Genomic DNA, 65021 nt, shown 5'->3' with positions numbered 1-65021 from the left:
GGCTCCGCGCCCCTTGGGGAGCCGGGGTGGCCCCGCTGGACCCGTCGGTGCTGCCGTGACAGTGAGCAGGGACAGAGCATCGCTCCCTGCGAGAGCTGCTGCCTGCTCCGGCTGCACTCAGGGGTCAAAATGGGGATGGGAACCTGGCGGGAATTCAGTCAGCATTGTTAGTAGGGTTTAGAAATCATTCAGCCACCTTCTCGTATGTTTTCCCTAAGAAAACAATGCCGCCTATGCCTTTGGGCAGGGGAATTGATAAGGGTAGAGAGAAAAACAGAACTGCCCCCTTTTCTTTACCCATGAAAAAGTATGGAGTAAAAGAAGCAGAATAAATATTAAATGCTACATTTTTTTCCCTTTGAGCAAGTTGAACTGTTATCAATAATTAAAATGGGAGGAATTTCTATTAAAAGGAAAGATTTATGCTCACATAATTCTCTTAGCTGCATAAATGAATCTGTGTTTATTTCTTTATTCTTAACAAAGGGAAATGTGATCTTCAGCTTTAGCAAACTGAATGCCAAATGGTACATAAAAGCTATTTCATACAAACGGTTTTAAGTTTTCCCTCAAGCTACCTCATAAAAGCTATTTCAAGCTTTCGGTGTCTCTTAATTTAGCACATTTTATAGTCCATGCTAACCCACCAGAGGCTGTAAGTATTTCATTATCTTGGAGCCAACATTTGATTAATATGACCAGAATTGTTTCACAATTTGTTCTTAAGTAAAAATTAGATGTGCTATATCAATTATTAAAATAAGAGAAATTAATAAGGTTGTGTTGAAATCAGAATTATTTCCAAATATTTACATTGTCTGAACTGCTGTTGCTGTAAACCAAGAAAATAATTAAATATATGCTGCAGTATTTATAAACAACTTATATTACAGTTCCTATCAACATAGCTGTCTACAAAGTCTATACTGAAAGCTGTATTAAATCTTTCCTCTGGAGATGCAAAATTTCCCAAACACACACTCTTAATTCAGAAGTTACTTTTTTAAATGCACTTCTCTATTACTCAGAGTTTGGTTTAATTTATTGAGGAAGGTGCAAATAAACCTGGCAGCTTGCTGCTTTCTCAAGAAACTTACACTTCTGTGTGCTTCAAGGCCACTGAGTCGCCAGCACAAAGTTAGAGCTGTCCTTCCCCAGACAAGTTTTGGTGGAAGGGCAGTGGGGATTCTCTCTCAGCAGCCATCCCGGGCTGCTGCTCCCACAGCTGTCTCAGAGGAAGACCTGGCACATCCCCTGGGCAGTGGGGGTGCAGCAGAGCACACCCACCCCGATTTTTGTGGCTGGCTGCACAGTCACTTGGTGACTTGCCGCTGGAGCCAGTAACAGCAAAAGCAGCTGGCTAACTCAAGTCTTCTGTGAAGAAAACCAGAGCCCAAAGATGGTTTGCATTACAGATACAGAACAAATTTTAGCGAGTTCTTACAATTTCTGGCTATTTGTTAAAAAGTGCAGAGTATATGTTTATTTTATAATAGTAAATTTTTTAAGTGCCACAGTGCCAAGTACTGAGCTGCAGAGAGTTTCAAATAGACTGCAGCACCCCCTCCGTACCCCTCCATGTCTGGTTTTGAAAGAGAACATCTGAGGGCAGTGTTTGTTTATGCCAAGATACATGAAGTGTTCTGTTTGCTCCTGGTCAAATTGCCAGGTTTGTCTCAGCTTGAGGGCTTCCAAGTTCTCCTTGTAAAGTGCAACCTTCTTCTCTGAACAGGAAAACAGAGGAGTTGCAGCTGCCCAAACTAACCAGCAGGCAAATGTAATTTGCAGTCATGCTGCCCTAGATTGGAAAATTAAGTACCTGCATAAATGTGACAGGTCAATGTCTTATGCAGCTTTTTCAAGTACAGAGTAAGTCTCATCTCTGTAATACTGTGCCCAGAACTAGCTGTTCCTTTCTCCAGCACATCACCTATATCTTTGCTGAGTGCAAACTCTATAAAAGGCTTTAGTAAACTTGGGCAATTTGATCATAGAAATTAAACTGCAGCAGCAGCTAGAATGGCATTTATTTAGTTTCCATTATATCATGAGTGCAGAAGGTGAGCCATCTCCTGCATAGTGACCACTCTCCACACACAGAGATTTCTTAGGTTGCTCTTTCCAAAGCAAGAATATTATCATCCTCATCTACAATTTAAGCACAAGTTTTGTCACTCTAAATGCCAGGAACAAGCCAGTACCAGGTTGAGCTACAGGCCTGACAGGTACTTTAAAGTCCTGAAATGAATCACTGTGTGCCTGGTTAGGGACCCCTTGATGTCCATCTCCCCCCCTGCATATGCTGTTTCTGACTCATCTGGGTGGCTTTCCAGAAGCACTAACAAGCACAAATGACAAAGCAATTAAGGAAGTTTCGTGGAGGACCGTGGGACTTTCCTAAGAGATTATAAAACTTGATCCACTATCACATCATTTCTTTTATCCACTGCTGATACATTCTAATCAGCTTTTGGAACACTGCTGCTTTTGGAGGTTTAGTGAGAACTAAATAATATAACTGAGAGAGCCCTGGAACTGACCTGGCCCTTACTCACCTCTCTTAAGGGCAGCAGTGAGAGCTCTGCAGAGCTCCAGCAGGAAAGATGTGGATTCCTGGTACTGCATGTGTAACACCCTGGTGACATCTATCTCAGCTTGACCTGAGTATAGCTGTGTCAGCACTGTTATGTACTGCTGAAGCTATAAAAGTAGCAGATTTAAATCAAAACAGTAGTCCTTATCAATGGCTTTTATTCTGTAAAAATGCCAATTCTGTAAAACCAATTTTTTAAAGTTTATGTTTTCTAACAAAAAGTGCGTCCGAAGAAATACAGACTAATGTGAAGCAAGTAACAAAATAAATAACAAACTTGCATGCTTTCCTTTCCTTCTGAAAAGGTTTAACAAAAAAACAGATAAGAATTGCTTCCTTAGTTTCTGAAATGGATCCAACTCTTAAGTGCACTGTAATTGCCATTTACCTCTGCACCCAAGTGCCATAAAACAGATGATTATTGCAGCACCAAGGAGTTTCATTGTCCTGGTCATTCATTCAAACTTCTGTCCACCCCAGAGTTGTTTGGGAATCAGAATAGCTGAGGCTGATGGACACATCTGGTGCCTTGAGGGGTCATCTACTCCACACCCCCCCCGCCCTCACTCAAAGTAGGGTCAGCTAGAGTTCAAGACTCTCTTGAGATTTTAAATCATCTCCAAGGATGAAGACTGCACCACCTCCCTGGGCAACATGTTCCTGTGTTCAATCACACATTAAAAAAAATTAAAACCAAAAGTTATATTTAAAATTAATGAACACTTGTAGTCTTGCAGCCCAGTGAAAATGTGGTCCATATGAGCTCCTGCCCTCCCCATCAAAATTCCAGTCTGTCCTAGTGGGTTTTATGTCCATCTTAGGTATTAGAAGAGACCTCTATTTTTCAGCTTCCTTGTTAAGGTGGATGGTGAATGATTCTCAGTTTTGCCATCACCACAAATTGCTTCTGCATGTATATATAGGACTGTTATACAAACATTTTAATGTTGTGTCACAGTATGTTCCAAGTATCACAGTTTTCTTCTTCCTGAGTTGGTGGTTGTAATGAGTAGTACTATAAAACAGGAGAAGGGGTGGAACATTGAAATAATAGGAATCCTGCAATTATGGTCAATATAATGGAGATATCCTGAGGCTCTTTTTAACTGCATTGTCCAGATGCAGTTGTTATTAGCTGTTGCTCTTCAGGAGACTAAAAGTATTGAGATAGGTAGATTCAGTAGAAGTAAAAAAAAATTCTGTGATCTTCAGAACGAAAGATTTTATTTTCTTTACTTCTGAAGAATTAAAAAATCATGGATAAGCGGGACAATATTCAAATTCTGCTTCTATACTTGTCAGGGTGCTTTCAATCCAGTATTAAAGGTGTACTGCTTAGCTGATTTTGGTCACATAAAGGTCATGCTTCTGTCCTCAGATGGCTTAACTGCACTGCTTGCTAAGCAACCAAGTCTCTGTAGCTAATATTCCTGGAAGGATAAATTAAAAATAATTTTCTATGTACTCTGAAGACCATAGTGTTTTCATTCTTGTATTTCACATAAATTACTGGAGAGCTTATGCAAATTTAGATGGTGATCCTTAAATTTAAAAAGTTATGTGATTTTTTTTTATTCTCTTTAAGCATATGGAAAAGGCTGTTATTCCAATACATCTTGGACAAAAAATATTTTCTTTTAATCTCCTAAAGAAAATTCTGTCTGATTCCTCCTTTTTCTTTCTTGGTCATTTATTTCCACTGAAGAACATAAACATCTGAGCAAACCAATAGAGTGAACTTAAGTAACTCACTGTTAGAAAAGAAAATGAACAGTAGTACTGGTTTTGTGGATCATTTGTATTTGCCACAGGCCAAAACATTTAAAGTTTTGTAAAGCACAGTGGTGGTGGGTGGCATTCAGTCTTGGCCTGGTACTCTGAGGAAGCAGCAGCACTTGCTGTTCCACTGCAGTGAATTTTTATAGATTGTTTGTAACAAGTACATCATGCTAATCTCAGCGAAGGGAGTTTTTAACAGTAAATGTGTAGTTACACACCCTGTGTCCCTCTCTCAGGTGTAACTCCATGTCAGGTGCATGCACATACACGGGTATGTTCTTAGTTTATGCTGGGATACAGTGCAGGTAATGAACAGAATTCCTAATGTTTCAAACTGGCAGTGCTTGATAAAACATGTGCAAGGCTGTTACTTCTGCTTCTTCAGGGGAATCTATATTTTTAAGATAAACTTGGCAAGGCAACCTGTGTGAAAGGCTGAATTTGGAAAAGTCTCCTTTCTGGCAAAAGAATTGTGGGTGGGATTTTATTCAGGCATATTGTCTCATTTGGTGGGTTGTAGGTATCTGAGTACTCACCATACATAAAAAAACTTCCAGGAAAGTGCCTTTTTTTTTTTTTTTTTTAAATGATAGAGGAATATGGATTCACTGTAGCACAGAAACTCTTACTATTGTTTATTGGAGCCATTATTCAGTGAATGCAACCTTAGCATGTTCCCTTTCCCTCACTGCATTTCCTGATGTGTCATTACTATTTTTAGTTATGAGTTACAAGATTAGAGATAAAACTGAGTAAAGCTCTGTTCCCTTTGATAAGTTGTTGCTCATAAAGATTGGGATCAGTCAGTGTATACAGAAATGCACAGTGGAAAAAAACAAAGAAGGAAAATACATAAAACTCTGAAAGGAATCCAGAAAAAAAAAATCAAAAATTGATGGCATGTGATGATGAAAAAGAAGAAATGAGCATGCTAGAATTTCTGTATGCACTGCCCTGGGTGGGTGCTTTTCCTGGTAAGCATCTCCTCCCATTAGTTGCTTAAATTTAGATCTTTCCAGTGCTTTATTTCGAAACCTTTAAATTTAGTGTTTCAATAATAAAAGTCCTGAATATATTTTTCATTTAAAATTCTTTCTCAAATCTATTCCAATTTCTGGATCTTTCAAAAAACCATGTTTGGGAATTTTGATAACTTTTCTTGGTTTTTTCCATCTCTCCATTGGAGAGGTTCTTGGAAATCTTATTTAATTACCACTATATATAACTGAAATTACTATAAAAGCTTGTTCAACACAGCTACTAAAGCCAAAGGGCTTGAAAGAGGGAAGGGCAGATATTCTTTGAAACACAGATAGAAAAGGCAGGAGTGGGTAGAAGGTTATCAGTTACCATTCTGCAACCTGCTTTTATAGAAATGATGTAATCATTAATTCATACTTGTTTCAAGTTACTCAGTTAGAAAATTAGTAGCAGACAAGAGGGAGTATTTCTTCTTCATAGCACAAAGTACCATGGAGAAAAAAAAAAAAAAGAGAAATAAAATATGATGTAACCTCAAAGTTTGTGGTGGTGACTTTCCAGAGATTTCTTTTCAGGCACACAGTTCAGTACAAAAGTACAACTTGAGTGCCACTGAGGGTCAGAGCTCCCAAGGAGGAGTGGAGGAAAGTGGAAGCTGCTCCTTGTTGCCATTTTTGCTTGTCTTATTTTGTTCTGTCCCTATAATGCCCTTTGTGACTTTGAAAAGAAGATAATTTGTTCAATTATATTTTGTCACTGTCACTTTAACTGACATTTTACAGCAGTAGAAACGGCTGAATGTATAGGTTCTCTTCGTGGAAAGGGAGAGAACTATTTCAATCAGCTGCATTTCTTGGCACTTACACAGTATGTTTCCTATTCTGTAAGCTATCTGCCTGGGGCTGCTCTGCAGGGCAAGAAGGGGGAAGCTTCCTTACTTGCAACTGCTATGAATTATTAAGCAATTGTTTATATGCCTTTCTTGAAGTTGATTATTCTTCATTAGCTTCTACTTCTCCCCAGAACAAAAATTACATAAAATGTAAATAACCTTTCACCAGTGATGGATCAGTATTAGAGTATAGGGACTCTATAATACATTTCTATATTTTTATATATGAGAATGATTTATTATATTGTTAAATTATTATATAAAGCATATTTATTTTGTTATTTATATATAGACACACGATAAACATGAAACATTAACATGATTCAGCCTATGCATCTCTCACCTTATTCCAACAAGCTGGTGCAATGCTCTCTCCTCTCACTTTTGCTTGTACTAGTGTGTTGAAAGGGGAGTGATCTGAAATGCAACTCCAGCTTTTGTTAAGGGAAGAAAACCTTGCAACACAGATTTTAAAGCCCTTTCCTTTTGTTAGTCACAGACATAAGTGGGGTGGTTTTTTTTCATTATTTTTTAATTGAGTCAGTGCTCCTTCATTACCTCCAGGAGCCGCAATGCAGAAGAGCATTCCTCATTAGAGCAAAAACCCTGCTGCTGCCTTGCATGAGGGATGTACCTATTCTAGGCATTTTGCTGTCCACAAGAACACCTCCTTAAGGCAAGAAGCAGGGTTTCTTTTCCTTTTTTTGCTGGAGGTTGGGAGGGTATACTGGGGAATCATAGTGCTGTAATTCCCATACTGTTGGGTTTTCTAATAAGCATCACTTCTGGCCAAGTAGGCAGGACATTGGAGCACACGAACCCAGCTCTAACTGCAGATGGTTATTTTTATGTTCCTGTAACCTCAGCTAGCTCAGATCCTGTGAACAGTGCCAGAGTGGCAGCCCCCTAGGAATGGGCTGACCAAGCTTTTGTGGCGTGTTCTGACCTCTGCAATCTGTTCCTGGCTCCCCAGCAAGTGGACGCTAAGTGAGCTCGGTTTGAGGACACACACAAGCTGATTACTCCCTCTGAAATACCAGCAAAACTGGGCATGTTCTGACATTTACAGAACATGCACGAGCTGGTGCCCTCAAGACCTTGCTGAGTTGCCCCTGTCACTGGGAGGAATGCCTGTGTCTGTGGCTGTACTTCAAGGAAATTGTTTCTCTTGAGGCATGATTGGAGCTAGTTCCCTTCTTCCAAGGGCAGCTCTGTGTGCAGGAACAAGGAGGGCTATCAGGTATTCTCAGAGAAGGAAGGACCATTGCAATTTACTGCTTCAAGGGAGCTCTGGCTGTACAGAGTGACATTGCTATGGCATAATTTATTCATAATAGTCTTGCCAGGTACATTTTGCAGTTCATATAATTTCTTTATGTGATTATTTTGCAATTGTACTTCATTGCATTTATACAACTTTTAGATGAAGGCTCAACCACACCCACAGGATTTTTTGGTAAGGAGTTGAAATTAGCTTCCCTTGTTCTTACTCTTAGATCCTCTGATAGCGTTACTGCTCTCAAAGTGATTTTACAGAAATTCTGAAATGAGTTGTTATTTTGGAACAAACATTCATCTCCAATTTGGTTCAAGCTAATAAAATATGATTATCATAGTGCTGTTGCAGTTTGATATACTCCAGAACCCTGCATAAAAACAAAGCTTTTCTAGCAGCTTCTGTACCAGATATTTTTTCTTGGTCTCAACCTGGAAGTGAGTTTAGTTTCTTAGTATTGTAAATACTAAGGAAAAGTTAAAGACAAGATTTAAGACTGGACTTATGTCAGTGCATATGAATTATTTAAAAGCTGTGGATTTTTATTTATGTTTGCAATCTATAATCCAGGTAGCTAATGCCTTCAAGTGTAAACATTAAAAGGATGTTCTCTTTTTAGTAGTAATCTATATGTCAGAAAATTTAGATATTCACATGTGCAATTAAACTTTCTGTTCCATATTTATCCTTTTTCTTCCTTTGTTTCACACTTTGGAGCAATGTATGTAAGGTGCTTTTCCAGAATGGGCAGTATGTTTATGTTATTGTATATGGGGGACAAAAGGGAGCAGGATAAAGGTTTCAAATGACACAGTTATTTGAAAATTGTGACAATGGGAATTATTTGTTTGTTTTCCCAAAATGGTTGATTTGTTCCTGTGGTTTAGAAATTACTTCCTCACAGGACGATACTATTACCTGCTTAATCATAAGATACTTTGCTACTAATATTCCTACAGCTCTAATATTCAAATCTTAGTAATAAGCTTATAAAAAGCTGAGTTCTGTTCTTCCTATGGGAATCTACTTCTGTCAGGACTTACATTGCTGAAGCCAGCCTAAGTTGTGCAATTACATTCTCAAGTGCTTGCAAATTGTTTGCCAAAATTTTTCAATTGTTGACATAATTTCAAGGAATTATGTTGCTGATATTTTACAGATCTTTTTCAACGTTCACATTCTCAGTATTGTAAATGCTTCTGAATGGCTGTGTCACATGTGCCTCTTATATATGTGTACATCTTGTTTTGTGGACCTCAGCAACAAAGTTGAGCTAATTTCTGAGCACTGTGTCTCAAGAACTGAAAATAGGAAATGCAACACTGGAGCACATTCATTATCCAGCTGCTTGGCTTTTCATCCAAAATGGTTACAGCCAGATGTTTCTGACAGAAGTGCAAAGACTTTCCTCTTCCCTAATAAAGAGCATTTTTGTTCAGTACTAAAGAAATAGAACTAAAACTTTTATGTAATTTATCCATGTTTGACTTTCTGAATGCTGTATTATTGTCCCCTATGTCACTGCCTGTAACAGTGAAGGCCACAGTTTAATTTGTGGGGGAAGATATTTTGGTTTATGGCTTGGGGTTTGTTAGTGTCAAGTGCCATCTTGTTCCACACCTTCAATGAATTTTTCTACATCTCTGAGTCCTTAATTACCCTGCTGAGTATTTTGAGATGGCTACATTAGTACTGCATGCAGTATCTCAAATAAGGCAGCAGCAGTGATTTGCCATGACATGTACTGTTGTATTCTCCCTATTATCCTGCACATGTGGTAGCATTATTGTTCTTTCCTGTTGCTGTATATTGAGATCAGTATCTTTCTGAGTTGTTCACAACATGTCAAGTTGACTTTCTTTACTGTTAATTTTAAACTTTGCAAACATTTCTTTCGTATGTTTAGTATTTTGCATTTCTGGACACTCAACTTCATTAGTCAGCCTGTCCCACTTGCTTAGTTACCTAATTTCTCCTGAAATTTTATACTTCCATTTTTGTTTATAATTTCAGATAAATGTGCATCTCATTGGTCTGAAATCCCACTTGTTATCCCATTAACTTTTTGAAAAATAGATATAATATTTTTTTATTTCTAGTTGTTTTGCACATAAATGGTTTTTAATGAAGGACTATGTATTCTTAGCAGATCAGCCTGTTTATTCTGAAGCTCTTTCAGCATTTTTGGATGCTCACCATCTGGGCAGGTTGACAACTTGCTAACATACTGCTGTCGCTATCCAGGCCTTCGAACAGGAAGTGAGAATGGGTCAGAAAGTCCTTTTTCAATTGAAATAATTCAGTAGGAAGGAAAAAGTAAGGCTGAGTTGAAAACAACTTTTGAGAATTCAGAAATTGATTTGATGAATGGGAGATTTGGAACAGTAACATAATTATTGCCATCATCCACTTTAGTTTATTTGGAGTATAAATAAATTCTATCTATGAATATAAATATGCATATTTAGGGGCAAATTGCTTTCTACTGTAACAAATTTGAAGACAGAAGTATTACACTACCATAACTAATTGGAGCGATTCAAAGTCTCAAAGCACAAGTACAACACCACTTCTGTATAGCACACTGGAGGTCTTTGTAGTTACAGTTCATTTCAGGAAAATTCCTGAATAGAAATAGGGTTAGGTTTGCCTCTGAGCACTTTGTTTGAATGAACTATAAACAGAGACATGCCTGTAACACCAGCCATTAGAATTCAGAGTCATCAGTAAGGAAGAAAAGTTGCCATTAGCAGTAAGTCAGGCAGTGTACCACAGATCGGTCTGGAGGAATTGAACTCCCCAAGACCTCGACATTTATCGGCGAGTTCCCAGCCACAAAAACACATTCCGCCATTCTAATCAATAGGAGTCTAAATCACAGCTTTACTGCCACACTTAGGTCTCCAGATCAGCAAGAATGAGAAGGGAAGGCTTGCAGGCATATGAAAGGTAGTGGGAACTCTTGGCAATATATATAACAAATCAGAGAGAAAACCTGCTAGGCAGCGGGGGAGGCATTAACAGATGAGTGAATTGAGTGCTTGGGTTTGCATTTTCCATCTGCTGAACCTGGCTTAACTCCTGTCTGGCCCTGGCAGGGCCCTACCTTTCGGTGGGCAGTAGAGTGCTCACCACTCCCTTTGTGCCATCACAGCTGATAGTGATGGAGCAGAGAGGTATCAGAATGGAAAAAATCCATGGATTAGGATCGTGGATGTAGTGCATTAAGTTTGTAAGCCTATTACTGTATTTTGCAAGAGCTGGGTGATTATCTGGATTTTCAGGGGTCCCCTCTGAGGAGAAACACATTATATGTTTCATGGAAAGGAAAACACTTCCTTGAAAGGGAAAACTTCCACTCTCTTGAGACTTGCTGTGGGTTTATATTCTATTCCTAGTTGCAACATTTTGGGCATACTGACTTCTCTTGCTTTCTGTTGGTGCTATTGTCAGTCTGAGGACTTTTTGTTACTTCTATAGTTTAAATATTCTTTATTTTCCATTGAATGCTAACACAATATATTTTAATGCTTATATACATAAATACAGCTGTTAGTGAGATTCCCACTGGAACATATGAAAGCATATCACACGTTATTAACTATGCTAATAATTGTTTCCCATCCTCAAGCATACTTCAAGTGGCTGTTACAACCCCTTCAAACAAAGTTTAAAAATTAAAATAATTAGGAGAAGTTATAAATAAAATTAAATGCAAACCAATAACACATTTCTGTTTGTTTCATTACCTTACATAACAAGATAGTTCCTTACTGAATTTCCTTCTTAGTAGGAAGAGTGCATTTTGGAATATTTTTTCAATGGAAAATGAGTAGAAAAAAACCCCTGCAAGTCCAAGGCATTGCAATAGACAAAATTTTAAAAAAGTTACACGTGGTATAGTATCAGGTATTCTGAATGTATTTTATATATCTCTTCCCAATATTCCCACATTCTTTTATATTTGTGCTGTATTAAAAATATCATGAAGTAGTGGTAGGAATACTATATTATTCCATTGATGTTCTTTTTTTCTGTCTTAGACATTACCATGACTAAGCAGCATCAAGGATCAGCAGTACCCATTAATAACCTTCAATATTGTCTACCATAATACATTTAGTACCTTACATACTCTGTCAGTCATAAATAAAACAATTAGGGAGTTTAGAAAATCCATTACAACTACAGAAGACAACCAGTCAGCCACAAATAACATAGATTTTGCTGAAAGAAATGGGTTTTTTTTAACAGCATATTAAAAAAGTATTCATGTATATATGATAAAAGGTTCTATTCCAGTTTTTTTTCTGACTCTTCCACTGATATCAGGAGTACTGAGCAAGAGCTAGGATGGAATATGGTCTTATGCTTAGATGAGCTGTTAAAATGCCCAGTCTCTGAAATCAGGAAGAAACAGCACAGGGAACCACCTAATGAGCCCTTACGCTCTTCTACGTTAAGGATTATGAGTTCTGTTCTAAAAATACCCCAGTTCCTTATGTGGCACAAAGAAATGCTATCCTCGCACAATAAGTACCTGGCTGTTGTCCCTGTGAGTCTCCACCTGACATAAACCAACTAGAGAAAGGGATTTTCAAAAGAGAGCAGGTTTCGATTCAGCATTTTATAGTAATTAGCTGACCTTCCAAAAATGACATAGGCATTAAGAGCTTTCCAAATTACTAGTGCTTGACTACAGAAAAACATTTTCTGAAGGAACAGCCAAACTGATACTGCAGTTGGGTTCTCCAACATCCCTTGCTACCCTCCACTGTACCATGGCTAATTTTATATGTATTGTGAATGTAAAATTCTAGTGACTCACACCCTTGCAGGCATTTAAATTCCTCCTTTAAACCCAGAAGTAACAGGGAATTCCTGTAAGTCTGTAACGTTATTTCAGAATGAGGTAACTCAGGAGAACAATCATAGCACTACCATAGCATAGGCCTTAGCCAGCATAGCTGGCTGGCTCTGAAACACATTTCCATGAAACATAACTTTTTAAAGGTACACTGTGTGAGACAATATGTTGTTTGTAAACAAATGCTGGTAGCAGATTAGCAAGTTTCTCCAACTCTACTTAAATTCAGCCAAATGTTTATAATATGTTCATAATGAGAAGGATGCATAGCCATTATCTTTATAATTTGATAGAGAGTGCATGTAGGCAAGTATAATGGGGAAAATCAGATCAAAACCAGTGCACATAATTCAATAGGACCTTAAGTAAAAGACTGAAACAGAGGACAAGAAGAAATAGAAAACACTCAATGGTTTGCTGGCAGATTGGAGATGGGTTCATGACTTCGTATTTAATTCCCTTCCCCTGGCAAAGGGCAAAGAAGAAGAAATGGACAAACAGAGTTGGCAATCATAGATGTTCAGCCAACATTGAGAAATAATAAAAAACATTATTTGGTTTGAAATCATGCTCATGTAACAGCAAAAACTATATAAAGGAAATATGGTATGACATATAGAGGAAACTACCAAATGAGATTATTTATTAAGATGATTTTTGGAAATGTATTTATTAAAAAAAAGTTGGGATGTTTCAGCTATGAAACACAGTTTAAAATCTTTCTACTCACATTGTAAATACTTATGGAATAGGAAGTTATTAAGCCAAATTCTTAGCAGAGCATATGCAGCTATGAATAAAAAGGCATCAGAAAAATTAACTTATTAGAATAGTATTGTTCAGGTGATTTTTTCTTTTCAAACAACATTAAATATAAAAAACCCCTCCATTCTTTATTATAGAAGCATACTGTTTAGGACTGGCTTCCTAAATATGTATTAATCAACTCACGATTAGCTGACATGCACAGTACAATTAGTTTTATTCACCAATCAACATCTGTGAATGGTAGAAATGTCTAGAAATGAACAGAGTATTCATGTCTATATTTTAAAGATGGCACAGAAGCACAGTGCTTGATAACTTAAGTGAATGCAAAAGTGTCTAAAATAAACTTGAGCTTTCTTCCTGAGCTGCACCAAATCATCTTCAGCATCAGTGTAGGTTTCTCTCATGTGGTGCACTAGATGTATGTAAGCAAAAGACTATTTTAACTTTGGGCTTGTAATAGATTTTGATGCCACATTCAGATTTGGCACAATTTAACAGATATAGTTAGCTTTCCTGGAGTTGCATACACTATACAAACTGACTTTATCCTGTCACATTCAAAGTTCCCTGAATTTCAGAAGTACCTGGTACTAAGATTCATTGCAGGGTAGTGAAAAAAATTACTTCCCATTCACTAGCTTCATTCAGAATAAGGAATAAATTGATTGAAGACTAAATAATTGCAATTACAGTGGAAAGACTTGACAAGGATACAGAATTCACGCAAGTGATGTGTGACAGTTCAACCATAGAAATAATGCAAGTTGAAAAATAAGCTTTGCTTCTATCTTTCAGCACAGTAACAGCCCCAGTGCTGTACAAGAGATTTGTGCTGCTTCAGCATCAGGTGAAGAAAGGCAGACCTTTACCTTGTCTTTTATTCTGTCAAGTTCTTTGTAAATTTTTAGCAAAATCACATCCAACTATACACAGTACAAAGGTCTGTCCTACAATTAGATGTCTATAACTGAACCCTTCATCCTACAAGCACATTTAGATGACTGTATTCTTTTTCTGGTTAGAGTTCTGTTTAAATCAGTGAAGCTTTACATAAGTGCAAGGACTGCCCAGGTGATAATTTATAGGCTTGTGTTTCAATGCAGTATTTTTATCAAGAGCTTCTTGTTGTTAGTAAAACCCACCTGATCTTCAATATTGTACATCTTCTATGCAGTACAACACTGCATTGGGCAATATGCCTTCTTGGCTTTATTTTATATGTGTATAACATGTACACAAACAAAAAGTATCACCTGCAAATAATATTTGGAATGTGAAAGACACAAAATGTAAACATTTTATTTGGCAGTTGTTTCAAACAGGTGAATAAATAAACGAAAAGTACATCTTAATATTCTTTATAGCAACAGATGCAGTTGCACATGTATTTACATACTGTGGATGCAAAGAACAGTTAATTTAATTTCTTTTTGTTAAAAAATGCAACTTCCAACACCACTAGACTTGACAATTAAAGATGAAGATACTAGTAATACTTTGTTCTAGCAATCTCAACTTTTAAAGGCATTCATTTGGAAGTAAGATAAGAGAGTCATCATGCATTTAGTTCATTTTGTCCACTTACAGTAGAAAGTCTGATGTAATCTCAGAATTATGAGTGTCATGCGCTTAAGTCAACTATTTCATGTTTATAAATCAATGTAGTTCCCTTAAAACTTGAAGCAAAGAGAAAATCTTTATTTTTATCGATGGAGACATGTATGAAAGATCTTGGTGCCTGTACGTTTAATTCTTGAAACTTCACAAATTCTGCCTTTTCCGCATCCCAATAATAGACTTGAGTGAAAGAATAATCACTTCCAAGAATGGCATATTGATAATTATTTATCTGAAGTGGTTGGAATACCATTGACCCTCGGGATGGCATCCTTTGTAAATCCAGAAATGCTGAACCACCCCATTTCATTACTTTAGAGTCCCCAATAAATCTTGTTAAGCAAATGTATACATCCTCTTTCACTTTGAAATGCTTCACTGCATACGCATCTTCCATATCTTGAATATCAAACCGCTTAACAAATTCATTTGTTCCTTTGTTCCATTGATATATTACAGGTCTTTGCGAACTACTTGACAGAATTAAATGTGGTTTGCCAGATATTTCAAGAAACTCCACATCAGTATCTCTGTACCAGGCGTGCAGAGACTGATGGGAATAAAATCCATTCCCATTCCACTTGTAAACCGTGGTGAAACCAGCCTTTGAACTGTCTGCAACAACAAAATACCAGTCTTCGGCAATCCTGAACGTTTCAATGTCATTGGGTTTTCGGATTTTAAGGATTTCAATATCTTGAATTTTTATAAACTTATTAGCAAAAATATCTCTTTTATATATGTGGGAGCCTCCAAACAGCTGTGCGACAATGACATACAGCTGACTCTCAATAACTATAGGTTTACACACAACCGTTGAAGTACCTATAAAAAGAAAAGTAAAAGACAGGGTTAGTACCACTTTTTGGATAATTTGTTGTAATGTTATTTGTCAAGCAGTGTTCCTACCTGTAATGTTGTCGTAATTCCTGAACATCACTTCCACATGGTCCCATTCAAGAAAGATGCATTTTCCAGTAAAAGGCTGAGCAATAACCACGTGTTCATCATTCATATATGAGAAAGTATCTACTGACAGAGATTGGTATGGCAGGGACTGATAAACCTCAAATTCTGCAAAAGTGCATGTAACAGATGATAATTACAGAGACATTTTACATACTGTACAGGAAAAAAAATCTGCTTATCAGATACCAATTTATTACAAATTACAGTATTTCATCACTAGTCCAAAATTTCTGTTGATAAAGGAGCACTGCAATTTGGTTTTCAATCTTTCTCAATAAAAAGAGGTACTGTTTTATGTCCCAGTTTTACAACTCATTATGTAACATATTCAATTTTGAGTAGATACTGAAATATAGGACCTTGCTCCCAAATGATTCCCATGTCACTCTTAGACCAGCAGAGTTCATATTGATTTTAGTAGAAATTCCATCCAGAATTTTTCCAGCATTCCTGCAAAAATGGGCTCAAGAATGAAGAACTGTAGCTTTGAATTTAACAAGATGAAATAATTTGAGGCACATTACCTGTAATAACGCAATCAAAATCTTTTGTAGAGAGACTATTGATTTTGCGCTCCTTATATTCTGGTGGACTTTCACAGTAAATATCTTCAACAGTTGCATTGGTGCTGCCCAGCCACTCCACTAACCACTTCAGTTTGCAGTCACAATTAAATGCATTGCCTCTAAGATCACTACAACAAATAATCATGCATTGAAAATAAGTAGTCAGCAAATGTATTTCTCCTTGAGAACAACAAAATAGGCTTTTGTTATATATGTGCCCTTTTTCTTATTCGCATTTGAGGCCTTCCTGCCTTGATTTGTCCTGACCCACAGTTAAATCTACACACAGATTTCATTATATTAAGGTAATCAAGGAGAACTTGATTGGTAATAAGTCAGAAATTTTTATCAATTTCCCCAAGTTTACAGGTATGCAAAAGCCTCCCAAACTAATGGCCCCTGTTTCCTTTGGATTAGCTTTTCTCAGTAAGATCATTCTAGATAACAAAATAGGAAGAATGTAACCTGATGGTTACAGTCAGTATTCACTATCTTCTTCAGATACACTCATTTAGGGCTTCAGGAGACACAAGCAAAGGAGTTCTGTTCAAGTCTTTTACAGCTGTCTTCAGTCAGATTTCCCATCGTATGCACAGGAACAGGCAAGTGCCAGGACCAGACTGTGCAACCACCTGGTCACGACCAGTCGTGCCAAGTAACGCTCCAGATACACTGGCCATGGCCATATCTTACAACTGCAGCTTGCTCTAGGGATTCAGCCTACCTTGTTAATACTGGGAGCAGGCAAAGCATGTTCTGAGCTTATTATACCAGATCAGATGGAACAGGATTTGGTATATATTAAAAAAGATATATTTCATTAAAGCAATTATAAGATTTATCTGTAAATCTCTATTTTGTATTTTTACTGGTATTATATGTGTATACATTTATATAAATGCACTTAAGCTGATGTTTTGATCTGGCTGCAATTAGATTTAATATGGGATACTTGCTTAGACACATGCTTTATTGATAAAAGATAGCTTTCCCAGGAGTTGCTTGCACATTAAAATGTTACTCCTTTAACTATCTTCCACCTTCCCTGCATGCCTTGCTCTCTCATGCATCCCTAAGGATCCTCCCTTCTTATTCACGAATCTTAATGAACATGAACATGCAGCTTTATTACACAACTACTAACAATACTACTTATCTTCATAACTGGTGGAATATTTAAAACTATCACAAATTCTCAACAACAGAAGACAAAAAACCAAGCCTACCCATACTGTGTAGTCTCTACCCAGTAATAAGATTCATTACTGGCTACTGGTTGGAATGGCTACTCAGAATGTCCTCTAAAATAATTTCTTTATACTTCTAGTATAATTAAAAGATTAATTAATTGCTTTCTTACACATTTGTTAAAGAATCCAAGCCTTTAAATATGTCTTTTGGAAGTGACTGGAGATTATTATTTGCGAGACTCCTGTAAAAGAAAACACTTCAGTATTAGTGCCAATTGTTCACGAAACTACACATTTTTGCAAGTTGTGATATACTGTGTGGGGTTTTTAACTTAGACAAAGAACACTGGTATTCTCCAGCACTTAATTCTAAAAGATTGCTTTTAAGAATAGCTCATTTACTTTGTGACTTTTCCTTCCACTAAAATTCCATGCCTCCTGCTTTCTCATTCTTCAGCAGCCTTGCAGCATTTACAATACTTCACTTAGCAGAGCAAAAAATGCTATCACCTTCGGTGTTTTGCCAACACCATTAAATATTTGAAAACAACTAGTCATGATGTTTTCCCTATCAGATCCCAATCCCAGTGGTGCTCATATCAACTGCAATTTCCCCACTTTCTTGTACCTCTTCTGGAAGGAAAATCTTACTAATATGGGCTTACTAATAAATTGCTGATCGGTGTGAATTGCTTTCCTGGCATGTGCATGTGTGTTTGTAAATCTGTATTAGACCAGCAAAAAAATGTTACTAATTCCCAGTTTTCAGTGTTGGGAAATTCAGTGAGTACTCCAGCTAGTAAAAGTGACAAGGAAATGTGATCAGGCTTTGAACAAACAGTATATTACATTTCAGTCAGAATGTCTCTGTGAGTCTGCCAAAGGTCTCAGATGTCATGGAGGACATGACAGAAAAAGAATAATGTTGTAGGGCATAGTCTATGCCCCTTCCAATTAACAGAATTATTTATTACTTATGAGAAGAAACAAAAATGGAAATAAATCATTCTAGATTAAGATCCTAGTTAGAATCTGTAGCTAGTAAGACTTAGAACCTTTTCTGTTTTAACTTGTAAACATAAATGTTATTTATTAACTACAATTTCTCTAGCCAAGCATAGACACTTAGGCACATACTTAAATACAAGAACAAGCCCAGATGTACTAGGTCTGCTGCCTCATTTAAAAATAAGTGTTTGTCTCATCAGTAATAGTAAATTATGGCATGCTTCCATTAGTCCATTCTGACTTCATCACTTTCAAAGTACATCTGATTGTAACACTGTATGTGAATGTATCATGCGCTTCACTTATGTGCAGTTTTATGCTCCAGAGCAACTCTTTAAGTCAGGTAACTCACATGGTGAAAGCTGTACGGACTTGCAAGCTGAGACAAGTTTAATGGCCTACGTTGTTTTCATATGTTATTACATAGCCAAATAAAAGGGAGGATGTACTTGAAGTAGGAGTGGTTCACTGCTGCTATGGGTACATGAATGACAGAAAAATGTAAGCAAGGTTTATGCATTTGCCAATTTTTGAATGAAAATTATGCATTTTATATATCAGAAAACAGTCTTACCTAGATGGTGCTCTATGTGGTATTTGGATTATAATCAGAGAGTAAAGGTTGACTCAAACATGCAGTTAAAACAATGGTGACAGTTCTGAGAGAAATGCAATCTAAATTATGTACTGTGCATAAGAATTACCATCCAATGCTAACTATAAGATTTTGATGTTAAATTAGTTTAAAAAATGCAATCTTTTAAAATTTTTTCTGTTCTTCTATGTACTCCAACCAGAAAGTAAATCCTGTTGCAAAATAATAAATTCTAGATGGCTATCTTTTACAATAAAGACACACTGTAATTATTGAAGTTAATTGAATTATAAAAGTAAAAATGTTTGGATAGCTTACTGCATTCCAAAATTTATGTTGCAAAAAGAAAGTAAATATAATAAATAGAACAAAGTTCATCTTATCTAACTTCACATTTGCATGCTCATTTACTATGATTCTTTTTAATATATTTTATGTACACAAGTACTCTCTTGTTTCTTAAATGAAAAGTGCCTCAGGGTGCCAAATGATCGTTCTTAATGTGTAAGAGCAATTTCTCCCAAAAGATGGGGAGTGGTTCTTCAAGCAGATTAAACTAGTGGTGCCTTCGCAGTTATTTTCCACAAATTTCTCATTGTCTTTGTGAATAGTGCTCTGTGGACAATAGCAGTGTGATGCACAAATCTATGTCCCAAAAATGTGCATGTAAATGGCAGTTGCTTCTCAAATGTGATTCTCTCTTTTGCATATGTTTTCTCTTGTGAAACTCCTGAAGCATCCCCAGAAATCAATGAAACAGGCAAGACAAGATGTTAGCCTTGGACTATATGCTCTGTGGAGAAGAAACTGTGCCTTCCTCTGTTTTAGAAAAGCAACTTGTTCACTGGCAGCAGCAGCTACTAAATAAGTAAATGAATATAATAAATAATGTACCGGACCCATTTGTGAATATAAAGCTATTCATGTGCGTAAATATTTTGAAGATAGGGTCCCAGTTATTATCCAGCTATCTTTTTTTTCTAATAACTGTACAATTCTGCCTGAACCTCTAATATGGATTGTTATGGGATGTGCACAGCCTTTTTATGCCTGTTTCCCTCTCCTCTCTCTTTCTTCTTCCTGAGACCTAGAGCCATTTCGTAAGTAACTTTATCTACACAAGTAGTCACAGTAGGCTTGGTTTCAGCCAGCTGTAAATCTTGTCCTGAGCAAAAGGGAAAGCATGAAGTGTTTTATGGTACATTTATTAGGTGGTGAAGATGTGGTGAACAGCAATTCGACTATTATATTTATGCATTAACTGTTTTAAATGGAATCTTTGCTTCCTCTCCTCTGTCAAAATAAATGAAAGAAAAAGTTAAATGACCCTGTTTCAAAACCCTCTTGGAGGTTATCATGTTAAAGCCAAAAGGTTAGGATCCACTCCCCTACCTATGACACACACCACGACATGCTTCAGTATGCAGATGCTCAGAACTGGGTATAAACCCATGATCAGCCACCCTAGAGATGTTTTAGCCTAATTTTTTCATTTTCTTCTTTTATATTTTTTTTTCTGTTTTCCTATAGTGTGTATTTTGTTTTTTAAAAAATTATTCCTCTCTAAATTATTGCTAAAAGATAAACTTGCTGTAAGATAAGAGACAAAAGCCTATATAAAAAAAACTGTCTCCTTAGCTCAGAGACAAGGAAGCTACTCTTGTTTGCAGTGAAATGTTGCAGGTGTTTGTTGCCAATGTGTGTCTCACCTGCTGAGCACAGTGTGGGAAATGCTCCTGCTGGTGAGGGCATGGGGAGCGTTGCTTCTACAGCACAATGGCATCCACAGTGCCTTGGACTAATTTCCCTTCCCAGCTAATGCAGCAAGGGGCTGCAGCAGGCCAGAGGACAAGAGCTGGCCGTGTTTCCAAGATAGCCAAAGGGCTGAGCAGCACACAAGGAATGGTAAGCAGATCCCAGGGTCAGTGCATTACAGATCCTGACTGTGGGAAGCTCCTGCTTGCATGTAGGAGAGGGTGCAGAGCAGGGTAGGTGCAAAATGGAAGAAGTAGATCAGTAAGCCATAACAAATACATCTTGTTGCAAGTGTTCTATTTAAAATTGCTCTGGGTGGAAATTTTCAAGTTTGATTTAGTCAAATTCTTCTGTATACTATTATTGTCTTAAGTGAATACGGGCACAAAGAGTGATGGCCTGTCCAAGAATGGCTGTAATATTCTCCTGGATCCACGTCAGACTGGGGTACCTGGGAAGAGGTGTGGGTCCATCCCTCAGCCTCTCACACTCCTAACCACATCTCCCACCTTCTTCCTTTCCAACTGGGACTCACATCATCGGTGCCAAGATTCCCAATTCATACTCCTCCCTGCTCCTACATGCTCAGCTGGAAATCCCCTGTGCTCCAAGCAGAGAAAGTCAGGGAACTACTGCCAAACATGTACTGCTTGGAGGATGTTTGTGTCTTTGTCTTCTACACATACCACAGTTTGGAAGTCTTTGGTGGAAACACAAAGATTAACATTCTAATTAAATTACTATTAATGCCACTTAAAAACTATGAACAGTTATATACGAAAATGAGAAATTAAACAACACGGTGGTTCAGTTACTATATTAAATATACCAAGTAATATATTCAATCACTTTACTTACAGATGAATTAAAGATTTCAGTCCTCTGAAAGTATTTCTTGAAATTGACTTAATGTTGTTGTTCTCTATGAACCTGTAATGGGTTGTAAAGTGATTCTGGTCAAAGCAATGCCTGGAACTCGGAAGCCCACCCACTCTATTCAATAATGCCAGGAAATATACTTTTGTCCACTCACAAATATTCTAGATGAGGAAGGCCCATGAAAGCATCATCACTAATAACATCAAAAGTGTTGGACGTAAACAACCTGCACAAAGAAATGCAAAACAAAAGAGCATTAGTTATCAGCAACTTTAGAAAACAGTTCAGCAAGCCATGGTAGCCCAAATTTCCACTGCCTTGTTTCATGTTTTTTCTGTGTAAGGCTGATATATTGCACCATAGTGTGGTGCAAAGGGAAGGATCCAACAGTTGTCTACCGGGGCCATCTGATAAAATTCCTTTGACTTCTGTGGGATGTAAACGTGGGTTTATCATGCCATTAAACAATGGGATTGTTCAAGTGCCTCTGGAGATACACTAGGACAACAATGAAATCTTCAAATACTACAGAGGTTTAAAATGTCTTGATTTAAATTGCTGGTTAGCCAGACATCAGAAATATTGAATTTGCAACACTGACAGGAAGGAAAATCCTTTAACTTTTAAGTTAAACTTCTGAGTGTATTTAACCCAAGGGTACTGAAAGTTACTGGGGAAAAAAAAATAGAAAAATCTCTTTAATTCAGTCAGTGTTCAAGACAAAATGATTTTTAAGACCTCATAATACCTCTTGGAGATACTCTTAGTGTATGCATATAACAGTAAAAATACCAGCAACACATTTAGTTTTATGCAATATTGTAAGCATTAAAAGTGGACTAGCATTGATTTTTCCAGCTTTATTTATGCTTATCAGTCATGTTTGCATTTGTCCATTACAATCTAGCCCTCGTCTGCCACACTTTTAATGTGGTGAGACATCATAAAGTACGATGAACTTTACCCCAGTGGAATAGTACATGCACATCTATATTTTAATCAATTGACCTGATGGATAAATAGATTCATACTGTGTTATCTTTAGACATTCAGAAATGCAAGATTTCCAAGCACTAATTAATCCACTTAATGAGTTAATCTCTTATTTTGACATTTACATTCAGAATAAATTGCAGGTAATTTATTTTCTTGGTTGGCTGTTGCAGACTGTGCTTTTTCCACTTTCAGTATGTTCTTATATGAAGTGTATGAAAAAATAAAAGCAGGAAATACTTCCTTTTTGTCAAAATCAAGAAACACTTCAATTTTAGAGAAAACAAGTATTTCTATAGAATTCTTGAACCAGAAGACCAATTTATTAAATCCTGCAACTAATTTTACCTTTCTGATGTGATTTTACTGGATTTTTCTGCACTCTATAATTTAGAGAACAGAGTGGTCTCTCTTTAAATAGTATTGCTATTTTAGAGATTGCCAGGCTTACAGCATAGGTCTTGCACTTGGTGAGCTCATTTGCCTTCCAGCTTGTACTTCTCCCCAATGGCTATATCAGATATATTTGATGCACAAAGGGTTTTTTCCCCCAGTTTGTTCTCAGACACCATAGTTACTGCTTCTGAGGATAGAGGCTGAAGGTATGGTGCTGTAGCTAGGGACTGCATCACTTGGCAGGAACAGTACAGTGCTAGCAGATACAAATCCTGATGCCATGATTACCTTCCTTCTTTCTGCAGGCTTTCATGTCATCAGTTTATAAGGGCACCCTCAGCATGCTGCAGATACACAGAGATAAAAGTGCTGAAGATGAGAGCTGGGAGGTTTTCTCTACATTTAGGGAACACTCCTGCTGGCACTTCACCATAGCTGTGGAGGTTCTTTGTATTTTTGTTGTCACATAAAGAGCACAGAGCACGCCATCCATACTACACAAGAAGAAAAGCTCTCCTGGACTGGGACTTACAAGTAATGTTTAGCTCAAGACCATGATCTTTCCAGAGACCACTGGTGCTACTACATTAAAAATAGTAGTAAATAATAACAGCAGCAGAATCACAACATATTTAGAAATCTGTGACTGGTGTATTGGAGATATCCAATTACATTTGGACTTCAAAAATGTAATGCTGGAGGGTATTTCTATATGTATTTCTATTATTATAAAAATATATATATAAGCTGCTAAATCTTGCTGTTGGCTAAATTAAACCCACCAATACAGCTATAATCATGCAAAGCTAAAACTTCCTGTAATGTTTAATTAACGTAAGTTTTCCATATTCCTATTTCCCTTACTATCTTCTGCCAAAGATGAAAATTTTTCTTTCCCACGTACAAACTGGAGTGTTGTCCCCACAGACACAATCCTGCTTCTATGGTCTGTGTTAAAGGAGTTATTTGCCTTAGATCAACAGCATGACATTCCAAGAATGGCAAGCAGCTCAACTACCATGTTAAAAATATATCTGGGAAACAGATCACTCATCAAAGCCCACAGTGGAACAAACCCTGCTTTTCTGGGCCCATAGTTTTTGTTGCAGCATTTATAAACAGCAGTGTAGAATGTGCATTTCATTGCACAGTAGAAATGGAAATTATTATCATTACCAAAATGCCATAAGATGTTGCCCAAGCTCACTGTGCCAGGCACTATAATAACTCAAAATAAGATGACTATGTCTGTCCTACTCTACCATGCCCAGTTCTGCCTGCTTTGCAGTGGGATTGCTAAGTGTAGGTGGTGTATCGTAGCCAAGAGAGATGATGTCCTACTCACTCTCTTCAGATACAAGCCCCACCAATGCTGCTCCTTTTTTCCCCCCTCCTTTTTGAAAGGCCTTTTGCAGAAATTACGTGAAATGTGTCCCTTTTGTGATCTATGACCACCTAGAAAAAGCTTCTCTGGAATAAAGCACCATGGAAAAGCATTTGGGTTTCCATAGTAACTGCATTTACCTATTTACCCTGTATCCAAAATTGTACAGTATGTCTGCACCTTCTTATCAGCTCCACTTGAGGTAGCAGAGTACAGCCAGGGTCAGAGCTCCAGCTATCAGTATGCCACCAGTTAAATTTAACAGCCAGAGAGCTCCAGTACATCAACATAACACCTCTGACCACAGCCAGAGTGCACGGGAAGTCGGTTTGGGACAGACATCCGATTTTGGTTTTGATCACACTGGGGAGTCTGCCTAGCCGGATTCCTGAGACAAATCTGGGTGTGTGTCAGGCTGGCAGCACATCCACTATAAACAGTTCAGGTTACACCCCCTCTACCTCTGTATAGCTCACAATTATATAATCGTATGCCCACATTTCTAGGAAAGCCTGTGAGCCTGTAAAAATCCTATGTTGAAATGCAGCTAAGAGTTAAAGATCCCAAAATATTCTCTTTCCATGTATACTTCATCACAGTATTTGATTTTGAAATAACTACTTCAGTCTTTAATTGGAAGAAAATTGTCAAATCGTCATTACTTTTAAGAACACAAAATAATAAACAGGGTCAAATCCAGGTACTATGAAGGCAAAACTCCCACTGAAGTGACTAAACTCCCACAGAAGTCAGTGGCAATTTTACATGGAAAAGGACTTCAGGACCTGTCCCACTGCAATGATGGGTCTGATCTGAGGGGTTCTGAGCTCACAGCCACGGGAGTTGCAAATGGACCGCTTTATACTGGGATCAGGTCCCAGGAATGCACAAAATAAACAAGAATAGTTGTTGCAATACTTAAGCCCTTAATGTAATGTTAATTAAAGTATAATGAAGACAGCATGCATTCTGTCACCAAAAGCTTCAGCATGTAAGCATTCAAAGTAGTACTGACAACAGACAGCCTTGCAAAATACTAAGTAAAAATTAAACATGCACTATCTTTCAAATTGCTAAAAAATTATGATTTAATAAATCTGCTGCTGCTGTTTCTTATACAATTAATACTAAGACCCTTTCTGAAATATTTATAAATACATATACATTTCATGACAAAAATTGTATCATATAAATATTTCTCACAGAAGCTGAAGAGATGGTGTGAGCAAAAAACTCCCTTCTGGGATTTTAGTAAAAGCAGATCTCACAAAGGATCTGTAAAGAAAAAAAAACAACCATACATTAATGTAGCCTCATATATCCATGGTTATAATACTAATCTGGTCATCACAGAAAAATTTATTTATATAAGTAAAAAAAAATTACCTTCCCCTCCCAAATATAATGTGACAGGTTTCATATACAAGAAGGTATAAAATGAGATGTGTGCACATACACAGACAGACAGACAGACAGATGAAAGAGATATAAAAATCAGGATTCAAGGATGCAGCACAATTTTAACACATTAGCTGATGATTCTGAATGCTGGAGGTACTCCCTGCAGCAAGCATCCTTCTGTATGCACTGAAAACACCACACATCCTAGTTCATTTTAAATCATAAATTAAATAACCAAATGCTTACAGCCCTTACAGTGAGATAACATCAGGCGGAACGCTGCGAGGAATAGATCTGGCATTTTCACATAAAGCATTATCTTTGGTACAAGTACACCAGGCAGGACATTTTGGCTTCACTGGTTTCTTCCCTTCAGTCAGCAAAAGCACAGATAAAAGGCATAAGAAATAAGCAATTCTTCTAAAGGGTCTGCTGGCATTTCCCATTCTTTTGATCCGCTCTCGTTCCAGCCAGTTGAAAGAATATCCCAAAACATGAACAGGGTTCTTTATTCAGCCATTGGATGTCTTTCTCTAAGTCCAGGTCAATATTTGTCTCTGCTTTCCCAACCCTTTTCTTTCTCTTTCACTCTGTTTTTGTAGATAGAAACCTGCAGCTGATCTGTATGTTTCCACTCACTCAGGCAACGTACTGCTCAGAGAAGAGACCTGCGAGGTGCTGTAAGATGGGGAAAATCCAACCGGCTGAAGGGAAAAAAAAAAAAAAAAAAAAAAGGAAAGAAAAAAAAAGACTTGCATCACCACAAAAACACTGAGCACAACACAGCATTAGATTGCAAAGTGATGTAACTGAGAAATACACTGCTTTCTGTTTTCACAGGGAGGCCCTTTCCCTGTTTCCAAAAATAGTACAGCATTATGTTTCGCTGGTGGGTGGGTGAGTGGGTGTTGGGTGGAGTGTATGTGTGTGGGGGGAGAAATCAGTCATCTCCTACTGGATCCCTACAACCTCATGAACCTTTCAGAATTATGCTTCACATACTGCAAGCAGCAGAACTAATGGCAGTATCCACAGGAAAATGAAATCAAATGAAACCATCAAAAGCATTGCTGCAAAAACTGTTAGATTAATTTTTATCCTCGGCCTTTATTGCACATATTTGTACCACTGAAAAACAAGCTGCCACACATGGAAAATATTACAATGTATGAGAGAGTGCCTTTGACTGTCATTCCTAAACAAAATATTTTCACATGCAAAATAGACCCCAAATACAGCGCTTTTTTGGTTTTTGCTTTTTTTTTTTTTTTTTATTTTTTCTCTCAGAAACAGAATGCTTCTTATTTGTTGCATGTTTTCTGAGCTGGTTAAATAAAGGCATAGGTGGTTCAAGCACAGCTCTATATGGAAAACATTAATTTAAAGTTCAAATTAAAAAATATATTTTCTTGTACTGGTTTGATTATTTTAGATCGAAAAAAAGAAAATTGTCATTTAAATACCAGCTGTGTTAAACCTGTAGTTAAGAATGGACCTTCTTTGAAGAGTGACAGGATAAGGGCAGATCTTGGTGGTAATAATGAACCTTTACAATACTGCCTGGAGGCTGCAGTCAAAATAAGTGCTAGGTGTGGTATGAGTGCTCTGTCAGATACAGTCCTCAGCCTGAAGACTTTACAGTAAACTACATTAAATATTTTACAGGAAACTTAAGCAGCACCTAAGTATGACTTTATTAAGAATGGTAAGTCAAAACTAATAAATGCCAAATGGCTGGGAAGTGATACAGGATGATTTTTTGTTCAATATAGTATATATTAGATAAGTTTTGCAAACTTTAACAGGTGCTAACACTTCCCCATTGGACTGTTTACATTAGACAGCTCACAAACACTACTGGGGTCAACCTAGTGGTACAGATATTTAATATAGTCAGGCTCACCATTAGCTCCTCCACATGGATGCTGTGACCAGACACCTGGTCTCGTGATGAGGAGATCTCCTTTGACTTCTGGTTACCCCCCCTTGATTTCACATGGCCACCTGGCTCTGGCCCATTGCTCCTGCTCTACAAGCCATGAAATCACAAGATCAGCATCAGGCCATGTCTATCTTCCTCAGGAACAATCCCAGCAAGGCCTTAGTGCATATCCAGGCTCCTACCAGAGATTTGATAGGCTATGGGCAGAACAGCAGCCTCCAAACTGCAAGAAAATCAGTCTATGGATACAAGGCAGGACTCCAGCACTGCTGAATCCTTCACTGGGTGGTGGCTGAGGTCCATCTCCCTGGGATGAGGGGAGACACCCAGAGCTCACAGCAGCATCCTCTGAGGGACTGGGTACATAAATGTCCAGAAAGCTTTCAGAGGCAGATGGCCACCTTGAAAGGCTGTGCAGGGAGAGGACAGCACTGGGCACACTTCTTGCCAGGCATCTGAGCCTGTGGAAGAAGGGGCAGCTCATGCTTTCTTAGCTCCCTTCCTCCCTCCATTGTGTTTTTTAAAGGTCTTTATTAATTTAAGTGTGGGCCCATGTTTTTGCTCTTAAGAAAACATTCCCCTGTCAGCAGTCTCTCCCTGAAGTAGCACCAGCTAAGAGTGACAGAAACCTGAGTTACCTCTGAGCCCATCCACCTTCCGTAAGAAAACGGAACAGAATTGCAGTAGCCAAGGCACTGAAATCATTATTAAGCAAACGTTGATGCCTTTCCATCCCCCAGTATAAAGGTGACTTCTTGCTCTGGAAATGATCTAATTGTTCATACTGAGAAGGAAGTTGGATTTGTAGGGCTTGCCTAAGTAGGCTACACCATCTTCTCCCCTGCAAGATGTCCAATGGCGCAAACATGGTGAGGTGAGAACAAAAAATTCTCCTTTTTTCTGAAAGAGGCCTGTTGTTGTTTGTTTGTTTATTCCTGGCAAAGCTACCCATTGCCATGGCAATATTTTGCCATTGATGGTGAAACCCCGTGTTTCATTTCCCTTGGCTCATTCACTGAAATCCACCATCAATTACCTAGGCACTTCTCTTTAATTAATACTCCAACCACACTGTGAACCTCCTGAAAACTTTGCAGTGTAGTGTTTTCTTCTGTAACAAAAGCACATTCTGTAGCAGAGCAGTAACCTGACTCCAGTTTTGTCCATGCAGAGAACCGCCTGGAAGTTAGTTTTCGATTCCAAACCACATGCCAAAACAACCGCTTTTTCCAAAATTGCAATATTATGAATATTTATAACAGCCCCATCAAAAGAGAGGCATAATCACATTTTCCAGGGTCCTTTTCTGCCAAGCTCAGCATCTCGTTTCCTGCCATGTAGCAGTTTAAAAACAAAGTGGTTCATGGATTTTCAGTGGCACAGCCTCTCTCCAGGCCGGCGACACTTGGCTCACCCTTCGCCGATGCCATCGCTGTTTGTTTGCGGGCCAGCGGAGCGGGCAGTGCCCTGCTGCGCCCACGGACCTCTCACTCCCTGCTTGTTTTCCCGGCTGTTTCAGGGACTGAGTCGGCACAATGGGATTCAAAATTCATTTATTTTTCTTTCTGCAAGGTTCCAGCAGGGGGGATGAGGGAGTTGTGGACGCGCTCCTCGGTCTGCTTCCCATCACTCGTTCTAGCCGAAAACCCCGCACCTTGCCGTGCCGCGGAGGGGGGCGGCGGTCAGGCGCGTTCCGGGCTGGGCGGGGGACGCTGCAGGGGGACACTGCGGGGGGACACTGCGGGGGGACGCTGCCCGAGGGTCCCTGGCTGAGGACACCGTTCGGGGCCGGCCCCGCGCCTCCGCCTCGCCGCGGCCCCGTATCCCGGCAACGCGGCGGCCGCGGGCGGCGCCTGCCCCGAGCGGCCTGGGCCGGCGGGGGCGAGGCCGGGCCCGAGGGAGCGCGGGGGCCGCCCCTCGCCCTCCATGGCGCCGCGGGCCCGGCCCTGCCCGGCCCTGCCAGCCTTGCCCGGCCCTGCCAGCCCGCGCTGTGGCGCGAAGGACCCTCCCGGGCCACGCCGAGCGGCTGCAGTGCTCCCTGCACCAATGTGCCGTCATGCTTCACCTCCGCTGCTGACGAGAGCCAACTACGCCTTAGGGAGCGATGGTTTCCCACGCAGTCGCTCTGCGTGGTAAGAAACAAATTGCTTGTTCTTCCAATGTGTCCAGATTGTTTGGTAACAATTTTTAATGATAATCAACCATCTAGTAAAAATCTTGGTGCAAGTATATTACAGTCAAAATTAAAACTACTTTTGCCTGCTGCCACTAGAGGTATTCACCACCCACCACTGCTTGTGTTCTTTGGTCAGACTTAGCACAACTTCCATGGCTTCGTTTCTAGAGCAAACATATCCATTCTTATTCTTATTCTTATTCTTATTCTTATTCTTATTCTTATTCTTATTCTTATTCTTATTCTTATTCTTATCTAAACATACATTTTCAGCACATTCTCCAATATCTGGTTAAAATATTAATAATTCTACAAGTAAACCTGTTTGCTAAAATACTTGAGGACAGCAAACACAAGGGATCAGAACATAGAACAAAAATTATTTTTAAAAATATTTAATATTTTTAAGGTATTAACTCCATGCCAATGACTGTATTTGTATATTTGCATTAGACTAGAATGTGTTCATTGCCAACCTATGACAAAATTTCAATAAGCTTCCTGTGATTTCGTGCTCAGTACACTTCCCTTTGCAGATCCATATCCTGTTACAGTTGCCCTTAATTTCATCCCGTTTTTAGAAAATTGTGTTGCCTTTTCTCTGTTCAGGATGAGCTGCCTGCACATACATAGCCTAATCTAAAACCGACTGATGGTGATGATGAGACTTTCCTGTGCTTGGTGTTAAGCCCATAATATTACACCTCACAAATGGACAATAGCCCAAATCACACCCAGTATTCACAGGTCTCCTAAAGAACAAAACATTGTCATTGCTATGGTACCACTGTGTTTGGAGCAAAAGGATTTTGAGATCAAAGACTCCTACAATATCTCATGAGTCCGAGTTTTTGCTCTCTTGGCTCCACTCTTTTAAGAAATTCTGCAGCAAATGGAAAATTTAAAGCAGCTGAGAATGAAGCTGTACTTTCAGTAAACAAAACTAAGTCTTGTGAATTCTAAACAGTTCTGAAAAGACTATGCTTCCTGGTGGATCTGGCACCAAGAGTCATTGCCAGGAAGAGGCCTTCTGCAGGTTAGGCATAATAAAACTTGAGATGCCTTTACAACAGCTCATAGCAGAAACAAGCTTGGGAATGATCACAAGACTGCCCAAAACTTTTTATTTGGGAAGTTCTGCTTTGTCCTATCCTATCTATACAGGTTTGTATTATGGGTATCCTTCTTTATTATAACAGTTTCATTAAAAGCAGTACAACCAGGCCAGTCCCTGTGTCAAAAAGCCGAGGAAATGGCTGCTTAACAGCTGCCAGCTTTGGAGGAAAGAAAGACTTGGAGGGTGGTCTCCTTTCCCTTACGAAAAGCAGCCAGTTCACAGTTCACTGTGGGCTTAGAAGTGATCACCTCTGGAATGAGCTCTCATGGCCAAAATTTCATAGTGATGTAGAACACCAGCTCCACTGAGCATATCCTGGTGAATATGCAGGTGTCTCTGGAACTGCTTGCTGTTTTAGGTACACCAGAATTTGACCAATGACAAAAAATATGTCAGGAGAGATGTACTGATAACTGAATGATATCTCTTTAAGACAAACAGATGCACAGTGTATTTCTTTCAAAGGGAAGCCAGGCAAAATTAATCTATTTCTAGGTTTTATTTTGTTTCAGTTAAGAACTTTCAACACCCTTACGACTCTTGATGCTTTGTTTGCTTCTAAGTTCTGTTAAAAACCAGTGTGCTTTGCATCACCCAACCCAGTAGCATCATGTTAACTGCTCTCCTGATAACCAGCTACTTTTCTCCAGACCTACACAAATAGTTCTTGCTTTGTTTCTGTTGTCTGTGTTTTGCCTTGAAAATGCTAACGGATATTCAAAGCTGGGGGGAAATGAAAGAGCAAACATACAAGCTCCAGAGCAAACCAGAGCTGAATTCAAAGATGTATGAAGCTGTGCTACTTCATGGTTCACAGCAGGAACTGATACCACACCTAATATAGGGGGAAGTATAAGAAGGAAACAATATAAAAGAGCACAAGGTTTTTGCCTGCTGCAGAGATCTGGATTTTTTTCAGTCTGTGAAGACAACTCTCAAGAAAATTTGCCTGTAGTTTACTCAGAGAAGATCAACTTCTCCCATGTTGGAAATGAGAATGCTTTTGAGACAGTCAACATGCCCATCCATTTCAGTGGAACCGACATCACACTCACCACCTAGCATACATCCTATTGTAAGATTAATTGCCCTCTATATGAACCTCTCAGCAAGGAGAAGTCTTGTCCAAATATGCAAGTTATGTACTTTTTGCCTTTCTTCCCCCGCTTAGCTCTATCAGACATTAAAACCATGATACTAGTGAGAGAATCTGCTTAATTTGTAATTGCCAACTTCTTCAGAAATGGCATGGTGATTTTAAGAACATATACCTGTGCAACGTTTCCTTAGTAGAATGGATTCTCTCTTCCCATCTCTTGCAAGTACTACTGATTCTGCTCTCTTCCACAGATCACCACTGGTGTTTCTGTTCTAATGCTATTCTCTAAACCGGATTAAACAAATTAGCTGGTAAAACAAGCAGAAAACAAATAAAACCTTAAGCAAGTCCAAATCTTTCAAACCCATCCCCCCACCCTGAAAATTGCCAGAGCCAGAAGAAGCAGCTGAGGACAGGAGTGGGCAGACAGCATTGGTTTCACTGTTAGAGAAAATGCATAGGGATCTGCACACTTGAGGGCCAGTTTCATGTTAAAAATGCTCATATTTAAATGAACCCTAGGACAGAACTGGTAACAAAGTACCTTGGTCTCTACCGAACAGGACAAAATATGGATGTCATAAAACACCCCAGTATTTAGCTACCATTGTTTAAAATTATCATCTAACTGGAGGACAGACTTTCAACCAGTGTACACAAACTGACACTTCATAATTATCATCTCCACTCTGCCAGCTCCTTGCACTCTTAATTTGGTATTTATTCATAGAACTTACTCCTTCAAGCCTACATTCAAAATAGGAGGAATAGAAAATCCAGTCCAGTAAGAACCCTGTACACAAAACAAAATGTCCCAGATTTTCTAGCATGAGCAAGTGCTTTCTACAGACCCAAAACAACATACTACTGTCAGTGTAGCTAAATGCCATTTAATTGGCAGCTAGAAAAGTCTATAATACATTTCCTCATGCAAAAATGTCTAAGCTCTTCCAGTGTGCCAAGATGCTAATTAAAAACAGACGGCGTGTTACAAAATCCTTTCCTTGACCTGTGCTATCTTGCATGCCCTTCTGTACTTTTTCATGGCATTGGCTCCCTGAAGAATTATTCTACTCTTTATAAACTTGTCTTTAATTTTCCTTGTCAGTTTGCAGACAGAAAAGAAGTAACAAAATATTATTTATTTAAACGTACATAGGAAATTTACTTGTTACATGGCAGAGACAACAGGCTTTTGAGGAGAAAGTCTCTACTTGTTAAAAACAGGTTTTTATGTCCTGAATAATTTACCATGAAAGAAATCTTAGTGCCACTGTAGTCACTGAAATACTTCAAGTCGAAGGCTTGCTGAAGTGCCATGGACATAATGAACCGCACAATAGGAAGGATGTGCCTCATCAAACACATATTACTGTTTCATGATTGCTAATCAACATGCTTTACAAAGCAGAGATTTGGATCAGCACTGAAACATTTTAAGGGGTTATTGGTGATAGCTCCACAAGTGTATTTTACTGATGTTTTTATTGTTCTCAACAACTCAAGAAATTTTGAAAAATACATTATTTCAGTAAGAATTAATCCTTTTTACTTAAGCAAATACCAAATCTGCCTGACATCCCACCCTATGTTATGGCAGGCATGCTGCCACTGCACAGACTCTTCATCAAGGAAAGTACTGCACCAAGCTGAACTCCAAGGTCCCTTTTTCTTACAAACCACATTCACCCTGCAGAGGAGACTTTGGAGGGCTGAAAATTTCATTACATCTGCTTGCTCATATGCCAATATGCTACATATTTAGTACTGCTTTAAGAAAAGATTTGCTCTTTTGGCTGCTGGCCCTTTCCCTCTGCAGTGGTAGAACAAAACCAACACAGCATCTTAATCTAAGAACTGACTGTAGTTTTAAATATAATTTTCATAGCAACAGAGAAATATACATTTTAGTTATGACTGCTCAGAAGCTAAAGGATTTTCCCTACCTTGAACATGGTAACATTCATATTTTAAGTTCAAAATTATTCCTAATTATCACATTTGTAAGACAATAATCAAAACACTATACAGCTGATTTTCTTTTTGACACCAATCACTTGTAGACATCTGTAAGTTTCCACTGTTGCTGCCCTTGTGATTAGGCAAAGAGTCATTAAAACTGGAGGGCCTAATTCCCAGCCTCAATATAACACATAGCAAGAAGTAATAAGCTCCTTCATGAAGCAATATAGCTCCCCAGCTAAATAAATGGCACACAGTACTGATTAAACAAAGGCACATGTGGCCTTTTTTCCCAAGATTTTTTTAGAAGCAAATGGATGAATATATAAGAGAAAAAGACAAGGACAAAAAGAAACAGGTTTGGGAACTCAAGAGAACAGTTAACATCACAGAAACTGAAATGTTGGCTCCTAGGCATGGAAAGGGGGACCTGAGAAATTCACTAGAGAATTTCTTGAAGCAAGTAATGGCTGAAAAGAGCTTGGAACTGCAAATAGTCTCCTGCTGTTGAACTTTCTCTTCATTCAGGGAAATGAAGGCTATGCATTCACTGCAAATAAAGACTGGATCAAAGATACTCAATTGCATTAGCAATTTATTTTCTTAAACAGAACAATTGGAAATTATGACTTTTTAGATAACTGCCCAGGTCACAAACAGTAATAATGCTCTACTCTGTTTCTGACACCACTGCTTCCCCCTCAGGAAGGCAGATATCCCTTCATATTCACATTATACATATATATTAAGATCTCTCTCAAGAGCTATACAATAGCTTCTATTCACAGGCGAGCACCACAACCACTTATTCATTCTTTTCATGCTTTACCTGCTGTTTTCAAGGCTGCCCTGATGCTAAAAATAGCTCTGCATATTAGAGGAGGGTTGCTATAGATTCAGAATGGGTGATGTTCCAAAGACAGCTAAATCCCTCCTTGCTGAGGATCTGTGTGGATGCATGTGATGGGCATCTGTGACCAGGGCTGTGATGCCCTTTCATAAAGACTCTTGGGCTCCAAGGATGGGGTGTTTGTGTTGTTCTTAAGGCTGCACTGAACTGCAAATCAATACAAATCATGGATGTCATCATAAGTTTAAGGCTTTGTTTTTCATACTGCAGTGTTAGATCACATATTAATAAAGCTAATATTCACATATTAGCTTCTTTTTAACTGGGGGAACAATCTAGTATTCTGCTTTATGGGCTTATTTTTCTGCGGGTATTGATGTCTTCAATTAAGAAAATATCAAAATGCTTCACTAGTCTTATTTTTTCTAGTTCCTAACATTAGTGGCTGGATTATGATCATATCTAAGATAAATGAGGTAGTCAGAATAGTATCTTCCTTTTGTTAACAGACTCATATTAAAAAAAACCTGCCAAATACTGACTCTATTAAGGCTGAGGTTCAAATAAAAGTTTTACAGGAAAAGAGTGGCATGGATTTACTAAACCAAGATTGATAAAAAATATTAAAACAGATCCTAATATAAATCTAAATAACACAATCCATCTTTTATGAGCAGTATATTTAAGGCCAGTGTAATGCAAACTTGAGAGAATATTTTATTAAATGCTAAAGGAAACTCAAATCTCACTTCATATCCTGACCTTTATCTTCCATGTGGTTATGTTTTGTTTCCATTCAAGAAAGGCAGTCATCTAGATATGTAACTGTAAACATTTTGACTTACCACTTGCAAATTGAATGTGGTTTCAGCAAGTAGCAGGATCTCCCCCAGTGTACAAGCTGCAATATTTCTTTTTACTTGAAGTAGATAACTTTCCTTATTTTTTTGAGTCTGCCATTTTTACTTCTAGAGTTGTGGCTATTGCACAGCTCAGTGTTGCTAGCTATAAATATCATAACTTGATATTTGTAACTAAGTTAGACTAATGGTTGCCATTTAGGATAGTTATCTTTCCCATTCCACTTACATGCCATGGAATGAATAGTGTCCTGGAAATACTTTCAATAGAAAAGCTGATAGTATTTCAGTACTTCATGTCTTAATGATATTGGTGATTAAATAACCTAAAATTGTATTTAATTTGAAATATAATCCCTATTATTTCCAAACCATGGTGATCAGCAGTATACTAATAAAAGGTCAGTTCTAGCAGAATGGCTCATGGCTTTATTAATTAAATGAGGTCTCACAGTAGTACTCTATAAACATCTTCATTAAAAACTGTGAAATAGGAATTTTTAACTGATTCATCCTACTTCAGTGCTCAGAACAGCTTTTTTATATCCCTGTATCCTTCAGTTTTCACTGAAGGATCAGTTATTGATCACCTCACCCTGGATACTAACAGCCTCTACATGCAGCTACTGTACTACTTTACTGTGTAGTCCCACTTAGTTTTTAAAAATCTGACTGTGAGATTCCAAACAACTGACTGCAACACTGCAAGCAATCTCTGATTTATTTTCGTTTCTTAAGGACATCCAGTAGAAAACTCTGTGATGAATTCATCTTAGCAGGTCGACAGTAGAGCTTTCATGACTGGATTCCCGAGTTAAGAGCTCAACTGTGAAGTTAAGATGAAACACATCTCTAAAAAACAGGTGTTTTGTGGAACATCTTTTGCAGGAATGAGACCATACTTCTCTATTAACATTACAACTTAGACTCCAACTTTGAGGCACCTTATGTAGAATGCTGGGTACACAAATAAGTGCTTAACTGCTTGCATAATTCAGATGACAGTCTGTCACCTTTTTATACAGAAGGCTTCAGATTCCAAACATTCCCTGTCAATGATTTGTACCTTTCCTCAGTTCTCCTAAGTGAATATTATAAATGTATATTCATGATAGACATTATGCACAAACATGATTGTCAGGAAAAGAGGGAATGCATGTCTTTTCCACTATGGTTTAAAAATGCAATGGACCGTAACTTTGCTCATATATTCTTTTTTCTACTTCCAAAAAATCCAGTGGGAAACATTGGGATTGAAAGAAAGTAAGTGTATTGCTTGTCAGTTGTTTTATTTATTTCCACATTACTAGATTTTCCTTCTCTTGCTTATTATTGTCTGTGATTTTTCATCTTATACAATAACTCTGAGATGAAAATGGAAAAACAAATTTGCCTTTCTCTTGTGTTTATGTAATTGGATGCCATCAGTCACTTTCCTCCAAAGCAGATCTAGCCATAAAAGTAAGATTAGGCATTCTTTGCTCTCTTAGGAAATAGTTCATACTTCAGGGAATTTAAGCATAATGAACTTCTAAAATCTCCTTAAATGAAAACTGAACACGGCAGAGGAGTTAGTTTCTATATTCCACTTACTTAGATGCAGGTTGACAAAACTAAGAAGTATTTTGTACATACTGGTAATTACTTTTAAATTAAATTCCTGATAGGCTGAAATCACTACTCAAGTTTATGCATGCCTACATACATGTGCAATCTTGTAGTGAGCTTTTTCTGAGCAGAGTTGCCAGACTAAGCTCTGGAGACCAAAATCACCTGCCACAAAACAAATGTAGAACTAGCAGTGGCAATTAAAGGACACTGGACAAGAGTCTACATAATGTATCTCTAGGGGATTCATTTAGTAAAATTCTGTATATTTTGCAAAAATAAGCCATAACTTTAGAGATACTACGGGGAGTTAATTCCGATAATTATTTTTTTATCAAAGTCTGATTCATTATTTCCATAAATGAATCAGTTGGTCTTTACAGGATCATACTGCTATTATTTACACTATACATCTTAACAAGGACTTGCAGAAAACTTCATTTTAATGAAATTTTTGGACATACACAGAAGTTTTAGGATCAAGGTTAATGCTTTGAGTGTTCCCTTAATTACAACAAAATGAATGAACCAATATGTAGTCATAGGCAAGAAAACGAAAAGAGATGTTAGGAATTAAAACAGTTACAGTTCTTCTATAATGTATCTGTAATTCTTTAGCATGTTAAGAGTGGAAGTAATGCTACCATCAAATAAACTGTGGAGTGGGATTTCACCTACTTCAGTCCATGACAATGAAGACTAAGGCTGCTCTTCTGTCAACAGTAATAAAAAAATCTTGTGAATTGTGTATGAAGTTGAGAGGCCTTACATTCATCACAGGAAGTGGAGCTAAGGGAATAAATCAAGTTATTTAGGCTGTATTTTCTAACATTGTGGCCTCAACTGGGATTCTGTTTACCAAATTGATCAGCTGAGAATAAGGGTGCAATTTCCACAACTTTGTCTTCTTGGGAACAGAAAGTTTCAACTTTATTTTTAATAAGAGCCTTTGATATCTGTTTTATCCTAACAGCAGAACAAGCTTAATCAGAATTCAAGGTGTGCACTGTTGTCTTCTTCAGCTTGCCATGACTGTTTATTCAACCAACTTCCAAACTTTGGTCTCAAAATAAATGCACTGTAGACAGACAATAGAACTGGCAGTGATTTATCCACCCTAGAGGTAGAGGAGGCAGGAGTAACAAATGGGTCAAATTCTACCTTGCATGTCCTTCTAAAATGCCATCATCTGTTGGATCTGCCATTAGACATACTAATTTTCAAAAGAACTGTATTCCAAATTGCCTATCATATTGTAAGTCTTCATGGCCTAGAAATTCCGTCTCCACACAATTTATCTGACATTGATATCCAATGGTGTTAAACAGGAATAATTAAGAGGAAAATGTCCACAGATAACTGGAATTTAGGAAATTCAATACTATTATAACAGGATTAGATATCATATAATTAGCTCCATTTTATCTTATTAACAAGTGAAATGCAATACAATTGTTGTGACTGCTTATACAAAAGTCTAGGATTTTAGAACAAGGAAGGAAACTGATGATCAATCAGATGCTATTTTTTCAAAGGCACTTTTATAACAATGATTATGCACTGAAATGGTAATTGCAACTTCAAAATATCGTAAAACTGCACAGCTGCTGTCGAAATAATGGACATAGCATGGGCTTGTCTATGATTATTTTTTGTAACTGACTCCATACTGGAAATATCTTTAAATACTGAAGTTCTTTTCTTGAAGAAATTACTTTATCAGCCAAACAAATAAAACTGCATTTGTCTTTTAGTACAGCAACATTGACATCTAGTGGCTAGTTAAGATTCATGTTTAATATCCTCTGTATGACACAAAAATATGGAACACAAAATTTATTGAATTTGACAAACCAGATATGCACTGCCTGCTATCTCCACATAGCCTCTAGATGATTACAGAATATCACCAGTCTTTGATAACTGGTTTGGAGTGACCAGTACCTGTAATGGTGAGCATGAGCCACTGCCCCTCACGTACAGCCCCACTGGTTTTCCCTGACTGTCACAAAGACTTAAGCTTGGGAATCAGCTGCCTGATTGTAGAGTATACCTTTCTCAGGATTTATTGGGAGGCACAGTGCATCCCTGATATTGTACACGAGTACAGCTAAAAGAAAAAGAGCTACAGTTACTGCATGTGATGTTACTGGCATATGTGAACGTCCATTTTTAGCTTTACTTGCTTTTTCTACAAATTACTAGGGGGCTTCAAATAAGAAGAGATAAAAATCAGGAACATGACAGATGCCAAAGTACTGTTTGTACAATGAAGGGACAAAAAATAAATGATTTGGCAACTTACTTCATAGACATGTAGGAGATAGGAAGGTGCCAATATCAAATGGCATTAGTAATTTCCTCATTTGTCAACGAAAGAACTGACTTAATGGAGAAAGAGGAAAGATTAAACAAGAAAAATCTCACATTTACTAGCTTTGTTGATGGTTCCACATTACTGTCTCATAATAAAACTCAAACGTAGTCTCCAGCAACAGCCCACAATGGATGTAGTTGCCAGTGACTGCCAGTGACTCTTCAGGCAGCCTTCTGATTTGCTTCATTAAAAATTGGAACAATTTTTTAATTGGTTAACCAAACTAATTTTCATTTAACATATCAGAAGCTGTTGAGTTTAAACAACTTTACCAGAAGATCTTAGGAGGCAATCACCTTCTGCAGCAAGGCTGATGTGTTTCTTCCTGGCTAAATACTGTTAAGGAGTAAGCATCTATGCTTCATATTTCTTAAAAATACATAGACAAATCTGAGTCTGAAAAAGAGCAATAAAATGCAAGAGTTCTCCAATATGTAACCTATATAGAAAGGTTAAAGAACTTTCTCAGGCTGCAAAAAGGGAAGACCGTGGGGATGTATGTCTTCCAGTAAAGATGTTATTCAAATGATGTTCACTTCTTGCTTTCTATACACACTAATGCAGGAGATTAAGAAATTAACTCAAGTAGCAACAAAGAAGATTTTTTGTAGGTAGTAGGAAAAACCCCTTTATACCTAAGAGGTTAATAGATTAAGGTACAAGCTGTGAAATCTCCTATACTTCAATCTTTTAGGAACAGTTCAGTAAGCATGTCAGGTATAATTTTTTTGAATTCTGCATCTCTATGATCTTGTACCATGTCTGACTTACAACTTTTTGGATACACCAGCTCTCATTCTTTAGCCAAGTCTAGATTTAGGGTAGAACTGAAGTTAAAGCTACAGTGATGTTTTCTCCTTTATGTACTACTAAGTTCAGGGCTACTGTAATTTAAGACTATTGTTTCACATTACTGCTGACCTGATCTAAAAGAGAGCTGCTGCTGAAAAGACAGCCCCTGTTTCCCACCTCCCACTTCCCTCCTGTCCCATCGCCCCATCCCTAACCTTTTTTTGCCCTACCAGGGTTACTCATCCAGACACCGCATCAGGACAGTCACAGGAGCTAGGGTGGTAGAAAGTTAAATTCTGCAGTTCAGCAGAAGTGGTCAGATGAACACTAGGGCCAGTTCAAGAAGAATGCTTTTTCATTGGCAGCTTGACTTACTTGTAAAAATTGGCATAGACTGACTTACTTGTAAAGGAAAGCTGTGCTGAGGTTTGGCTGACCAGTCATTGAAATGCAACTTAAAATGTAGCACCTCCTGCCTTGTAAAGAGTTACGCCCATCTCATCTGTTCTTTTTCCTGTATCTTCCAGTCATGTGGGACTCATGAGAGAAGTGCCTTTTTGGTGTCAAAACATACTGTTGCTGCAATTAAACTATGGAGATACTCCCATTGGAGCAAAGTATAATGCATATAGCAAGGGCTAAGGACACGTTCAGTTTCAGCTTTCAGTTGAAGGAGGCCATTTCTGAACCCATTCCCCAGCTGTAGCTTACTGTAGCCCACATATAAAATGCAGTGATGTTCTAAAGCAACACAGGTAGACATCAGAAAAGCATAGCATAACAAGATGAAAATATCTAGCTGCTATTTCCAGAAAAGTTGATATAACATAACTTCAGCATCTACAGAAGCTGCTACAGTTGGACTTAATGCAGAATTTTCCTGTCCCAGAAATGGCATTTTTTCAATATGCAGGTTTTTCTGGCCACAACACAACGAGAGATTCAAGAATTGTAAATCTTCCCTGTACCTTTCCCACTCTTCTTCAAAGTGCATAATCAATGATATGTTGGCCCAGTTTCCAGAATCATGTCAGGATTCATTCACACTAAAGCAGTCTGTCATTTCCATAAGACAGGAACAACAAAAAGATGCCTGCTATTACAGCTTTGAGGGTATACATTATTTATTTTTATATATTTAAATTATTAATTAGGATAATTCCATTTTTGCAACAGAGTCTCTGCCCTTTAGAGGAAACGGGCTGCATTCAGTAGGACATCAGCAGAATACTGCATGCACTCAAATACACCGTGCCACTCAGTTCCTTTCCACCAGACACTTCAGCATCATCTTTGCATCCCTTCACAGCAGTAGTGACACAACAAGTAACACAAACACTAGGTCAGGAGAAAAAAAATCTGAAAACAGAGATTTAGTAGCCAAGGTAAGGAGATACACTGACAACTATGGTGTGTGATTGCCTTACTGCAGAAAAGCAACTACCTACACCTTATATTTTACAACTTGCATATTACAAGGGCAGCGGCAGTATTTAAATTTTTAGTATTTCCCTGAATTAAACCCTGTCCGTGGTTTAACTATACAGGAACCAGTAACACAACTGGAAGCTCTAACACAGTCCAGAAGCACCTGCGATGCACTACAGCATTTCAGACCTCAGCAGTTCAGGTTGTGTTGGATGAGAAACTATCAGCTCATTGACAACTAATTGCTGTATCTGATGACTTAATGTCGAAGACTGCTGCTTCCCAGCTACTTTATCAGCAATACTTTTGGCTTATAAAGCTCCTTTTTATGATGCAACGCACAGGCTCCCAAACTCTTATCGCCCAGTTGCCGTCGGTCCTCACAGGGAAACTGAGTCACATACTGCCTTTCGCTCTTCTAACTGCGAGATGCGACTGAAGAGAAGCCGCTGGCACAGGCAGAAATCGGTGTTACAGATCGTGCCGGGGCCGCGATCGCGCTGTGCCGCGCCGAGGGCAGCGCGCAGCTCCCGGGCGCGCCTGGACCTGCTGCCCACCGCAGAGCGCCCTGGGGGCCTCCCTGCCGGAGGGGTCCCCTTCTCCCGAACAACGACCCCCGCCTCCCCGATCCCTCCCAGGGATCCTTTCCGCCGAGCCCCGACACCCGCAGCGGGGTCTACGCCCGTGTCCCCACCACAGGGACTGCCCTGCCCGAAAGCGCCGGGGATGATGCGGGGGCGAGCCGGGCCGAGGAGAGAGACGGGCACACTGAGGCCCCTCTGAGCCCCTGCGGCAGAGTCCTACCTTCCCAGAGGCGGAGACCGCGGCAGCCGGGGCCGCTGACCGGGTTCCCGGGCAGGCAGACTCCCCTCACCCCTAAACATGATGTGCGGCTTTCCCCTCCCCTCCCGTGCCGGCTCGCCCTCCCCCGCGCCCCGCTGCCCCGCGCCGCCCGCCCGCGGCGGAGGGAGGGACGGAGGGAGGAAGGGAGCCCGCGGTGCGGCCCTGCTCCGCCTCTGCCCCGCTTTCCGGGAGCGGCCCCCACGACAGCGCCGGGGCCGGGAGCAGGGCTGGGGGGCGGAGGCGGCCCTCGCCGTGCCGCGGCCATGGAGCCCAACCAGCTGCGCCTTTCCGCGGCCGTGAGTGGGGCCGGCAGGGAGGGATGGAGGGGGCCTGGCGGAGGCGGGTGGGGACAGGCCCGGCCGAGGCCGCGGCCTCCATGGCGGCGGGGCCGGGGCGGGCGGAGTGGCCCGGCCGTGCCCGCGGAGGGAAGGGCCGAGCCGCCCTCCCCGTCCGCCCGGGGGCCGTGCCTGTGCCCCGCTCCGGGGGCCGAGGAAGGGGCAGGCGGGCTGGGACGGCGCTGGGCCACTCGCGGGAAAGCAAGCGTGAGAGAACGGCTTCGGGAGCTGCGTCCGACCCATACTGGCTCCTAAAAGTCTAATCTTCGCTGTCGTGGTCTGCTGTTACCTACCTTTTACTCCTACTTTTTCTTTCATAGCTGTAATAAAGGGGCAGTGTCTTGCGAGTGCCTTTTTTCTTTGTTAGGGCCATTCACTATACAGTATATGCAGGCACTACTTGTAATGGCTTTTACAAGGAGGAATAGGTTTGAAGCTACTTATACTTATTCTCAGGGCTTTTTTCCCAAGTGGGGGTGGCAAAGCTTCATAGACAACATCAAGGTGGGAAGAACATGTAGCAGTGAAGCATCCTGACCTTCCACACAGCATCCTGTATTCATCAAAGATGACTCCTCAAGTCCTCTTAGATCCTGTGCTTCCTTCAGACCCTCCCCAAATAGTTTGTACTAAAAGGAGCACTCGGGCCTGTTGTGGCCACATCTGGGCTGTGAGCAGACACGGACACAGACCTGCGGGCTGGGCGGATGAAGGGAAGGATGGGAGCGATGCTTATGAGGGCGCTGGCAAGACTGGACCCGAGTCTGGAGCCAAGAGTTGGGAATATTTTATAGTATTGTTTTGCCGTTTTTTCTTCATTTTGACTCGTGTTCAACCACACATTGTGGTCACCAGTCAACACCAACTGCGATGTGACCAGTGTGTATTTACCCCTCTGGAGAGGCTTAAAGAAGGTGCCTTCTCTAGATGCAAATACTTGCTGTAAATGCAGTGCTGGGCACTTTGTAGTGTCCTTTATTGACATCAAGAGTTGGTGTCTCACTCTGACATCAGTTGTGTACAGCGTTCATGCCTTTACTGTGTTTTTGCATTTACTGGGTTTTAGAAGCTGAGAGTTTCGTGGACTCTGTTCTGTCTCCAGTGGTTTCATTATTAAATAATCCAAGATGTTTGGATTACTTAAATGTGAACTAAATTTACCCCAAAGCATATGTGTGCTTGTTTTAATTTTGTGGTTTCAGTTTGTTTTGTTGTTTGGGAATAAAAAATTCAAAGTTGGTGCAACACCAAAGTACACTGTACCATTTAAGTTACATAGCTTTCAGGTTCATGTTTTGATAAAACACTTGGTATTTGTATTAGTAATTTACTAGAAGCGTTCTGAGTCTGACAAATTCCATCAAAGCAAAGTTTATATGTGAGGGTTAATTAAATAGTGAAAGTAGTTACTTTAAATTTTGTTGATTATGCATGTCCATGTCTGTATCTGCTAGGCTGGGCACAAAGCTTTGGTATCTGTTCCTCTATTTCTACAGTTAAATATTAGACAATTAAACATATTTCCCTTATCTGGGATTGTTGTCTGGCTTTTTTTTTTCCTTTTTTTTTGGGGTGCAGAAGGGGAGAAATCTGTCATGATCTGTCATGAAATTTTACAGCATTAAGTAGATGTCTGCTTACATTGTCCTTCCAAAATGGCAAGATTCATTTGTGAGGTTCTTTGATGGAGTTAAATGAAATTAACTAGGTAAGTTTTACCAAAAGGCAGATCATCCTGGACTCATGCTAAGGTGTCAGGTTATAAATCATTCAGTCCCAGTCTCTGCGAGTGTGGTCCAGCACTGCTGGAGCTGCTGCTGTCAAGCCCAGCACCAATGCAGTACCAGTCCATCCTGCCATTGCCTTCAGCAGAGGAGCGATCCAGAAGTGTCAGGACATCAGTCATGGGTTGTGTTCTTTTTCACTCTGAATTTATCTGTGAGGTACTCTAGTGATTCAGAGCAATGTCTGAAGCTGTGAAGAGCTTTCCGGTTGGAAGAGCAGCCTAGTCCTTAGCATACCTGCCCGTACATTCACAGTCAGCTTTACAAAGGGCAGTCATCAACTTCTGAGAGCCCTACACTATGACTGTTGGAGCCTTTTTTCTTGCATCTTTTTTTCTTTTATTTGAATCATTCCTGGAATCACTTGAGGGCTGATTAGTGAGGATGTCTATTTCTTTCCGAGGGAACATCATCCAAGGGCAACTGTTTTGTGAAAATTTCCTTTCGTTTGAGCTTTCCTGTTCTTGCCTGTTTCAGTACTTCATCTGTCTAGGGTTTTCATGCTCATGGTGTTGGCCGGGACTTCCCTTTTGAGTGTGAAGGAAGCTCTTGATGTTCATTTGGGAGGCATTACTAATGCCAATAAAAACATTCCCAGATTAGCATGATACTTTTTAATTTAGAGGCCAAGTATAAATATGTTTGCTGCATGATCATAGAGTGTTTAAACTTTTCTAAGGACCATTTAAGCTTCATTAACAAAAGTAGTGATAGGCTGGTTACTAGAACCACCTAGCTATGTGACTACATCGTTGCTGCTTTTTTGCCAGTGCATGAGGATGGTTTACAGCAGACATCTGCTGCACATGTTTATTTGGTTTGGGGTTTTGTTTGTTTTGTTTGTGGGGGTTTGTTTGCTTTTTTGGTTTGTTTCTGTTTTGCTTGGTAATGGACAATTTTTATGTCTTGTGGGAAATAGAAAATAGTTCAGAAAAAGTTTTGATTTGCTTTTGTTGAAATATATATATGTGTAGGAGAGTTACGTGTTCTTCAAAAGCGTCCAGAAGAGTGGGAGGAACATTACAGTATTTGTTGTTTATTAGTAGTAATAGTAACAATAATAAAAAGAAAATGTTTTAAAAAATCTTTTAAAAGAGTCCTTCACTGTCAGTTTGAGAAGATAGTGTTTTACATACTGGGCACGATACAAACCAATTGTTGGTGTCAGTAGAGGATACAGCCAACTCTTCAGCATGGCATTTCTGTGAGGCATTTGCATCAAGAGAAGGCACCTCATCAAAATCATCCTGAGGAGTTGTGTCTCTTTTACAGATTTTGTTTTTCTCAGCTTTTTGTCTGAGGAGGAATATAACTGTAGGTAGCGTAGGAATCAGCTGAATCAAACGTGTTTGTTTTCTTGTCTTTCATTGTCTTTCTTCATCCAGTCTCACTTACCAAGATACTTTGGTAGTGTGTGTGGAATCTTTCCAAATGCAACTATATTAATAACCATCCCTCTTTCTTTTACCTCAGTTGTGTAAAGGCTTGTTTGGAGTCTGTGCTGATTTATGTGGTGGCCAGCTCTGGCTGCTCTCTCCCTGTGCTGCCCCTTCAACTGGCTGGTGTGGGTTGTGGGGGCTCAGGATTTTAACCTGGGTTAAAATAATCTTTTTTTGCCTATGTTCCTTTGTAACTTGGGTGAGTTGTTTGATCTGGTTCATGTGTACTTTCCCAACTGTAACTGAGCACCTGGAAGGAAGGTACCAGAGTAGGAGCGTTGGAGAGGAGATGGGATCGACTTAAGCCATTGCATCTCCTGAAGGAATTGAACATGGAACTGTGCCTTGAAAAATGGAGATGATAGATCTGGGCATCAGGCAGCACTTGGGCATTTGAAAGCATTACAGTATGGGTATTTTGGTTTCCTTATATACATTAGTTTGACACTGTAGTCCCAAAGTGGGTGGAAAAGAAGGTTTCGTTTTCTGGCAGGAATGTTGTGCTGATGAGGCGATACATTTTTGCAGGCATGTTGTTTTGTATTTTAGTTATTGTTTCAATTGGATTTCCAGCTACCAGTGTAAGATCTAATGATCTAAAATACTGCACCACAGCCCAAGAAACTTTTATTCCCATTTTCCTTCATTTATAATGTGGGCATATCACTTACTGTCCTCCAGCCCCCCTGAAAGACTAGCTCCTGGGGAAGATAGTCACCTTAGCTAACATAAGGAATGTTATTTAGAAAATAAAAACTCAAGGTACTTATCATACTTTTAGTTTGCTGCATCTATGAGAAGATTAATTATGAGGACATATGCATATACATTATTTATAAAGTGATCTTTCTTACAAAGTGATCTTTCTTTGCCGTGTATTATCTGGAATATTCTCTGCTTTGTCTGTGGAGTTTTGTTTGGCTTAGACATGTGAGAATTTGCACTTGCTCACTTGCTCTCTGTCTTTCTACCTTTTATTTATGCATGATGGACAGTACTGATTTGTGATTATGCCATATACATACTACATTACCAAATATATTAACTGGTCTATTATTTTCAGGCACATGGCCATGGAGGCTATGATTCGGATTTTAGTGATGAGGAGAGTGGAGAGAAGTCTCTGCAAAAGACTAAAAGGTAATGTTGTACAGAATTAACACTTTGCATTATGTATCTTGTACAAATGGCCTGTTAGTATGCGTAGAAAATGATGCTGTTGCACGTAAAGTCTGATGTTGAAATGGTTTTTGAAAAAATCAATTTCTTTGATTTCTGCATCTCCTCATCTCAAGCTTGCCAAAGCTTGTCATCTCCTAGGGGCAGCTGATTAAGATCTGTTCTGCCATCTCCATCTGGTGTATATTTGCCCCTCAGTTCATGGAGCAGAGTGTTTTGTTTTTCCAAGCATTAGTATCCACTGCTGGGTTTTGGCACTGCTGTTCACACCACTGTGATCCATCAGGACAAATGGAACTGCTAGGGGAGCAAGGCAAAAAAGGCCAAGTGGTAGCAGGCTTTGTAGATATAAAACACATAGAGATATAAAGTAAAGAGCTGATGCTACTTAAGTTTGTGAAGAGACCTGGGAATTGGTAAATTGTGTTGTGATCAGTCCTTGAAATGTACCTGCACGTCTCTTACTTGAGATGACCTTGGCCAATATTTTCAGTGGTTTGCACAGTTAATGACCTGGAATTTTGTAGTCCAATCTGACTGTATTGTAAAGATTTTTATTTATTTATGTATTTATTTTGCTTTTGTACTGTAGTTCCTTGATACTTTCTGCACCATGCTGAACATTTGGCATACATTTTGAATATACTTTTACTTTTTCGTGTCTCTCCCTTGCTCTTTTATTGGACTTTATTTGAGAAACTTTCTGGAAACTTTCCAAGGACTCTTGTATATTTTTGCATTATAGAAGAATTAAAAGAATGGATTTTTTAGTGTCTGATTGCATTCTGGGAAAAAAAAAATCATGTTTTAATCTTTGGAATAATAGGAAGCATTGTGCAATTTAATTTGTTTTATAAATATAGCTGTTCTCCATTAAAATAGTGTCTGGTTTTGTTCAGATTTCATTTTCTTTCGATACCATTGCACATTCTACCATTCCACTTTCTAGGTGAATATTAACTAAGCATCAGGAACCTTTCAAAAATACCATCATTATCCTTGTTCTGGCATACCACTGCTGATTCCCAGTAGGGCTCTTATGCGGGTTCCTTTTCTTGCTCTATTATGGTATTTATTTTCAGTTTAAAGGAAATAGTAGTCTTAAATTCTCTCCAAATTGCTATTTTATAGACCTTTCTTATGTGAATTTTGTGCTTACAGATCCTTTTGAGTAAATGATACCTTAACTTTCTAGAGTCCTATATTCCATAGCAAGAAACAAATTCCCTGGCTTGCTTTCTCCAGGTTTCTAATTTCCATGCTTTCTGCATGCTGTTAATTATGGGAAAAAAATCTTTTCTTCACCTCAGTATATGAATGAAATTAACTAAATGTACCTTTTACTAGCTAAAATGTATGTTGAACTTTGTTGAACTCTAAAAGTAATTTTAGCTGCCTACTGACAAGTACGGTTCATTACGTCGTAATTGAGTTTTAAATTTGTGATTCTTGTGATTGCACTACAAGAGGCAGAGCTGTTTAATGAGGTGTTGAGACATTGGCATGAAAGGGTGGAATAGGGTTACTGCCAGTCACTGTTTCAGTGAATGCACTGTCCTTCCTGTTCCTACTTTGCTGTGTAGCTGAGATTTGCAAAGGACTTTAAATGTCAGAGTGACACTGAGGAATTTTTCAGGTTTTATCAGTGTGTTTCTATAATGGATAATATTAGTGAAAACAAATATTACAAATAGCTGGTTTAAACAATTGCCTTTAAATGCCAACTAGAAGAAAATATCTTTCTGATTTTGTTCTGCAAATGAAGTAAAGCCCAAGCTGATGTTCTGAAGTTTCATTTTATTCTTGTAGAAAATAGCAATATAACTGTTTTTGTTACTCAAGACAGTGCAAGGTTTAGCATATTAAAATTTTATTGTATATGGAAAGTTCTTGACTAACTTTTCTTCCTTTTTCTCATGTTTAGAATACAGGATGATGTCCTTCTGAAAAAGCCATTCCAAAAAGCAAAACAAGGCAGTGTGGTTCACAGACAATTTGCAGCTGAAGAATGTGATAGGTATCTTTTGTATATTGGTTTTGTGAGACGTTTTCCTCTTAATGGAAAGATAGTTTTCACTGGAACATGTTTGTTATTAACAGGGAGGAAGCAAGAAAAAGAAGATTTCACTTGATATCGATGGATGCTGTATCCTTCTGTTTCGTTTTTCAAGTTTGAAGATGGGGCACAGGTTATCCATTATGGTAGAATACTGGGATTTCTCAACTGCCACATTAGGTGACCATGCAGCACCAGATACTGAGTCATTCTTCAGAGGAGTTTCTTTTTGATGTTGAAATAAAAGTTAATTGAAGAGCTTTTTAAGAAGCCACATATAAAGTTTTTATTCATGAAGACACTTATTTTCTGAATAAGTAATTGCATATTTTGCTCAAATTATGGTACAAAATGTGTTTCAAATTATGTTTCTGTTTTGGCCTCACACTGAGGCCAAAGTGTTCTAAGACGCATTACACATTTTTCCATGATTTTCATTTCCAAACTAAAACATTCAACTTTTATTTGTATGTTGGTGGTAAAAATGTAACAAATTATTCCATTTTAGTAGCCAGAATGTTTTTATAATAGAAAAGTACAAACCTGTTTTAAACCAAAACTGCAGTACAAAGAAGCTGTTGTCTAAATCACAGCTGAAAAAATTAATCAAATTTCTATGTATATGCATACAGAGCATTTTTGATAAAGGAAGACAGTTTTATAAATGATGAATGAGGTTTTAAAGATTAAATTGCCTTGAATTCAAGTATTTGGAAATTAGCTTCTATGAGTGGTTATTAAGTTGCTAATTGATTCCATTCTTTTTTTTGGAAATTACTGAACTGTTTGTGAGAAGAAAGGCTTTTCTCTTAATTATATAAAAATATTTTGGTTGGGGTTTTTTTTGGTTTTAAACTGTGGTAAATGGAAATATGCTCTGAAACAATCCTTAATGGCTTTATTCAGTATGAAAGACATAAAAAGTTTGTGCATGACTACATTTTATACTATGGTGGCAAAATAGAGGATTTCCGAAGATCTGGGTGAGAACTGTTAGCAACCTTTCCCCTCCTGGCCTCAAAGCTCCCGTGTTATGTAAAACTGTTAAATATATATTATAGCTTTGGGGGTAGAGATGGATGTAGCTGTGTATCAAATTACTAATTGTTTTGGTCACAAATATTAACTACAGTAATTGGAAATACCCAAACACAAAACTGCCTTGTTTCATTTTGTTTTCGTATTTTTAAATGAGAAGTTACCATGAGCTGAATTATTCTTGCTTTGTTATGTAAAAGAAGAATGACAGGTGATCATTAATGGAGGGTACATTGAGAAATATCTGTCAGTATCTTCAAAATAACAGTCTGAAGTACTTCTGAATGTGCAGAATTGCTATCCATTGTCCAGAATAATAACTTCTTTAGAGCTATCTATAACTGCCTTTTAACATCACCGTTTTCAATAATAAGTAGAAAAAGTGTTTTCAGACAGGATCAAGTCATCCACAATTTCAGTGGCCATTTTCCACTGTGAGTTTTTAATTTGGGAATAGGTATGCCAGGGAATACATTTTTGATAGTTTTATTTCATAGGAATGTATTCCTTTGTGCTGTGAGGTAGAGATCAGAACTGTAAAATATTGATGCTTACCAAATTTTTATGTGATGGATTTTCATTTTAATGTTACATTGTACTAAAAAAAGTGTGTCCTTTTATAGAGCAAATGACAAGACGGATCTTGATATTATTAGAGAAAACCATAGATTCCTGTGGAATGAAGAAGATGAAGCAGACATGAATTGGTACCTGAAACTATTACAGGATATGTCATTTTTAGATCACTTGTACTAAATTTGTGGTTTCACCTAGAAATTAAGAATTACTGTGCATACTTGGTATGCACATGATCATTCTTTGATGCATTTGAAAATGAAAGACCATTAGAAGGTCCTTCATATTGTAATATTGTTCAAATGCCAGCATGAATTGATGACAAAAAGAACTAATAAATAATAGTTTGTAGAACTGATAAATAATGATAATAGATTCGCTGAGATCCAAATGACCGTTCAAAAACTCTGAAGAAAGCAGTTTGAGAAAAATACAGTTTAGTATGTACTGTGGATTTATTTTACATTTATTTTTCCAGTTTTATGGAAATTACTCCTTAGTTAGTTTAATGACTATATCTGTTGTATTTCAATGTCTACAACCTGTGTTCTTTCAATTAAACAACATGTCTTTGTCTTGCTAATGTCATTACAATGTAAAGTGAATTATGTTGTCTTCTATATTTAATAAAAAATAATACTTTTTGTTTTAGGGAGAAGAGGCTTGCAAAGAAGTATTATGACAAATTGTTCAAAGAATATTGTATAGCAGATCTCAGCAGATACAAAGAGAATAAGGTATCTTTCCTTAGTGTAAATAATCTTGTGTTATGAAGTATAGTCTTTTTAAAAATTGCCTTATGGTTGTGGATATGTTGTAAAACCAGAATATTAGTACCCCTTTCATAGAAAGGAAGTTGTGAGAATTTGTCAAGTACTTAGTAAGCAGCAGTTTGAATCCAAGCATTGTCACTGCCTCAAAAATGTGCTTCTGTGGGAATAGGAACATTTCTGTCAGATGATGCTTTATGAAGAGGTACATTGTGTGTAAAAGGCAGAAAATGCAAAGGGGTTAAAGAAAGAAGGCTGGAGAGGTTGCTTGGAGAGGAGCAGTAGATGAAGCCTAAAAACCCATGGAATGCTACTGTTTAAAAAAAAAAGTCTAAATAGAGTTTTGTACTTGAATGCTGGCAGAAACAATTTTGGAAAAATCCATTCTAAAGCAGCATCTTTTGCTGGTTGTTCTTTTCTGTTTGTGGAAACAGGACTTGTATGTGCCTTGTAAATAAATAGAATTTCTGAAGAGAAACAGCCCAATTTCAGCACCAGGTTTTCTTCTTAACTGGAACAGCCTTTGTTTTTTCCAAGTTTTTGGCTGACTAACTTCTTAGTCAAAGAGTATACATGAATTTTCTGTTGTGGTTTTCCAGAGACTGGGGCTGAACTCAGATGTCTCTTGGTGTTTCTAGCACACAGTAACACAGCCTATGTAGTTCTTTTCGACTATTTACAGTATTGAAAATTACGTTCACTGGTAAATATTTGCAAGGACTGGGCTTAGCTGTATTAGGAAGAAAAGATGACAGTCATCTAAAGACAATTGGGACAGTAAAATACAAAAATTTAATTAAAATCATCAAAAACTAAAATGCTGAAGATGCCTTCCCTCCTTTTTTGAGTAAATTTGATTTTCCTGTAGCTATTTTATATCTCTCAATGTCCTCTCCATCCCTCCATGCCCCCAGCTGATTTCCCTTGAGCATGCTTACAGATTTTGTTTCTCTCACTGCTGTGCCAAGTTTCCATATGTTTGCTGTCTTTTGTGGGAAACTGTTCTGCCCCAGATTTTTTGTGTGTGTGTTTGTTTTGTTGTGTGAACAGTATTTCTCCGTCAGACTTCAAGTGTGTCTATCCTCTATCCTAACTTTGAGGTCAATCTCTGTTCCATTTATGCCTCTAAGTCATTACCTATATTTTTGGAATTGCCATGTCAGGATAACTGCAATTTGTAAAATTTGTAAAATATATGCACTTTCTTTTCTTAAATATGTTGTGATCATATGAAAGTCCTTTCTTAGAAATTCTTCAAAAAATAGAAAAAAAAATGTAATTTTTCTCAGTGACTGATTTATCCATGCCCATGTTTGGTGCAGAAGGATTTCAAAGCAGGCTTTTTTTTTGGAAGTCTTAAATAAGCTGCCATCCCATTTCCACCAATGGAATGCAGTCTGTACTTTCAGATTTCTCCTGCCTTAATTTTTTTTTCTGCATTTCCAGAAATTGGAAGCTGGATATCTTTAGCCCCTGTGCCTTCTGTTTTGCACTGCTGGTGCTATGAGAGGTGCAGGGTAGATAAAAGCTTCTCAGCTAGTTGGCCTTTTACATGATAGTTGTTGATTTTTTACATGTTGATGCCTCATCTTGATATAATAAAGAAATTCTTTTATAGTGAGAACTCTCAGTTGCTGGAACAACCTCCCCAGCGGCACAGTGGAATCCCCATTGCTGGAGGTTTTTCAAATGCAATTGCCCAGGTGGTAGATAATCTCCTCTGGGCTCCCTTGCCCATGGAAGGTTCAGCCTGGTGGTCTGTTAAGGTGCCTTCCAACCTGAGCTGTTATTTGATTCTGTGATTCTATATTGTGCTACTTGGTGTCGAAGTAAAAGTTGGGGATCAGTTTTCTGTGATGTTTAAATACATATATTGCACAGATTGAGACTTGCGCGTGCGCTCATCGATCTTTTCACAACTGTAATTGTTCTGCTCTTGGCCAAAATCTTCTAGTCTTTTTTTAAAGATCTCTACATAGAGATTGTAGCACAGATCTCTTTAGGAACTCTTCTGAAGTAAACCACTGTTTTACAAAGATCTGGATAATGGTAAGGATCAGTTTCATGGGAGCATCTCCTTTGAGAATCGGAAAAATAAGCAGAACCACCTTCTCAAAGACTGAAGCTCAACAGAAAACAAGACATATGAACCCCTGAGGCCAAAAGCACGTTCCAGTTGCTGGTCCAGACTGTTTTACTCACACACACACACACACACACACAAGCACATGTCTGGGACTGCCCTGCTCTCATCCCTAGAGCTTCACAGGTGCTGTCACAGCCAGAGCTGGAGACACACTCACCCTTCTTGTTCCCAGGCCACTTCACCTGCTGATGACCAGTCTGGCTTGGTCTTCACTGGTGTTTCTTTTTAATCAGAAATGCCAATGTCAGCCTCTGGTGTGAGGCTACACCAGAATGTTCTGACAGCTCTTGCTTATGCTGGGTCTGTTACTCCTCACATTTTCCCTAGATAGGAATTTTCTAGGTCAAGGTTGTCTTTGAACCTTCAGTGCATCTTGTCTGCAAACTTTGAGGCTGATAAATGACCGTCTGTATTGTCAGATAGTTCAGTTCTATTGTCAGCTTTGCAGTGCAGCGCAGGAGGGTGTTCTGCATTTAAGTTTCCCTTTGATATGCACTGGACTGGAAATGTTCCCTTTGTTGTCTTATTTTCCTAGAGAATTTCTTATTTGCTGTCTCTGTACTTTGTTTAGTAGCTTAACAGATTGGAAGTGTCTCCTGTTTGCTAAGAAATGAAATCTGTTTGACACCTGGTCATTAAATAAAATACTTTTTATTGTTTTGTTTTTATTTCTAGATTTCTAGGCCAACTTGTCTGCTACTGGAAATATTAATATGTCTGCTTTTGTAATTGTTTTTCAGCATGGAGGACTTTCTGTAAAAATAAAAATAAAAATATTTAAAGTATTTTTATAAAGCAAATACCATTCTGGTAAGCAGAGGCAGAGATATATTTTTATTTAAAAGAGAAAAAACTAAATTTTTCTGATGAGAGCTAAATGGATGAGCCACATGCAGGAAGTCAGTCAAGTGACATTAGTCTTTACAGTGCTTGTATGTTGACTGTTCACAACTCATTTTTGGTTCTTATCTTAACAGTTTGGATTTAGATGGCGACATGAGAAAGAAGTAATTTCAGGAAAAGGTAATGCTGTCTTTCATTTTGTGTTACATTTCCTCTTGGTGCTCCTCTTGCTACTTTTGGACATAATTTTGTTAGATAATATTTGATGGTAAGTTTATCAGATAATAGTGCACAATTAATTTACTTGTCTTCCAGCTTTGCTGTTCTATAGGTTTAGATAGCACACTGATCTGCACATATTACAATTAAAAGAACATATAGTTTATTTTCACATGGTCAGTTTTGTAATGAACACCACCATAATAAGATTGATAATATAGAATTTCATGGATGGGCTTTTTAGCTGCTTTTCTCCAGTAGTTCTGCTACCTCATTATTGATACCTGTAATTGAAGTCTCTCAGTAGTTTTCCTCAGGAAATAATTTATTGATTAACAATTTCTCCAGCTCTGTTCTGCAAAACTTTTTAATTTAAGTTTCTTGTGTCATAGCTATTTTAGCCTAAATTGGTTTTGAAAGCCTCAGTGGGAATGATTATCATGTCTCCCAATATTGTCTCTAAATCAGTACCTTAATTCTGGGTGGGAAGTCTTACCAGTGTGTTACTGGGACTTTGCACAGTGCTCCTCATTCCATGGCTGAGGTGCTTAGGCTTTTTCAACTTGCTGAACAAGCAAGAAGATGAGGTGAATGAGATATTGCTGTTCCTGGGGTGGATTCTCATACACGTGTGGTTTTCCAAAGTCATGGATGCACGTGCCAGAAAATTGCATGGGGTTGTATTGCTGATCAGTTTCACTCAGCTACAGTTCTTTAAACAGCTGTATTCTGTAAACACCTGTATTGTAATATTTTTCAAAAAGTTAGAAATGCATTTTTGATTTTTTTAAAAGAGGAGTATTTCAGAGTCGGAAGTATGAACACTAATGGTGGGGATTTTTAAACTGTAAATATTACAGTCTCTAAAGGTATTTGTAGTCTTATTTTGCATTCAGCACTGCACATTATATTAATGGATACTTATATTTGATAAAATTACATGCTTTATTGAATACTTTTAACAAGATAATGAAAATTAAATGAGAAGTAAAGTATTCTTATATCTTCGTGGGGGGGGGAACTATAGCTTTATACGTTTAATGGGTGGTACTCCATATTTTAAAATGTGGGAGAAAGTGCGGAATTACATATTTCAAACTTTTTAATGGAATCCTAATGAAAAGGGAGCAATTGGAGTATGAGTGGATAAATCCTCTCTGTCACCACTGGGAGGCGCGAGAACCCAACCTCCGGGCGCTCCCTCCAGTGCCATTCCAAACAACTGAAAAAAAGCTGGGGGTCTTTTAAGCTATTTTGAAATATAAATCAGCCATATAAAATGCTTTAATTAATTGTAATAGCACATCGATACCTACCTGTCTGATAATTAGCATGAGCACTGTGTGTTCTTGCTGTGTGCCCTGGTGTGGCTGTGTCAGTACAGTGGTGATGAGAGCTCCTGCCGCTGCGCTGGGACTGAGGATTGGGGCTCGTAACGAGGGAGTGCAGGAGTGGAGTACTCACGTTTGCTTGCTCTGCGTTTAGTGGCTGTTTTTGCATGGTCAAAGAAGAAGGGCTAGGATAAATAAAAGAAGAGGTGACACTTGTTTTACTAATTGTAAATGCCAGACTATTTCTTTGACTTCTTTCCACTCTTTGCTGTAAGTGTTTTTCAGGAGGTCATATTTGGAGATTGCTCTGACACAGGGTACTGATAACCATACCTGACATAGGGTTAAACACACTTAATGTGTATTAATTTGGAACTTGCTTCGGGGGTTTTTTTACTTCAAATGTTTGTATTGCAAGTGGTGTTTCATTACAGAACTGAAGTATGTGAGGACACTGCCAATCCATTAGTTAGCCGCTTAAGCAGAATTTTCTGAGGTTAATCGTTCACCAGCAGTCCTGTTTGTGAGCCTATTAATACACATCCTTTCTGCTGCTCTGCATACAAAGTCTTCTCAAAGGGAATGCAAGTATCTTTATTACTCCAATATTGGGGCTTCAGTGGTGCAAACAAAATTGAGTATGTGCAGATCTGTTTTAAAATCAGTGTTACTTTCACATAATGAACCAAAGGAAGCTTTTAAAGCTTATGTAGCATTTCTCACAAAGTTGAATTTCCTTTTCTTAAAAGAAAGATATTTATGGATAGTCACTAGAATAGAAATTGTATATCTAGTATATCAGGTACACTAGTTATGTAAAAAACTTGTGGGCACCTTCGTATTGTACTTCATCAAAGTATCACATATTTGTGATACTTTGAATAGTTTGATGTCATTAAAGATGCATGTCTGAATCACAACTTCTGATCCATTATTCTCTGCTAAGTAAGTAATAATTTAGGGTATAGGATGTATCCTAGTGACATTCACTTTTTAATGTTCCTATTAGGCTTCTTATTTCACAATGTACACCTTCATCCATGCATTTCAAAACACAGTTATGTGTTTTCCTTTGCAAATAGGCAATATTGTACAAGTATGGTTGATTGCTTTGTTGTTCCCTGTTATTATTTCCTTAATCTAGATGTTATTTTTAGATTTGTGGGGGTTTTTATTTGAAAGAAATGGAAAATGAAAAGCAAAAACTGAGCAGAACTGGAAATAACAACCCCATATCTGTTTATGTTGATCGTTGAACCACGTTTGTTGGTTTTGACTCTTTACAGGTCAGTTTTCCTGTGGAAATAAACACTGTGATGAGAATGAAGGCCTGAAGAGCTGGGAGGTGAATTTTGGTTATGTTGAGCATGGCGAAAAGAGGAATGCACTTGTGAAATTGAGTAAGTCAGCCCCTTCTAGGAGATGTACACTTAAAAGAAGACAAGTATCTTGCACTTTGAATGGTATTGAGTGAGACCCAATAATAATGAGTTCATGACAAATGTGGAGTAGATAATTTTGTCAAATTAATCACAGCTGGTAGTATGGTGGTCTTGATTTAGAGAGAACAGCTGTTGTCTTATATGACAAAGTTGTTACAGATTAAGAACTTTAGTCTGTGTAGTTACCATGTCATAAAATTAGAATACAGTAATTTCACTAATACAAGCTGCACCAATTTGACCAAAAGTTTGGTGGAAACCCGGAAGTGCGGCTAATATTCGAGGGCGGCTAATACATGAACAATATTCTAAAAGCTGCCAACACGGAAGTGAGAGCCCGCGGCAGCCCCAAGCCAAGCTGGAGCCCGGCCGGCCCCGGCTGAGGTGGGAAAGCCTGGCAGAGGCGGGGCCAGCAGTGTGGGGGGCGGGCGGCAGAGCCTGAGCCAGCAGGGGGGGCAGGGGGGCGGCAGAGCCCGGGCCAGCAGGGCGGGGCAGGGGGGGCGGCAGAGCCCGGACTAGCATGGCGGGGGAGCCCGGGAGAACTGGGGCTAGCAGTGCAGGGGAGCATGGCAGAAGCAGGAAGCCCGGCGGGTGGGGCTGCCTGGCAGCGGGGGAAGCCCAGCAGAATCGGGGCCAGCAGCGTGGGGGAGCCCGGCGGTGCGGGGGCCTGCAGTGCCGCCAGGGCGAGCAAACGCGGCGGCGGTACAGACGGGAGGGGGCGGCCGGCGAGCCTGGCGGCGGCCGCCCTGCTGGCAGGGCAAGCAAACATGGCGCGGGGCGGCCGGCGAGCCTGGCAGTGGCGGCGGCGGCTGGCCCACCGGCAGGGCGAGTAAACGCAGCAACGGGGCGGCCGGCGTGCCTGCCAGCGGCGGCGGCGGCTGGCCTGCCGGCAGGACGAGCAAACACGGCAGCGGGGCGGTGCTGACGGGAGAGGGGGGCCAGCGAGCGCGGCGGCGGCTGCAGCACCACCCGGCCGGCCCCGTCGGCAACCATGAGCGGGCCGAGCCTTCCTGGCCCCGCCCCGAGCCAGTAAAGCCCGCTATGCCGCGATCCTGTTACTAATTGGCCAATTTGTGAAAGCTGCGCACGGATTCTCGCGACGAACGAAAGTGCGGCTAATATTCGGGGTGCGGCTTATCTATTGACAAAGACAGCAACATTGTCGAGGCACCGGAAGTGCGGCTTATACTCCGTGCGGCTTGTATTCGTGAAACTACTGTAATTGACTATAAGCTGTTTTGTATAGAAGCATTTCCAGTTTTAATGGACAATACTGCATTGCAAAGGGAATTTCAGCATTGTCATTGCTCATTCAGTTCTTGTCTTAGAAGTCCTTAGGGCTTTGGACTAGACAATTTCTTGCACATCTTCAGCTCTACTGATTTTATTTCAAATATTTATGTTTTCTTACAATAGTTCTATCTTTAAACAATTTTTCATTCTTACATCTTGACTAGGATTTTCTAATTCAATGTTGTGTACATGATGATATGTTTATCAGATAATTAAACTTAGTACAGGTTATATAGTTACTTTGTGTAAAATAATTGAGTAGTGGGGTTTTTTCCTTTGTGCACAAGACACTCCATGTGGGAGCACTTGGTCTCTGACAAAGCTCTAAGAGACATGCACATCTTCAGTATAATTGCAGAAGAATTTGATCTGTCCACAAGGGTCCATATGGGATGTCTGTACATGAGAACCACTTATACTTCTTTAATGAAGAGCTGCCAGTGCTAAACTTGTAGTCGTCCTTCACATACAGTAAAATCTGAGTTTGTACTTCAGACTTTCAGAGTGTGTTTTTTCAGTACTGAGTGCAGTTACATTGTTACTAGTATTTTGAAGGGAAAGCAACTGATACTGAAAGATCTAGTTCTAACTAATTTTGTAGGGTTTTTTTTAAGTTATGCTTATTAGATTCTTGGCTGCAATGTTCTCATTTTCTCTTTTTCAGGACTATGTCCAGAATGTTCCCACAAACTAAACTTCCATCACCGGTAATGAAATAATTTGAAAATAATGGGGGCTGAATTATTGATAAGTTACGATTACGATAAACAGCACACAGGGACAAAACTTCAGTGAGATGATAAGGAACTTAATTTATCCTGAAATAGCATTAAATATTCCGGAGTTCTTATAGAGCCACTGACTTGTCACTGTTGAGGGTTAAGTTACTGTGCTAATCATAGCACAGAGCCCCTCAAACTGGAAGAATTCCATCCCTACCACCACAGAAGTTTCATTTGCTTAATTTCAGCCCAGTGATTATTTTTCTTCTGTTTCTAATAGCACTTTTCTTTTTAACTGAATCAGTTTTTTTCAGTTTAACTACTGATAAGTGTGTGAAAAAAATGACACCTGTTTGACTGAATTAAATACTTCAGATTTACTGTTGCATAAGAAGTACATATAATAGAGGAGGTATACGTTCATCTTTTTTAAAGGAGGAAAGAAGTCAAAACATGCAAGAAAAGAGGCACAGCTGCACAGAACTCTGAAGAGCCAAAAAAAAAGAAGAAAAAATTATCTCGTTCAGCTAAAAAGAAGTCCAAAAAAAAGACCCATAAAGGTAAATTAAAACTTTAAAACTTTAGTTGTTAAAATACTCAGGTTAGTTGAAACTTAGTTTTGTTACAGCTGCATAGATAGAGACATGTAATTATGTATAAATGCATTTAGTTATACATACAGATATATAACTTTCTTGACTGCGACACAGGTAGTCGAAAAGGTAAATTTTTTAGGCAAAATTTCCTAGATGCAAAAAAAAAGATAAATTCCTTATATTTAACAGAGAGGGACAGCCTTTTTGAGAAGTATGCACTGCAAGGGAAATCTGTGCAAGCATTGGATGTTGCATACTAGAAAGGGTTGTAAAGTATTTCTTTCCAGGAGGCTTTGGGTTTGAAAGCCTTTTGGAAATGTCAGATAACATTTTTACACCAGAGATCTTAATTAGGCCAAACTGATGACCTTTGCACTCATGCTAAAAAATCCTTTTATTTCAGTTTTTGCTCACTTTCTTTGAATGTGGTGTGTGCATGCATGCACACATGTTTAGTGTAATAAATTGTGATAGAAATATCTTCATAAACAATTTAAGATAACAGATAAAACCAGAAGAAGCTTACTGTTTTTTTCTATTTTGATGTTTCTTTACAGATCAGGTTTCTTCAGACGATTCAGATAATTCTGATAAAGGTAAAGGTATTTTAATATCATTTATGTTTTTGTAATAAGTTGTATAATATCATAGACAGTTGTCATTGCCCTTAGTTTTATTAGCTGTTTTAATATTCTATATGATAAGAATGCTGCCTTAAACAAACAGAAAAATGAAGGTTTGAATGAATGACTTACATATCTTGGAGAAAAAGTGTAGGGAATTTGAGGAGGAAATTGTTTAATCAAAAAATAAAAATGTGGGCAGATAACAGAATGGAGATAACCAGAAAAATGAGCGGTCAGGTTGTTCCAAAAAAGTGTAGATGGTGCAAAAATAGGTACATTGTTAATAATTTTATGCTTTGTAGACTGTACTGTGTAATGATAGTACTTTTCTGATATAATGACTTCTGCATTTTCCTTGAGGGAGTTATATGTATTCTGCTCAAAAAAAAAAAAAAAAAAAAAGATTTTAAATAAATCATAGACTTTAGTTAATGTCTTTTTCAACTACCACCTGTAGTACCTCAGAGACGTACTTGTTGCTTGTGGATGCATCCAGTGACTCCTTAGTCACTGCTTGTGTCTCAGTGATTCCAGTCTCCAGTTTCTTTTTTCATGAAGCAGGCCCCATCTCCTGGCCACACCAATTCTTATTTCAGACTGTCCAGAAGTGATTGACTGGTTTCACTGATTGCTCTGCTTTGCTGTACATTTTAAAGAATGTCTTCACCACCTAAGCTTTCCCAGTTAGATACAGGAAGACCTGAAGCAGTTTTCTTATGATTTGGACCGTGCCCAAAGTGCTTGTTTTGTCAGGAAACTTACTGGAAGATTCGAGGGGTGAGGGGGAGCTTCTGATATGAAATTCCTGTGTACTAATATGGAATAGTTATGCAATAATCCATGTTTTCATATAATTTCACTGATAAGTCACAATTGATAAGAACTATATTTAAGTAAGGTAATTGATTAATATCATAAATTGAAACTGTATTGTAATTCTGGATTTGTGATTATTTAGTTTTAGGAAAAAAATAGCTATGTTGCTATTGTGTCAAGATCATTGTTTTGACATAATTGTTGTTATGTTTGACCAAAACATTGGTTTGTGATACCTAAGGATCTTCTTGATGCTACATTAATTAACAATGCAAAACATTTTCATTTTCACTTTATGCAAAGTAAAGTGTTCTGTTTATTCTCCTGGTTGCAATTAAACATTGCTTCTAGCAATATACCATCTAATTTTTAAAAAAGATAAATTATTTTAAAATTTATTTCATAAACATTTACATTTTGCAACAGATTCAGATAACAGCAGTGCAGAAGATGGTCCTTCAAAAGCTGACTTTTGGAAAGGTTCTCTACAAGAAGCAGATGAAAAGTCACGGTTAGTTTGATGATCCAGTGTACCTGCAGCTACTGAAACGTACAGGGTCCATTCAAAATTGCAAAGACAGAGTTACCCTGAGTGTTTCAATGAGAAATCACACATAAAAGGTTATATCAAATCTCTTTCCATGCAGTGAAACTAAGAATGTGTTTTTAAAGAGGAGATATATACAACTCTTGAGAAAAACGTTTGTTAAGCCTCTACCAGACCACTGCTGCCTTACCCCCTACTATACCATTATTATCTTAGCAGTAGGTCCTAAGAGTCAGCTCACACAGGGAAATGTGAAGGGTATTGGAATGTAGTAAGTCAAAATTATCTGTACCTGCTACAGTTCTAATCAGAAGTTGGCTAAAACTTTTTCATACAAATATTATCTTCTAGGTACAAATCCAAAGCAGAACTTTCTGACTTTTATTTTTTGTTGTTGTTACAGGGAAGAGGAGTTTGAGGAGTATTTTCAAGACTTATTTCTCTAAAACTTGCAATTGATGATTTTCTTCATGAGTTGTCAAGATGTAAGTCTGGAAATCCAGCCATAATTTTCCAGAGACCTCTATCTGCCAGCATACCTTTTCTACAGTCACTCATATGGACCATTTGGGTGGATTGTCTTTGTAGAAGGCTTTAAATCTCAAAGCTTTCTGTTTCTTGTAGTAGTCTGCATACTCTTGAAATAAGAGAAGTATTTTTTTCAGTTTAGTGAAAAATATATGTGACACCCAAACTTAAACAAATAAGAATGTAGTTTATTAACATTACAACAAGGAAGTTCACAGTTTTTTTTAATCCCAAACTTCAGTTATTGCTGGATTTTTGTAAAGGAGCATTTCATAAGATTCTGTGAGTAGTTTAAAGCCATACACTTTAATATATTTATATTTTTTATTTATTAAACAAGAATTAATAGCCCTAAATTTATTGGTTACTTAGACTTCAATATTTGGGTATTAGACTCTTGTAAATATATTCAAATGCTATTGGAGAAGTTAAAATTTTGTCAAATGTGTATTCTACTTGAATTAAGTAAACCATATCTGAAATCTACTCCTTTAAAAAGGTTACTGTGACTTTTTTTTTAACTTTTAGTTGTAAAGTGATGTGTCTTACAATTCCGCCTGTAAAAATTTGGTTGATTGATGAAATTTTTGGTGTAAAAAATAATGTGGCTTTCTACTGGAGATGTACGTGACTGTTATGTTATCTGTGCCTTCTGATCTCCTTTCCATTGATTGAACCTTAATCCTCACTTCACGTGTAATCCTAAATAAACAAATAAAGCATGTATATTGTTTGAGAAACTCACTGGATTCATCTTCTTCTTTGAGTTGCAACACATCTTTAAACATTCATTCAGTCATGTTTCCAAAGAAACAGTCTGCACATGAATAGATACCATACCTATATTTTTTTTGTCTGGTGAAAATTACTTTGGATACAAAAGACAAACTTTTTAAAATTAAGTTTTCATGTTAATCTGAGGAAGTTAATGTATAAAATATATTTTTGATAAATACTTCTCATTGTAGGTATAGAAAATATTTCTAGTAAGTATTTGATGTGGACAATCTAACAGAGCAGAGATGGTTGTAGTGTATTTATGAACATTTGACATGCACTCACATGAATAAGTTGAGAACTCTATTTACAAATATTACTTAACATAATTACATTTTAAACATTTTGTACTTACATAATAGATGACAGTACAAGGACGTATTTAGGGCGTCCTTGAGTAAGAAATAAACGTATCCTTGCATGAAGGCTTCTTTAGGTAAGCAGGTGGATTTAAAGGTTAATTCTCTGTCATCTTGCATCTTGCCAGCTTGGCCAAGAGTCAAATCCAATCTGCAGCAATCTGCTTAAATGTGTGCAACTTGCCCAAAGGGGCTTTTGTCGACTATGCTGCTATATTTGTTGCCTCAAGTATTGTATATTAAGTAAGTGTTCTGAATAACTAACTTCTCTTGGGTCTTTAAAACACAGTTATAAAAAGTTACACTATACATATTAAATACATAATTTAATACAGTTTGAATAAAATTACATTATCAAACAACCTTGAAATGGTTTTCTTTAGTAGTGGCATTTAATACAGAAAATAACATGATACTCAGTTTTAGGTCATAACTGTTTGCATAAAATATTTGGCCCATTTGTAAGTCATAATGTTGTAAGTGTTTGGAGATTTTTTGTGTATTCCTTTAATTTTGAGGGATAAATGTCCACAGTATCTCTATGTTCATAGAGCATTCTCAGAAAGGTTTAGAAAGAGCAAATTGCTCATTCTTACTTCCATGTGGATGTGGAAGGTCCTTCAGAGGAAAAAA

At 38.4% G+C, this 65021-nt stretch overlaps 2 protein-coding genes across 4 annotated transcripts; one reads left to right on the top strand and one right to left on the bottom strand.

Moving 5' to 3' along the window:
* Positions 1-14424: 14424 nt before the first annotated feature.
* Positions 14425-43038, bottom strand: LGI1 (leucine rich glioma inactivated 1). 3 transcript variants are annotated; one of them, XM_033066020.2, is made up of 9 exons: positions 42928-43038; positions 26168-26616; positions 25715-25786; positions 21893-21964; positions 21718-21789; positions 17672-17743; positions 16270-16439; positions 15686-15850; positions 14425-15601 (listed from the first exon to the last, which is right to left on the bottom strand). In XM_033066020.2, exons 2-9 carry the CDS (start codon positions 26356-26358, stop codon positions 14781-14783), a joined length of 1635 nt encoding a protein of 544 aa, XP_032921911.1. In that variant the 5' UTR covers positions 26359-26616; positions 42928-43038; the 3' UTR covers positions 14425-14780. The 3 variants fall into 3 exon arrangements, with proteins under 3 accessions (XP_032921911.1, XP_032921912.1, XP_032921913.1); XM_033066021.2 differs by lacking the exon at positions 42928-43038 and adding an exon at positions 27816-28373; XM_033066022.2 differs by lacking the exon at positions 42928-43038 and having other exon boundaries at positions 26159-26250.
* A 108-nt stretch (positions 43039-43146) lies between these two features.
* On the top strand, positions 43147-63996 carry LOC116999384 (protein FRA10AC1). Its single transcript, XM_033066023.2, has 14 exons — positions 43147-43262; positions 47588-47664; positions 49628-49720; positions 49804-49849; positions 50666-50742; positions 51421-51504; positions 52026-52110; positions 55267-55312; positions 57969-58082; positions 60082-60124; positions 60575-60699; positions 61293-61331; positions 62604-62688; positions 63128-63996. The coding sequence occupies exons 1-14, from the start codon at positions 43230-43232 to the stop codon at positions 63168-63170; spliced, it is 990 nt and encodes a 329-aa protein (XP_032921914.1). The 5' UTR covers positions 43147-43229; the 3' UTR covers positions 63171-63996.
* The last annotated feature ends 1025 nt before the right edge of the window (positions 63997-65021 follow it).

Source organism: Catharus ustulatus, chromosome 8 (assembly GCF_009819885.2).
Source record: "Catharus ustulatus isolate bCatUst1 chromosome 8, bCatUst1.pri.v2, whole genome shotgun sequence".
Lineage (NCBI taxonomy): Eukaryota > Metazoa > Chordata > Aves > Passeriformes > Turdidae > Catharus > Catharus ustulatus.
The sequence above is the reverse complement of the archived record's forward strand: the minus strand, read 5'-3'. Positions and strand labels throughout refer to the sequence as shown.

Excerpts from the sequence above, each read along its gene's own strand:
- LGI1 (XM_033066020.2), bottom strand. The coding sequence starts at position 26,358 with ATGGGAAATGCCAGCAGACCCTTTAGAAGAATTGCTTATTTCTTATGC. Across the intron at positions 21,790-21,892 it reads CTTCCTCATCTAGAATATTT|GTTCATAGAGAACAACAACA; the intron begins GTGAGTGGACAA and ends AACCCATTACAG. Across the intron at positions 15,602-15,685 it reads GAATTACGACAACATTACAG|GTACTTCAACGGTTGTGTGT; the intron begins GTAGGAACACTG and ends TTCTTTTTATAG.
- LOC116999384 (XM_033066023.2), top strand. The coding sequence starts at position 43,230 with ATGGAGCCCAACCAGCTGCGCCTTTCCGCGGCC. Across the intron at positions 60,125-60,574 it reads AAACTAAACTTCCATCACCG|GAGGAAAGAAGTCAAAACAT; the intron begins GTAATGAAATAA and ends TCTTTTTTAAAG. Across the intron at positions 60,700-61,292 it reads CAAAAAAAAGACCCATAAAG|ATCAGGTTTCTTCAGACGAT; the intron begins GTAAATTAAAAC and ends GTTTCTTTACAG.